General features: G+C 41.7%; 2 protein-coding genes across 6 annotated transcripts in view; both read right to left on the bottom strand.

Moving 5' to 3' along the window:
- Positions 1–19,072, bottom strand: part of tead3a (TEA domain family member 3 a) — a 67,818-nt gene extending 48,746 nt beyond the window's left edge. For 3 of the 5 annotated variants that reach the window (XM_067446879.1, XM_067446880.1, XM_067446883.1), the window contains exon 1: positions 18,861–19,071. The gene's annotated coding sequence lies outside the window, so the exon portion shown is untranslated. Of the gene's footprint in view, positions 1–18,860 lie in introns of all 5 variants that reach the window. The other 2 variants (XM_067446878.1, XM_067446881.1) reach the window with 2 other exon arrangements.
- Positions 19,073–29,890: 10,818 nt separating this feature from the next.
- tulp1a (TUB like protein 1a) lies at positions 29,891–57,530 on the bottom strand. Its single transcript, XM_067447364.1, has 13 exons — positions 57,277–57,530; positions 56,475–56,601; positions 52,694–52,795; positions 50,717–50,833; positions 49,512–49,622; positions 41,476–41,637; positions 41,091–41,173; positions 40,850–41,017; positions 39,762–39,874; positions 39,565–39,673; positions 39,376–39,474; positions 31,297–31,468; positions 29,891–31,115 (listed from the first exon to the last, which is right to left on the bottom strand). Exons 1-13 carry the CDS (start codon positions 57,331–57,333, stop codon positions 30,982–30,984), a joined length of 1,554 nt encoding a protein of 517 aa, XP_067303465.1. The 5' UTR covers positions 57,334–57,530; the 3' UTR covers positions 29,891–30,981.
- Between the last annotated feature and the right edge of the window lie 14,559 nt (positions 57,531–72,089).

Below are 72,089 nucleotides of genomic sequence, written 5' to 3'. Positions count from 1 at the left end.
CAAACATGAAGCATTCATCAACATTGATAATAATTTGAAATGAACTATACACTATAAAAAATAAATAAAAAAAAGTTGAGAAAACTTAAAAGTTCAAGGCAGCCAGCTGCAGAACATTTTTGAGTTCTCTCAACTTAGGGTCAATAGTTGTACAAACTATTGTTTGTGTTATCTCAACTTTTTTCATGTTAAATAGTTGAATAAACTTTAAAAGCTGAATTTGTTATACAAAACAACAAGTTGGATTTTTACAGTGTAATATATATTACATATAATTGACCTATTGATTGATTGATTGATTGATACTTTAAGTGGAATTGACCCAGAAATGTCTTTATGAGAGAAATTAGACTAAGATTTAACAAGTCAAGTCCAGTCACTTTTATTTATAGCGCTTTTACAATGCAGATTGTTTTAAAGCAGCTTCACAATGGTAACAGGAAATATTACTAAAGACTTTAATAGAAAGTAATCTAGTTAAATTCAACAAGATATTCTGTAGAGATGCACCGATTGATCGGCCAGGGATCGGAACTGGCCGATTTTCTGCATGATCGGCCGATCAGTCACGTGTCGCCGATTTTGAGCCGATCCCTACGTTGACGTCACAGCTGCATGTCCTTGGCATGGAAGTTTTTTACTGTGAGCGAAGAAGAAACTAATTATGCAATTTGTGAAACTTGACAAACCTACAAACCTAATTAGACACTTAACTCCATCACCACGTGGAACATGCCCAGTTTGAAGAAGGGAAGTTAGTAAAGGTAAAACTGCTAAAGCTAGTCAGAGCTCAGAGCCAGCCACAGGTCAGCAGCCTCTCCTATCTTTCCTTGGTATCAGCAGCGAAAAGACCAAAGCATAAATGCATTTACGAAGAAAATTATGGAATTCATGGCGCTGGATGACCAGCCGAACGAAGTTCTTCACGGCAACCTGTCAAAATAAAAGTTTGCTTTAAAAAATTGTTTTTAATTAACAGAATATATTAGGATAGGTTACCTTAGTTACATCTCTATGTAATAATAATATGTCACTAGCCTACTAATAACAATAATAATGCCTAGATGGTTGATTATTTTTCTTTTTTTTAATAAACAATGTTTAAATGCCTTTAAATGTTTATGTATTTTTTACTTATAACGATTATCATCAAAATGTTTTTAAATGGTTAAATAAAAAATATATAAAAAAACATGTAGCTGTGGTCCTGAAATTGGTACAGAGTACCAAAAATGTTATTGAATTGCATATTGTATGTACTGGTACAGAATCCTGGAATTTTAGTATCATGACATCCCTAGCTGGCAACATTTATTACCCAATTACTGAGTACTGTACACTTCAGTTTTATTCATTCATAGGATCTTTTGACTTTTGTAAGACAAGTAAAAAAGAGAAAAAAGGTCCATTAATAATGTTTTGTTTCATAAAACAACGGATTTTCACTGATTATCCTGGCACAGAACACGTATTTTTTGAGAGTTGTTTAAGTGAGAGAAGATCCTATTGTAATGTTTACAAATTTATTTTATAATAAAAATAAAAATGTAGCTTTGAAGAAAAGGTGGCTTTTTGTTTGTATATGCTATCATTTATAGTTCTTAGAAAGAAAATCGGAATCGGCAAAAATCAGTATCGGCCGATCTCACTAACAAAAAAAAAAAAAAAAAAAAAAACGGAATCGGCCAAGAAAATTGCTATCGGTGCATCTCTATTCTGAACCAGCACTGCATCACATGGTGCTAGATAGATAAATAACAATTAATTTAGGGGCCGTTTGCACAGCACAGATTTGAACTAAAAACATAAAACTTTTTGTACCTTTTAGCCGTTCATTTTTACGGCAATTATTTTGTATGGGCCTGAAAATGTAAACTCTTGCTTATAAAACGAGTTTAAAGTGCAATTTTTTGAAAACTATTCCGTTATCGACTCCATGTAAACTACAGAAACACCCATTTGTGAAAACGCCATGCGAATACATATTACTTAGTCTTTAGGCTCGAAGTGTTTCTTTACAAATTGACATCGCCATCTACTGGCCTGGCATGAGTAATACAGCATTTTAGTGGTTTCGCGAAATTTTTGTGAACGGGGATTGTTTTGACTCCCATTGTTGTCTGTATGCGAAAAATGGAAAACGCGTTTGGTACTTTGTTGTAATACCCTAAGTGCAATTCATAAATTCAGTCTAAGTTTCTCTGGCAGGGGGTTAAGCAGCACAGACAGGAGACTGTTCTCTTCGGAGACTTGGAAAAACAGCTGCAATGCTTGTCAACAGGGTAAAAGGCCTTTGCTCATCAACAACTCTCCTCTTGCACACTCCTCACCAACACACACACACACCCTTTCAGAAAGAACAACAGGGCAACAAGTAGAGGAGCAGCTGCTGCCCTAGATCAGATTACAGATAAGGACGGCATTTTAAGGCATGGCCAAGTAATGCTTAACTCTCTGATGGTTTAAGAGAATATATTAATCTAAATGCTGTTTCAACATTGGTCTAAGTGTTTAATTTCACCAGGCAACTTAACAAGATCCTGCCTACAAGGAGGAGTGATTAGCCGATTTTAGAGTATGATCTTAAAAAGTGTCTAAGCCAAAAGGCTTTGAGAAATACCGTACAAAACATCTGTCTTTCAGGAATACATTTGTATTTAATCTGCACAACAGTCAAATATATTCATCAAATCTTCAGAGATGAGAAGGACAGCTACTACACTGACATGCCCAGACACGCTTCAGTGTTTGAACTCTATACAGCACTTTACATACGCTAGGTCAAAGACTCTACATTGGACGCACACAAAAAAAAAGAGATAAAGACATGTTAAAAAGACGAAAGACTTGACGTGCCTCTCTTTTTCTTCTGTGGACCCAACCCATGTCAAACCTGCACAACCTGCTACTGCAGTTTTCTCAGAGCTTAAGGCACCCCCCTCCCCTCCTTCAATGAGAATCATTTAAATTTACTGCATTTTCCATCTTATTTACAGAAGCCTTAAAGGGTTAGTTCACCCAAAAATGAAAATTCAGTCATTAATTATTTATCCTCATGTCCTTCGACACCCTTAAGACCTCCGTTCATCTTCAGACACAGATGAAGATATTAGTGTTGAAATCCGACGGCTCAGAAAGGCCTTCATTGACACCAATGTCATTTCCTCTCTCAAGACCCATAAAGGCACTAAAGACGTCGATACAAAGCCCATCTCACTACAGCGGCTCTACAATCATTTAATGAAACAACGAGAATCATTTTTGTGCCCCAAAAAAGCTAAATAACGACTTGTATAGTGATGGCCGATTTCAAAACAAAAATTTTAACGGTAATGAATCAGTGAATCAATTCATGATTCGGATCGCCAATGTCACGTGATTTCAGCAGTTTGGGCGGTTTGACACGCAATCCGAATCATGAATCAATACGCAGATTCATAACGGTTTAAAGCTTTGTTTTGAAATCGACCCATCACTATACAAGTCATTATTTAGATTTTTTGCGCACAAAAACTCGCCACTTCATAAAATGATTGTAGAGCCGCTGTAGTGAGATGGGCTTTGTGTCGACGTCTTTAGTGCCTTTATGGGTCTTGAGAGAGGAAATGACATTGGTGTCAATGAAGGCCTTTCTGAGCTGTCGGATTTCAACACTAATATCTTCATTTGTGTCTGAAGATGAACGGAGGTCTGACGGGTGTCCAACGACATGAGGGTGAGTAATTTAAAAATTAGCATATATAATAAAAGTTCATTATTTTCCATAATGTACTGATAAAAAAATATACTTTCATATATTTTAGATTCATTGCACACCAACTGAAATATTTCAGGTCTTTTATTGTTTTAATTCTGATGATTTTGGCATACATCTAAAAAAAATAGCATATAATGAAAAGGTTCTCTAAACGAGCTATTAACCAAATCATCTGAATCAACTAATTAACTCTAAACACCTGCAAAAGATTCCTGAGGCTTTTAAAAACTCCCAGCCTGGTTCATTACTCAAAACCGCAATCATGGGTAAGACTGCCGACCTGACTGCTGTCCAGAAGGCCATCATTGACACCCTCAAGCGAGAGGGTAAGACACAGAAAGACATTTCTGAACAAATAGGCTGTTCCCAGAGTGCTGTATCAAGGCACCTCAGTGGGAAGTCTGTGGGAAGGAAAAAGTGTGGCAAAAAACGCTGCACAACGAGAAGAGGTGACCGGACCCAGAGGAAGATTGAGAAGAAGGACCGATTCCAGACCTTGGGGGACCTGTGGAAGCAGTGGACTGAGTCTGGAGTAGAAACATCCAGAGCCGCCGTGCACAGGCGTGTGCAGGAAATGGGCTACAGGTGCCGCATTGCCCAGGTCAAGCCACGTTTGGGCTACAGAGAAGCAGCACTGGACTGTTGCTCACTGGTCCAAAGTACTTTTCTTCGGATGAAAGCAAATTTTGCATGTCATTCGGAAATCAAGGTGCCAGAGTCTGGAGGAAGACTGGGGAGAAGGAAATGCCAAAATGCCTGAAGTCCAGTGTCAAGTACCCACAGTCAGTGATGGTCTGGGGTGCCATGTCAGCTGCTGGTGTTGGTCCACTGTGTTTTATCAAGGGCAGGGTCAATGCAGCTCGCTATCAGGAGATTTTGGAGCACTTCATGCTTCCATCTGCTGAAAAGCTTTATGGAGATGAAGATTTGGTTTTTCAGCATGACCTGGCACCTGCTCACAGTGCCAAAACCACTGGTAAATGGTTTACTGACCATGGTATTACTGTGCTCAATTGGCCTGCCAACTCTCCTGACCTGAACCCCATAGAGAATCTGTGGGATATTGTGAAGAGAAAGTTGAGAGACGCAAGACCCAACACTCTGGATGAGCTTAAGGCCGCTATCGAAGCATCCTGGGCCTCCATAACACCTCAGCAGTGCCACAGGCTGATCGCCTCCATGCCACGCCGCATTGAAGCAGTCATTTCTGCAAAAGGATTCCCCACCAAGTATTGAGTGCATAACTGAACATAATTATTTGAAGGTTGACTTTTTTTGTATTAAAAACACTTTTCTTTTATAGGTCGGATTAAATATGCTAATTTTTTTAGATTTTTCATGAGCTGTATGCCAAAATCATCAGTATGCTTTCATCCGAAAAAAGTACCTGAGCAACAGTCCAGTGCTGCTTCTCTGTAGCCCAAAGTGGCTTGATCTGGGCAATGCGGCACCTGTAGCCCATTTCCTGCACATGCCTGTGCACGGCGGCTCTGGATGTTTCTACTCCAGACTCAGTCCTCTGCTTCCGCAGGTCCCCCAAGGTCTGGAATCGGTCCTTCTCCTCAATCTTCCTCAGGGTCCGGTCACCTCTTCTCATTGTGCAGCGTTTTTTGCCACACTTTTTCCTTCCCACAGACTTCCCACTGAGGTGCCTTGATACAGCACTCTGGGAACAGCCTATTCGTTCAGAAATTTCTTTCTGTGTCTTACCCTCTCGCTTGAGGGTGTCAATGATGGCCTTCTGGACAGCAGTCAGGTCTGCAGTCTTACCCATGATTGCGGTTTTGAGTAATGAACCAGGCTGGGAGTTTTTAAAAGCCTCAGGAATCTTTTGCAGGTGTTTAGAGTTAATTAGTTGATTCAGATGATTAGGTTAATAGCTCGTTTAGAGAACCTTTTCATGATATGCTAATTTTTTGAGACAGGAATTTGGGGTTTTCATGAGCTGTATGCCAAAATCATCAGTATTAAAACAATAAAAGACCTGAAATATTTCAGTTGGTGTGCAATGAATCTAAAATATATGAAAGTTTAATTTTTATCATTATATTATGGAAAATAATGAACTTTTATCACATATGCTCATTTTTTGAGAAGGACCTGTATATATGTTTATATAGTTATGCTGTGATCACAAAAAAAGCAAGTTGTAATCTGGATTTAAAGAAAACAAGAAATACTATTCTTAATTTACTTGATATAGCAAACAAATTATAGGACATAACACAATTCGTGCAATTCGTAGCTTTTATGTTTTAGCATATTTGGAACTAATGCAAATGAATTTGTACAAGCTGCCTTCGCCCCACTGACAGTAAGACAGTTTTTTTATTTTTTTTACTTAAATTTCTGTACAAATATCATCGAAATTCCAAACAAATCATTATCTTGGTTCTATCTGACATTTTTGTCAAAATTTTGTTATGCACATATTCCCATTCTGTGACTTATTTACATTGTGTGATTTATTTTTTATTTTATTTTTTTAATTGGTGTACATTATGAAACTTTTTATTTAGGAAACAAAAGGTTCTATATGTCAAATGGGATGCAAAAAATATGAAGCTCAATATCTCAAAACTACATGCTCAGAATGCAGATAGAAGCCTATAGTTGGAGAAATAAGGTGGAGAAATTCAAACACTTTTGTAAGAATTCATACGATTTTATATAAATTTGCCACCTTCTATGAATTCATTCAAAATCACCACCTCGTATTTTCTCATAAGATTGAGTTGGATCAAGTATATATTTTCGCTCTGCCGAGCAAAGAAAAGGGAATAAACTGAGGTCTTATTATTATTTTTTTTTACTTATATGGATAGCAGAGAGGACAAAACATTATATGGCAAAGAAGTGAATAGGAATGTTGCAAGCTGAATTTGAACTCCTTTGAACTTAAGCACCAAGGGTCAATATGTCAGGGAGCTCACCACCAGGTGTGTTTTTAAATAAAGGTGCAAACAAACTAAAGGAAGCTATGAGAGTAGAAAGAGCGAAAAGGCACTAAAGAATAGGACATCGAAAATTACAATTTAGTCAGCTTTTGGATTAAAGAAAGAACATCACTTTCACAAATCCTTGTTTTCAGTAGTGTTCTCTGCTGTAACCCTAACGTGCAGCCGCCCTTAACCTTCAGATATATTGTATGTTTATATATGAATTATAATGATCTCCAACGGGGGTTTCTCTCAGAGTCCCAGATGCTCTCTGTCCGTCACCCAATTTCCTCTCCAGACATTCATACAACCTAGATCCTGACCAACATGTTTGTGGTCACCAACATGTGGCCCATAACATATGTAGCCACTCCATAGCATTTCAACTTATGTGACAACAGATGTCGAATGCTAACGAAACCAGACTTAATGGGGTCATGAACTAAGAAATCAAATTTTGACATATAAGAGGTCATCATACTATAAGAATATCCTCTAAGTTTCAGAACTGAAAATGTCCTTGTTAGTCCAAAAAGTAGCTTTTAATGTAACCGAGATAAGAGAGAGAATGACTCGTTGTGGAATGTTCCTATTTATGATAGGTGAAATAAACGCCTACTTGATCAACACAACTTTGGCCCCGCCCACTGGCGTGTTAGTGAGATGATGAGGAGAGAACAGCAATACAGAATCACTTGACTACAAATAACCTTACCTTCCAAAGGATCCTAATGCTATCAATGTGGTTATTTAGGTTATTTATTTTCAACAATGTGAATGTCTCAGTCAGGGGTGTAACGATACAATTGTGTGACGATTCGATATATCGCGCATTCCAGCGGTATGTTATTTCCAGATAACACCCGTTCATCCGGGTACTACGAGTTATCTTGACCGGCACTACTTCTATGCTTAACGCTTGCGCCATCTTGTGGCTTAAACAGCCGTGGGTTACAATGGAAGACTTCAAGGCAGGTTTTCTTTATAACGTTTTAAACAGTGTTGCCACAGTTACTTTGAAAAAGTAATCTGATTACTGATTACTGATTACTCCTTTAAAAAGTAACTTAGTTACTTTACAGATTACTTGATTTTAAAAGTAACTAAGTTAGATTACAAGTTACTTTATTAGTTACATTCAGCAGTTGCCGACAACACCGCTGCCGCCTCAAAATAGAAATGACAACCGTTTTTGGCAACACACTTTATTGTATTTATGCCCGAGACTGACGGTCCCGACTTTTTTACGCCCCCTTTTTTAGGCGTCTCCTTCGTTTTATATTTATTTTAATAATTAAAATGAACAATGAGATGTGCTGGTGGAAACAACATGAGACCATGATAGCTTGCGCCACTGTCAAGATATGGCTCGCGCAGGGTTAAAGAGTCCGTTTCTTCAGAGCAGCTGCTAGAGTTATGGCCTTTTTACAACTGGTTCCTTCATTCGTTTTCTCTGACCAGGTATCTATCTGATTGCGAAATGACCAGGAGTAGGCCTAAATGCCTTCCGAGAGTCTTTCCAGACGTATTTAATTCCGATCACTCAAACAAACCAATTCAGAAGGTGCATGAAAGCATTTCAAACTAAACCGGACAAATGTAAATATCTGGTTGTTTAAACCACATGTGTAAATTTTACTCCTGGCAAATAATTAAAAAATAAATGTGTGAGAGCGTGTTATGTTGTAGTCAGATAGATATGACGGTGCTACTGCAACATCGCTGCAGATGAGTAAAGCAAGCCAACGCATATGGCCGTAAATGAAACTTTAAAATAAGTCACACAAAACACAATCATCTTCAATATAAAATAATGAGACTAATGATCTTACCAGTGCTTAGGTCGCTCTCTCTCTCATATTGCGATCATTGAATTTAAAATGAGCTACTGAATAAAATGCTAGAATCTTTTGCTTTGATGTGAACTCCGTTAAATGAGCATATACCGTGGGAATTGAAGATCGGATTTATATTAATTTTGCTGAAGTGTAAGGTAGGCTATAAGACAACCTGTCTGTACTTTTTTTTTTTGTTTGTTTAGATTGTGTAGCCCGTTTCGGGTTTTTTGAGCACCGTTGCGAGCATGTTGTGAGCAGTAGGCTAATCTATCAGCTGCCTCAGCTCGTCAGAAATGCCTTTGTGGTGGTATAATAACTAGCCTACTTTGTTTTTAATGTCAAAGTAGTTATATTTCGTTTCGATTATTTTTTAAGTTCATTTAGAAAAATGTTTGGAGCAATTTTTGTTTGTTAAATTAAAGTTTACATTTTTTTATGTGACGACCCAGTGAGTTAACCGCATGTTTAATAGCCTAGTCTCTCAAACCAACTCTTGAATTGTCTTGCCTATATAAACTTTAATTTAACAAACAAAATTAGGATAATAAAAAACGAAACGAAAAATAACTACTTTGACATTAAAAACAAAACTGAACTATTTTAATGGCTGCAACAATGTAAAAAATAAAATAAATAAATAAAAAACACGGCTCCAGCCCTCGGGCTGAGAACTTTGATAAGCTGTCGGTTTTTACAAAGGAAAATGACTAAAATAGTAACTCACAGTGACTTGGATAAGTAACTTTAATCTGATTACTGGTTTGGAAATAGTAACGCGTTAGATTACTCGTTACTGGAAAAAAGTAGTCAGATTAGAGTAACGCGTTACTATGTAACGCGTTACTGGCATCACTGGTTTTAAATATGGATATTTTTCTTACACGAACGCATCGATTCGAATCAGAAGGCTCTATTAACCCATCGGAGCCGTGTGGAGCACGTTATTTGACGGACAGCTGCATTTTTTATGGACTTCAAACACAACTACAACTACTGCTGGGATTAACGTTAGCCTGGACTTTTTAAATATAACTCCGATTGTATTTGTCTGAAGGAAGAATGTCATATACATCTATAATGACTTGAGGGTGAGTAAATCATAGGCTTGGTTTCATTTTTGGGTGAACTAACCCTTTCAGCATTCATTCTCAACATTTAGCAGCAATAGATAAAGGCTTAAAGCAGGTTGGAACTGTTTTTCTTCGCGGAAGCTTTGCGTAAGAGCTAATCAAATATTTAATCTCAAGACAATATTTTGTGTCTAATAATTATTTATTTGAGACTGTAGCCATGTAATAAGCGGGATAATGTACACCCAGCCGGTTTTTATCACAGAATAAACCCCTTCAGAGTGATGCTCCGCTTCGCGTCGGGGTCCTGATCACTCTGTCGGGGTTTATTCTGCGATAACAAACGGCTGGGTGGACATTATCCCTTACATATATTATACACGACTAAATATACAGTTGGTCCGTCGTTGTACATTTGCTCATCATAAACCATCACTCGTGTCTCACCAGAAGACTTGGATTAGGATTAGACACTCGATTAGTTATTTTTACGATACCTTTAGGACAATTTTGGGATCTTTTAAGCTTGAGAGGAATAGTGGACTTTTAATAGAGGGACACAAATCCCTTTTTCATAAAGGTTTCATAAAGAATATCTTCATTTGTGTTTGGAAATTAAACGAAAGACCTGATGCCGAGTTAATGATGACAGTTTACATTTGTGGTGCATTTGTAAATTTGTGTTTGGCTGAGTTATACCATACAGGAAGTTGAGCCTTGGACAAACAACTCTATATCGCGAATCATGTAGTTTCCATCATCATCTGCAAAGAGCAGCGATGAAATCGCGTGGTCCCCAAACCGGACACTCTCCGGCCCTTGGCTGCGTCTAGAAATTCTGTCCATAAAAATTATGAACAGAACCGGTGACAAAGGGCAGCCCTGCCGGAGACCAACATGCACCGGGAACAAATTTGACCTACTGCCGGCAATGCGAACCAAGCTCCTGCTCTGGTTGTAAAGGGACCGTACTGCCCTAAGCAAGGGGCCCCGGAACCCATACTCCCAGAGCACCCCCCACAGGGTGCCACGGGGAACACAGTCGAATGCCTTCTCCAAATCCACAAAGCACATGTGGACCGGTTGGGCAAACTCCCATGAACCCTCCAGCACCCTGTGAAGGATATAGAGCTGGTCCAGCGTTCCACGCCCGGGACGAAAACCACACTGCTCCTCCTGAATCCGAGGTTCCACTATCGGCCAAATTCTCCTCTCCAGTACCCTGGCATAGACTTTCCCAGGGAGGCTGAGGAGTGTGATCCCCCTGTAGTTGGAACACACTCTCCGGTCCCCCTTCTTGAAAAGAGGGACCACCACCCCGGTCTGCCAGTCCATAGGCACTGTCCCCAACCGCCACGCGATGCTGCAGAGGCGCGTCAGCCAAGACAGCCCCACAACATCCAGAGACAGAATTTCTAGACGCAGCCAAGGGCCGGAGAGTGTCCGGTTTGGGGACCACGCGATTTCATCGCTGCTCTTTGCAGATGATGTTGTCGTGTTGGCAACCTCAGACCGGGACCTTCAACATGCACTGGGACGGTTTGCAGCCGAGTGTGAAGCGGCTGGGATGAGAATCAGCACCTCCAAGTCCGAGGCCATGGTTCTCAGTCGGAAAAGGGTAGCTTGCTCACTTCAGGTTGGTGGAGAGTTCTTGCCTCAAGTGGAGGAGCTTAAGTATCTTGGGGTCTTGTTCACGAGTGAGGGAAGGATGGAACGGGAGATTGACAGACGGATCGGTGCATCATCTGCAGTAATGCGGGCAATGTACCGGTCTGTTGTGGTGAAGAAGGAGCTGAGCCGTAAGGCAAAGCTCTCGATTTACCGGTCAATCTACGTTCCTACTCTCACCTATGGTCATGAGCTGTGGGTCATGACCGAAAGGACAAGATCCCGGATACAGGCGGCTGAAATGAGCTTTCTCCGCAGGGTGGCTGGGCGCTCCCTTAGAGATAGGGTGAGAAGCTCGGTCACTCGGGAGGAGCTTAGAGTAGAGCTGTTGCTCCTTCACATCGAGAGGAGCCAGCTGAGGTGGCTCGGGCATCTATTTCGGATGCCTCTTGGACGCCTTCCCAGGGAGGTGTTCCGGGCACATCCCACCGGGAGGAGGCCCCGGGGAAGACCCAGGACACGCTGGAGGGATTATGTCTCCCGGCTGGCCTGGGAACGCCTCGGGGTACCCCCGGAGGAGCTGGAGGAAGTGGCCAGAGAGAAGGAAGTCTGGGCGTCTCTGCTTAGACTGTTGCCCCCGCGACCCGGCCCCGGATAAGCGGAAGATGATGGATGGATGGATGGATGGATGGATGGATGGATGGATGGATGGATGTAGTTTCCATCAACGATACATATTGTCACATTTTTATATCGTGAATCGCGATACATCGTTTAACGATATATCATTACACCCCTAGTCTCAGTTGAGCATTATTTATTCGTATGCGGTACATTTCACTATCTTTGGTATGTCAGTCACAATTTTGACGCAGGCTTTGCAAACAGACTCGACAGTAATGCCACAGCATGAAAGTAACCGTGTTAATTCTAAAGCCTGATCTGAGACCAGTGATTTCTGATATGTAATGATTCATGTACAGTCCGATGATCTTTGTCTGTGTGTCAGTAAATCTAATCAGTTACTCACTGGTTTGATTTACTGACACATAGATGAAGAACATCACATTGTTTCTCTTAGTAGGATAAAAATAATCTGTTATTTAAACTGATAAATTATATATAGTTAGAAAGTAATCAAAGTTCAATCAAGCAACGGCAAAACCATATTTAACAAATCTCGTTTACATTGTTTGTGTACTGTTAGTCACGATTAAAGCATTCGTTAGCATACGGCAATCAATTTGTAATGATGAGATCGCTGCTTTCATGCGCTCGACATGTCTGTGATCGGCTACAATGCTCATCACTTCAACCTCTTATGCCACAATCTAAATATAATGCCATAGAGCTAAGTATGTATGAAAAGTAAATAGCAATACTTTTCATGATTAGTTAACCTTGAAGGCTTTAATAGTAAAAGCAAGCTAACAGTTTTAGAGAGAGAGTTACGCATGTAATACTTAGCTATTTCATATGCAAAGATGTTAGTCAATCACAGCAGTGGGCGTTTACACTGAAGTCTCACAGCAGCCAATCACAGCAGTGGGTGTTTACACTGAAGTCTCACAGCAGCCAATCACAGCAGTGGGCATTTACACTTAAGTCTCACAGCAGCCAATCACAGCAGTGGGCATTTACACTGCAGTCTCACAGCAGCCAATCAGAGCAGTGGGCGTTTACTCTGAAGTCTCACAGCAGCCAATCACAGCAGTGGCGTTTACACTGAAGTCTCACAGCAGCCAATCACAGCAGTGGGCGTTTACACTGAAGTCTCACAGCAGCCAATCACAGCAGTGGGCGTTTACACTGAAGTCTCACAGCAGCCAATCACAGCAGTGGCGTTTACACTGAAGTCTAATAGCAGCCAATCACAGCAGTGGTGTTTACACTGAAGTCTCACAGCAGCCAATCACAGCAGTGGCGTTTACACTGAAGTCTCACAGCAGCCAATCACAGCAATGGGCATTTACACTGAAGTCTCACAGCAGCCAATCACAGCAATGGCGTTTACACTGAAGTCTAACAGCAGCCAATCACAGCAGTGGGCGTTTACACTGAAGTCTAACAGCAGCCAATCACAGCAGTGGGCGTTTACACTGAAGTCTAACAGCAGCCAATCACAGCAGTGGGCGTTTACACTGAAGTCTAACAGCAGCCAATCACAGCAGTGGGCGTTTACACTGAAGTCTAACAGCAGCCAATCACAGCAGTGGGCGTTTACACTGAAGTCTCACAGCAGCCAATCACAGCAGTGGGCGTTTACACTGAAGTCTCACAGCAGCCAATCACAGCAGTGGGCGTTTACACTGAAGTCTCACAGCAGCCAATCACAGCAGTGGGCGTTTACTCTGAAGTCTAACAGCAGCCAATCACAGCAGTGGGCGTTTACACTGAAGTCTAACAGCAGCCAATCACAGCAGTGGGCGTTTACACTGAAGTCTAACAGCAGCCACAGCAGTGGGCGTTTACACTGAAGTCTCACAGCAGCCAATCACAGCAGTGGGCGTTTACTCTGAAGTCTCACAGCAGCCAATCACAGCAGTGGGCGTTTACTCTGAAGTCTAACAGCAGCCAATCACAGCAGTGGGCGTTTACACTGAAGTCTAACAGCAGCCAATCACAGCAGTGGGCGTTTACAGTGAAGTCTAACAGCAGCCACACCCCTTCAAACAGAGTGTTCAAATCAGGAAAATGCCTTTTATTTCTAAATTATAACCATTTGTTATGCATTTTTTTACTTTTATCACTGACATTATTAGCGCACCCCAGGAAAATTATAAAACAATTCAGTTCATGACCCCTTTATGTGCAATCACCAAACCATCACATCTCATAAATGACTTGTTTGGAACATCATAAACACAAACTCCACAAGACACACATGTTCACCTATAGTTCGCCAAAAAGAGTAAGTTAAGCCTTCATTTACTTATGTCATTCCAAACCCACAAGAATTCATCTGGGGAACACAAATTAAAATAGTTTGAATATTTTCAAGGCAGAATAATAGCTCATAAAAAAAATAAAAAAAAATCTTAATTTTAAGAATGCAAAGAACAGACATCCGTGTGAAGACCGGTTTAGCCAGGCTATCTGGAAGAACAACCTATACGTCATCCGCCTGTGATGATGACTCCCGCCAGGACTGTGGTCAAAGATGATTATATATGCATGCTGTCATAGACGTCGTATTCCTATTGGTAGACGTGATCAGCTGATGTGAGCTCGACCCATGTGACCTGCCAGAACTGACGCTACACTTTATTTCTGGGATTTCGGTTGCTTTGATTCTCTCGAGTCTGCACTCGATATATCTTCAATATCAAGAACACACCCGGGTACTTTCATGCGTCCTCTGTTCTAGCAGTTTTGAGTATTGGAATTAAACTTCAGCAGGTGACGATGACATAAGAACAAGATCGCATAAGAACGCATCATGGGAAAAAAGCAGGGCCCTATCATACGCAATGCAAAAAAAAAAGTGTGTTTTGCTAGGTTCAGCCCGACACATTTATAATTTTCGCAACCAGCGCCACATCCATGTTGCTTAAATAGCAAATGCCCTCGCACCTATTTGTACACCAATGCTGGTCTAAAAAACAAGGTGTGTTCAGGCGCATTGCCAGTTTGAGGAACTGAAATCGACTGCGCCATTGATTAACAAAAACCTGGTCTAAAGTCAATAGCGCAGTATTTTTGTGTTATTTAAAGGGTGCGTTAATAACATGCGCTTAAAGGTACACACATGGATGTGCAGCAGCACACACAATCTCTTTAAATATTAAAAAATAAAAGGATTCCTCTCGGGAGAAGCATTCGGTCTTGCAAATTCCGCCATGTAAATAGTATACCAAATCCGCCATGGTGCAAGCACAACTGGCTTTTAAAGGGAATGGGAGATGAGACTCTGATTGGTTTATTGCACATTACGCCCCAAAACACACCCATGACTCTTTAAGAGATTAGCGACAACCATTATGGACCATGCTCCTGGCTCGATGGCCGGTTTTTCTGTCGTTAAACTAGCAAAAGTGGATTCTAAGTAGGGATGTGCGATATATCGTCTGCGATAATATCGTAATTGTTGTTTTAACAATGTGCGATCTGACATTACCGAGGATATCCCTCTCACACACCCAGTGTGTGTGCGCATACACTATGTGATGTAGTCTTGAAGATTAGACAAGTGCAGGCGCACGCTTTCACTGTTTGAGTCTATATTTATATCATAAATGTGATATTTATTTTATACACGTTTACCAAACAAGAATTTAATATTAAGTGACTTACATTTTAGACACCATATTGCCCATGTTTACTTTATTTCACCAACGAGAATAGGTTAAAACAAAGTCACAGCACTGTAATCCTGGCATGCGATCCGAATTATTGATCGATTCACTGATTCATGACGGTGGAACGCGGAACAGAAGACAATGTTGAATAAAGTCGTAGTTTTTGTTATTTTTGGACCAAAAAGTATTTTCGATGCTTCAAGAGATTCTGATTAACCTACTGATGTCTCATATGGACTACTGTGATGATGTTTTTATTCCCTTTCTGGACATGGACAGTATAGTGTGCATACACTTAGATACGCTCTCGGACTAAATCTAAAATATCTTAAACTGTGTGTGAAGATGAACGGAGGTCTTACGGGTGTGGAACGACATTAGGGTGAGTCATTAAGGACATACATTTCATCGGTTGAATCTCAATGACTCACTCATTAACAGTGACTTTAAGTATTTTAAATTATCTTTTCATGTTTTAAATAATTTCAAATATTAGTATTCAACATTGTATTTAAAACATCAAAACATTATTTATGAATAACTGCAGGCTATATGTCACCTCTAAGCTCAGTAAATAGTCTGTGTAAATGCCACTTCTGTATTAGAAAATGCTCATAAAAGAAGAAAATACATTCAATGTTTTGGAAAAGATAATTTCTGTTACTGCTGTGAACTGATCACCAAACAGAATATGAAGAATTGTGCTGGTGGATACCAGCACAATAACACGGTCAGCAAAATATCGTCTAATTATCGTTATTGAGAAAATCCCAGAAAATATTGAGAAATAATTTTGTCAATATCGCACACCCCTAATTCTAAGTGCACATCCACCACTTTAGACCAATTGTTATATATGATTAAACGCCTAAATCTGTTCATCATATAAGATTGTGTCCCTACAGAAGACGGCCTTTAAAGGTGGCCTAGAACTAATTTTAAATTGTTCTCTGATATCTACATAGACGGTATGTGGCTTATTTAATGTCAAAAAATGTCCAGATACGGTTTTACAGGTCCATTTAAAACCCTGGGATTTGTCCCTAGAATGAAATGTCCTGTTTTCGCTTTATTTGGAAGGGTCATGAATAATAATGTTGAGCTCTGTGCTGTTTGGCTCATTTCAGTAGCTCACACAAGTGCAGTTATTGAGCGAACACAATCGCAAACAGCACAAGCGGCTCGTGAGTCCTGACAGAACACAGACCGACTGAATGACACTAAGCAGAACATCTCAAATGGAGATCGCTGAAATGCAGCTTACTTGTTTATTGGTGTTAAATATTAATACGTAAATATTAATGTTCCCGACTATTACATCACCGTTGGTGTTATGTTGGGATTCGCCCGTTTTTTTTCAGTGGTCTTTCTCAAGCACAAAGCTCATGGTAAGTTAGTTCCATGTACATAACTCCTATTATTCAACTATCCCAAGGTAAACACAGTTTCCATTCCATTCAAAAAACTTCATTTGATGAGGTTTATGTAACGCTGATGATGGTGAGTAAATGATGACAGATTTATATCCCTTTAAAAAATGCTGTCTAACAAGACAGCTCACCAACTTTTAGAAAGTATCAGTCTTCATATACGCCTGTGGAGTGCGGGCACCTCTAAAAATGCCGTCCTAATAAACCTCCAGCCAGAAAACTGTACTTGAATTCTTCCATATGGCTAAGAAAACAATGCAGTTGTCCACCGCATGAAGAAAGAATCCGTCACACATGTCTAAGTTCAGACTATATCGACCAACACCAGATGATCAACAGGAAATTGTAGAAAGAGTGACAATTTTGAAGTCTGGATTTACAGACCATACCTGACCTCCACGCCCCAGGTGCCAAGAGACACAAAAGAGGGTCAACCCTAAAATCTATAGCCCTAAAGGATGACCGAGCGACTTGTGAAGACCAGTAAGGGTAGCGGCCCGAAGCACGAAGAACACACTGCAGCGCTATTTAAAGCAGTGAGCTCACTGAACACACTTGTCATGTTTTGCAGGCCCTCTTGAAGCTTCACAGCCAGCGTTAAGAAAATTCCCTCTCTCACGTACATCAGAAAGCGTTCTATAATAGTATTACCCATATGAATGAATATAATAGTGGAAAAATCATGCAGTACTCCAGTGTTTTGGCTAAAACAAATGGCATTTTTAAGGAATTTTGGAGGCCAATCTTTGAATCTTCTATTGGGATAGAGTCCATTTATACGAGTAAAGATTTCAGACTTCAACAAGTGCTCTGAAGGAAACTTCTGGATGTGTTTTTCTTGGCACCACTGTAAAAGTCACATTTGTTAAGAAATTCTCCTCTGATTGCTCACTGTCACCTTCCTCGGCCTGAAAAACCTGTTGAATCTCTGCACGGCGAAACTGAGGGGGCGCGTAGAACTGATGCGCCTGATGACCGAACCAAGATGGGACTTAAAATGACTTAAAAAAAAAGACAATTTCTGACGTATGAGATGTATTACACCCTCTTACAACTGTAAATGATTCATCCTAGAGACCATTTAGAGATCATTTAATACCCACAATGCAGAGCATTAGAATTCAAGAGAGAGGTTTTCATTTAGTCATGAATAGGCTGGGCTTTATGAGTAATTCTTATGGTCTTAAATGAAACACAAAGACGCTGCCATAGGCCTATTACATGAATTCTTTACAACTGTTTTTCTTGACACCTTTACACACGGTCACCTACAAAACAATGATTAGACTTCTAGCAGTTTATTCTTGTTTATTACTTTTTTTTCTGATTGCATGATGTACAGTTGTTTTAATAATTAAAATAAATTATGCATTTAAAGACAAAATGCTGGCCAAATTAAAAAATCAGGTCATGGTAACAATTACTAGAAACACAATGATTGACGTTTATTTACAAATACATTTTAACATTTGATAATTCTATTATGCATAAAAACATAACTTAATGCATTCAAACGAATGCCTTGAATAGAAAGTGATTGGCACCGTGAATAAAGTCAGTTTCGTTTAAAAAAAAAAAAAACGAAACAAAAGCTGCTTGTCCATTAGTTAGGCTAATATTTATGGATACAAACCATGAAACCATAATTAAATGTGATTACAGTCCTTCGCTCCACTGAATCAGTAATAGGCAGCAAACTTTCTCATACTCGTAGGCTACAGTGCTCGCATTCTACTGATACACGCGTGTATTGAAATATCAGTAATAAGTTTACATCTGTAACCCACGTGTGCGAGTGTGCAATGCAACATCGCTGAAGCAGCTCCGAAAAAATGCCAAAAATGAGAATGATGTAAAAGCTGCAGCGCGAGCGCAATGACGGCATGAAACAAAGGAGCGCAATAGGAGTTTTGCACTTACCTTAAACGCAAACCTCTGCTCTACTGTCCGCAAAAAGGGGGCTTTCAAGCTCTATCTCATGAGCTCGTGTACAAATGCAAACCACGCTGATGTTTTTGAAGAAATATTTCTCCTGATTTGACAGTAAAGCTGGAATGTGAAGTATGACTTCGGTATGAAATCACGGCGAATCCGAGCGGAGCGCTGGAGGAGGAGCCATGAAGAGGGAGAGAGGCAGCTCTCCACCCCACTCAAACTTCACGAGCAAATCTCAGGCCTGGGCATCACTGGAGATGCGCTCATTGGCTCTCTCTCTCGTGTGTGTGTGTGTGTGTGTGTGTGTGTGTGTGTGTGTGTGTGTGTGTGTGTGTGTGTGTGTGTGTGTGTGTGTGTGTGTGTCTCAAAACCTAGGCTGAGTCCAAAATCGCCCCCTGAACCCTCATTCACTATACCCTACGTTAGTACTCTAATACAGTTCACTTGTAGGAGTGAATGAAAACGAGTGAGTGAATTCGGACAGCCGTCGTTATTGCGGTGCATTGTGGGATTGAATTCGTGCTCTCACTAACGTCCTCTATAGTTTCGGACACCACTACAAATGGCCCCCTCAAATAATACCCCATTTTTAGGTTATAGATTGATTCAGCCCTAGAATGATACTTTTCTAGACTGCATTTTTGGGCATGACAGGTAATTCCCTATACTGACTTAGTATAGAAAAAGAAAATAGAATATGCACTTTTTGTTTTAATTTAGTCTATTTTATTCTTGTTTACCACTTATTTGGGACATTTTAGGGCAAATAAATAGCACATTTTATTTGGTTTTATTTATTTTGGGCTTAGTTACTTATTAAAGTTATATTAAAACTAATATTTTGACCATTACGACTTTTGTCAAAGGAATAATTCACACAAAAATTAAAAATATGTCTTCATTTACTCACCCTTAAGATTTTGCATACATGTATGTGTTTCTTTCTTCTGTTGAACACAAAATAATATATTTTGAAGAATGCTGGTTAGCAGACAGTTGGCACTGTAAAAGATGAACAGTTGGATCAACTTAAAAAATACAATTCTAAAAAATAAAAATAAAAGTTTTCTCAACTTATTTTATTAAAGCAATAAGCCTCAAGAAGCCATGGTTTACAGTGAATTTATAACAGCTTTGTTAGGCACGAGCTGAGTAAAATTCACTGTAAACCATGGCTTCTTGGAGCTTAGGGGTTGAGCAGGGTTAGTTGTAACACACATGGCTTAAAACTTTCCACACATAACAGCATGACAAATCTTTGTGTATTTTGCCAATAATAATTAAAAAAAAAAACGTTTTACTCGTAACCCCAAGTGGTTTTAAACAAACTGAGAAAGTCAAAAAGCATTAGTTATCCCCCTATCACACAATACAACAATTAAAGCCAAAATATATGTATCAATGCAACTTTCATGAAGTAAAATCCCTAAAAGTTCCTGACTGTGAAAAGCAACCACTGATTTAGGCCTAGTCCACACGTACACGGGTATTTTTATTACCAGAGTTTTTCCTCCGTTTTAAAAAACAATCGCGTCCACACAAGCACGGTTTAAAAAAAAAAATCTGTCCACATGAGAACGCAAAACTACACTATGATTGGCTGCCTGATTTCCACATGGGTCCCATTCACTGCACCGATGCACATTGCACTGACTGAGGGATGCCATGGGCTCAAGTGAAACACTTCCTACAAGTTCCTTTACTTTGGACTCAGTGACAGGTAACTGTATACAGGTGCAGGGCCGAAGTGGACTGTAATAGCTTCACACACTTGCTTTACTATTTTGTATTATTGCATTCTGACGCCTTTGTTCTGCAATACAATGAAATAACTGAACATGTATCTGTAGGATATACGTGTGATAAGCGCTGTTAGTGGAGTACCGCATAAAATCGACTCACGTAAATCAAAAGGAGATGTGGAAAATCTGACGTCAAACAAAGGAGAGAACGGCGCGCACTTCAATTTAAAAAGCCGAAATCTCCGGTTTCACCATCTACACGACAACGCTGTAACCGGAGTTTCTAAAAATCTTCACCCTGGCCGGAGTTTTCAAAAAAGTCCGGTTTTAGTAACCGGATACAGCGTTTGCGTGTGGACAAACAGCCAAACCGCGTAGAAAAAGCTGCGGTTTTGAAAATACCCGTGTTCGTGTGGACAGGGCCTTAAATAACAGCAATATATAAATTACATTATTATGTCATTAGATGGCGGCAAATACTGTCTTAATGAGTGAGTCAGTCAGTAGTAAAGGTTTTTATATTGAAAGGAATGAAACTTGCTGTGAACACGGGAACAAGACGCAACAGAAAAATGAGCGCTGTCAGTGTCAGGACACGAGAAAAACCCTTGACAGTTAAAAGGACAAGATATCACAGCAGACATTTAACAGATTTTTTATTATGAATATACGACTGACCTGAAGAAAAATGCTGTATCTGAATGCACAATTCAGAAGACACTCGCTCACTCAGTCTCTCTCTCACAATAATTCAAGCTTTAAAGAACAATATCAATGAGAATAAACAAATGTTTACGTTTCTAAAGGCCTGTTCACATGTTCACACCGGGATGATTATCACGAGCGTTTTTTAACGTGTCGTGACTAAACAAAGGGCGCCAATGTGAGTGTGTACCGGCTCGCAACATGGCAGGCATTAAAGTACCAGTTAAAAATAAAAAAAAAACTCCCTGGGTTTCTTACAATATCCCAAATGTTTCCAACTATTTGTAAATTGTGAGAAAATTGCTATTTTAACCAATGAGCTGGGACGTCTGAGGGAGTCGCCTGTCAATTGCGTCATATCTGCGTTACTCTCGGTTTCCGGTTTTATTTAAAATGCTTTACTCTTAGCAGTGTGAACAAGTGTCACAGCAGCCGCTGAGCAAATGTACAGAGTAACGTCATAACATCATTTTAAACACACTCAGTATTTGATATGATAAACAGAGCTGCGTTACCTCATACTCATGACCGGAAAAGGCGGCAATGGCGTCGGCGACTGTGTCCCAACATAATAAAAGTCCCGCTGCTCGCGAGGAGTGTGTTTGCGTAACAATCGCTCCAGCGGCCTTGCTCAGCTCCTCAACACTCGGTCCTGCACTACAGTAACGTTAATAATCACATTAATGATCATGATTTCTGCCCGAGTCCTATCCTGATTCTTTTCCGCCGTCTGTGAGGTGAAGACCACATGTCCCAAGATTCTGCGCTTAAACTTGGCATCATCAAACTACTTCTTTGTTTTGAATAGGCGCCCTCTAGCGGACAGAAAAGTTGCACAGTGCACCTTTAAGAGAGTTTACTAAGGGTGTTGTGTAGCGATACACATAATTGGTGGGTGAAGCAGTCATAGCTGTGTTTTATTGTGAATAAAACACAGCTATTGACCAATCACAATCTAGGACTGGAACTAACTATTTTATAATACAGTACTTTTCATCAACTTAATTTCACTAGGTCAATCACACTTATATTATTTGAGTTCGTTAAATCCTATTATTTACATAAGTCCAACTTAATTTTACTGTATTCCAACTTAAATGTATTTATTCTTCCCTTTTTTTAAATTCCCTCCAAGTAAAAGCATACATTTCAAACATAATATTGCTTAAAAGCAATTTATACACTGACAGTTTCCTCATTCCAAAAATATATCTTTGAAAAAATCCATTGCATGAACATACAAACTGCCTTCTTGCAAAGTACTTTATACTGAACTGAAAACTTTGGCCTGGTTTCACAGACAGGGCTTAGATTAAGCCAGGATTACGCCTTGGTTCAATTATAGGACATTTAAGTAGCTTTTATAAATGTGCCTTAAAAAACTGGTGTGAATCTTGAGACAAAACAATGGCACAGACATATTTTATAGTAATTGACTTACATAGTAAAAAACATTAAAGTCACTTGCCAACTGTCATGTTTAAATTCTTCAAAATATCATATTTTGTGTTTAGCAGAAGAAAGAAACTCATACAGGTTTGGAACAACATGAGGGTGAGTAAATATATATTTTTAGGGGAACCATCCCTTTAAGGAATGTTACATGTTGCTATGAATTTCTTATTTTAATAGATTTTAGGTACTTTATGATAAAGTCCCATCAGTTTATAAACAATGAGCAAGATATTTGTTACAGTATATATTTGTTAATATTAGTTAATAAAAATGCAACTGTTCATTTAGCTTAGTACAAAATAATGCTAACAGCATTTTACAGTATAGTAAAGTGTGGCCGATTTTTATTTACCACCACTTTCATGATAAACTTAATCCTGTATCAAGCCAAGAATAAATGATATCCAAATCAAATTAAACCACACTTAATTCAGGCTACTTTAAGCAACTTATATGGCCTCTAAAGGAAATGCAACAATAGCTGTTTCCAAACAGGCTTTCCAGACACTCCCCCATCTGCTATTGGTCGTTTAAACAGGTAATCCCACAGCCGAATCAAGTCATTGGTTAATGTCGACACACACCGGCCACATGGTACATTTTTCTTGGTTGCTGTGTTTACAGACCCATGCAATGAATGCCACATAGACAAGTATCATATCTCAGCACATGTATTTCAGTAATATCTGGCAGGTCGTATGAGCATTTTTCTATTTTATATATAGCTACTGTAAAGTGCACATTACTCAAAGGAGGATTTGGGTGGAACATTTACATTTTCCTTTCATTTTCACGTGTTGAGGACTGAACATTTTTAAACAGGTGAGAAAACATTGAAAGCTTGTGAATCCACACAGCTGTCTGGTGTATTGAGACCGTGAAGTCTTGTTGAAACAGCACCACCCTAAGGACGACTTCTCCAGTTCATCATAGTCATAGTGAAAACTCAAAAGTCATGTTTGTGTGGACAATTTTGTTCTAGTTTGCAGCTGTCCATTTCCCCTGTTTCAAACAAACAAACAATTAAACTATGTAGTTTTTATTTTATAATCAATTGGAGATCTCTGAAAAGAGTCATTTCTCTTTGTGTCATTTGGTAAATTTGAGCAAAGGCAGCTGTGATAATACATCTGCATTGTTTATCCTTTAGATCTTTCATTCAAAAAATCCCAACCTTTCACCGAAGTAAAACAATTGAAAGTGGGGGAAATATCTCATTATGATATACAGTTAAATGTGTTTCGCTAGTTCACAATTATTGAGTCTAGAGCCCCTTTCACACTGCGATTCCGGCAAATACATGGATAATGCGACCCGGCATTTGTTCCCGGGCCGCTAGATTTGGTCCATTCACACTGCCAGCGAAATACCGTAATATGTGCGCTTTCATACACAACCTGTAACGGTCCCGGAACGAGTTGACACGTGACATCCTGATGTGACGTATAACGGCGAGCGATCTCAGCTTCAGTGCGGATAGTAAGGAGCTCCGTGGTCTCGACTTGTGTCCAGTTTGCGCACATTTCTGCTTGTTTAATTTTAGTTTCTTTTGTATACGAAAACTCTGCGTTTAAAACACCGACTAGCTCTTCTGGCACTGCAGGGTTGTATTATTGAAAAAACAAGCTCTAGGAGTCGCACGATAACGACGTACACGTTGCGGCATTAGTTTTGGCTTTTGTTCACACAGCGCTCGTCCCGGATCGAACCCTGCAATGCTACTAGGTCCCCGACCCGGGTTCAATTCAGTAATCAATTCCGGGACGTGGTTGCTTTCACACAGAAGGCGACCCGGCAATGTTCTGGGAATATTGCGGGTCCGATGTGCAGTGTGAAAGGGGCTTAAGAGTCCTCTCCTATAATGCCTGATGAGTTTGGAGAACACCTGACAAGAGTTCAGAGACCATTCCTCCACACAGAATCTCTCCAGATCCTTCAGATTCCCAGATCCATGTTGGCGCTTCTTCTCTTCCCACTCATGTTCTTTAGGGTTCAGGTCAGGGGACTGGGACGGCCATGGCAGAAGCTTCATTTTGTGCTCAGTGACACATTTGTGTGTTGATTTTGATGTTTGTTTTGGATCGCTGTCCTGATGGAAGATCCAACCACGGTCATGTTAGCATGTCTCTGAACAAGATGTCCAGGACCTCCAGCAAAAAAATAGTCCCACAACATTAAAGATCTATCATTTTATCCATTTTTAAACCCATCTGGAGTGCTTGCTGCCAAAAAGGTTTTTTTACAGTTTCATCTGACCACATAACCAGTCCTTTTTGAATTTCCGACCGTGTCTGACCACTGAATTTGCTTGAGTTTGTTTCTGGATGCGAGGAGGATTTTTCTTGAATCCCTCCCAAACAACATGTGGTGATGTAGGGGTTGTTTGATTATTATTATTTGGCTTTGTGACACCAGAACTCAACTAATCTCCACGATTCTCAATCTTTAGTCCTTGGAGATTCTTTGTCCACTCAAACATTCCTCTTTGCCATGCATTAGGACGATATAGACACACGTCCTCCTGGCAGATTCGGAACATCTTGAATGGAACTTCTTAATTATTGCCCTGATGGCAGAAATGCTTTAGCTATTTTTCTATAGCCACTTTCTTTTTTGTGGAGCTCAACAATCTTTTGTTGCACATCAGATTATATGGTTTTACTCATTGTGATGAATGGTTAAGGGAATTTGGCCTTTGTGTTTCCTCATATTTGTACTCCTGTGTAACAGGAAGTCATAACTGGATAATTTTAATGCTCCTAGTCACCCTGGTGTAAAAAATATTCACAGTCATAAAAAAACATATGACCCGGAAAATACTTCATTACTCATAAGATTTTCTAGTGCCAATAATTGTGACCAACATGCACTGGAGAAAAAACATGCCAGGTTAGATTTTTGTAAATGTTTTAAATAAAAGATTTAAAAAAGAAACAATGCAAATTTATTTCACAGGGAATTTTCATTGGGGCAATATATATATATATATATATATATATATATATATATATATATATATATATATATATATATATATATATATATACATATATATATACATACATATATACATACATACATACATACATACATATATATATATATATATATACACACATACATACATATATATTGTGGCAGGGTGAAGGATCACGCAACAATGAAATTGGTGCAAAGCCCCCAGAGGGTGGATTTATTTGGATGAACAGTGACAAACGTGGTGATTTAGGTGCAGGTGCGCTGTATGTTACCCCTTTTCCACCAAGGCAGTGCTGGTGCTAAATCGGAGCCAGAGCCTAGTTTCAAATCGGTTCTTTGTGTTTCCACAGCCAAAGCACCAGCTCCGAGCCAGGAAAAGTGGTTCTTAAGTAACACCAAAACATTGCTGGGCTAGAAGTAAGAACCGCTTGCGTCACCGGCTGGGGGCGGCGTTACCGTGATCAACAAGATGAACACAAACCTGTGACCGCCATTTTTTCAATAGCAGCTAATCAAGCTAACAGCTGCTGGATTGTAATCTCCGTCTATACAAATCATGGAGAGCTGCACAAATGCGTTGGATTTGCGGCGTTTTAATGCTGATGTAGGATCATAAAGCCATGAGGGAAGGCTTGTTCGAGATGCATCGGCGCGCGCTGTGCAGACTGATTGCGTATGACATCAAAGAGCGAGCGCCAACGACCCCTTATGCTTTTGAATCGCTCGCGCAGTATTTGGATATCATATGTGGGTTGGTCTGCGCAGCGTCAATGCATTAGATAGAACACGCCTGGAAATTGTGTGTGTGTGTGTTTCCCGCTGCCTCGCTAGCAGTAGAGTCCTGCAACGGGTCGGGTACCCGCGGGCATAAAAGTGGCTAAAACAGGTGGATTGTGACATAAATTATAAAATACACGGGCGGGGTGTGGGCGGATAATTAACTCCGTGCGAGCGGGTAGAAGCGCGGATGAAAAATATGTGCAATATTTTTCTGTGCTGTGGCAAGGCGGAGGAGCGAGTGAGACCGGGGCGTGATGGCGAATGAGTGTCACCTGTGAGCCACACCGGTCTCAAATCCTCTCACGAGGGAGCTCGGTGGCATATAAGGACGAGAGATCACCAGACCTGGATTTTACGTTGAGTTGTGTTTGTTTTATTATGTGTGTGCGTGGCAGATGTCCGTGAGGGGCCGCGTTACTTTTGCTTTGTTTGGTTAAGTCTTTTAAATGTTCGCCGGTTCTCGAAAAACGATCAAAACGATCCGGTCGTCCTTCTTCCCCCCCAAACATACTGTATTACAATTTCTATGTCCAATTTACCATTACACATAAAATTGTTGACAACAAGTCTATAAAGGCACTTTAGCCTGTTTCTTTAACCCATTCATGATACTGTTGATGTTGAGAGAAGTGCAATATTAAAAAAAATAAAGCATTTTAATTGAAATGATTTTAGCGTGTGTGATTTATTGCGGGCAGGGATCGGGTAACGGGCAAATATTAACGGGTCTGGGATGGACCCGTGCAGGACTCTGGTATGACGTAAGACCTGGCTCTGTTGTGGCTCTTAGCATGTGGAAAAGAAAACGGTTCTTAGAAGGCTCTCAAGTCGAACCAACTTAGAACTGACACTATCACTGGCTCCGAACTAGCACCCGGTTCATTCTGGTGGAAAAGGGGTATGTGTCCTTCTTCCTGGTGCCCTGGTGCTAGCGGTGACGTAGGTGTGGCGGGGTGGCCGGAGCGTCACAGGCTGCAGTCTGGGTGAGAGAGAGAGACAGGTTAGCGTGGTGCTGCATGGAGATCGTGCTCAAACTGGTGTCCCAGAGTGAAGGCTTTTAAGCCCGGGCCTGATGGCCTGCAGCTGTGACGATCCGGCCCGTGCTGATCGTGTGCAGGTGTTTTCCATCAATTGCCAGGGCGACGCTGATGAGAGCTTGGGAGACTTGTCACAATATATATATATATATATATATATATATATATATATATATATATATATATATATATATATATATATATATATATATATATATATAATTGCAGGTACATTGTGTCCAAGTCAAATGGCTATATTTTTTATTATTTTAATACTTTGTTACTTAGTATAATGAATCATAATCAGGATTTCTTGTTAATTAGTCAGTATATTTTTCCATCATGTATCATTGTGTAATCAAAATATTTTATTTTATAAAAACCCTAAACGTTTCCTAATTCTACAAGAAAAAAAGAAAAAAAAAACTTATATTATAACGTATCTTATAAAAATGTGTGTCAGTAAATCTTGTGTCCATTTTGTTACCGTACCATCTTTTGCCTTTAAACTGGTGGATTTACCTCCCACAACCATGTACACTAAGATACAGGAAATGGTGTCACTTTCCCTCACCGCAAGGTATTTGTGCTCTCTCTGCGAAAATAATATAGATAAGAGTTATCTTGTAAAATGTATAAATTGTTACCACATTATCAAAAGGAAAACAGAATTGATCACTAATCACACAGTGGGTTGTTTAAAAGTCTTTTAATCATGATTTCAGTGTCATGTGCTCTTATCATTTATGCTACTTTTTGGCTAAAAAGTGTAAATCGTCAATCCCAGTTACCGTCAAACTCTGTTACCGCCACCAAACTCTGCTTCCCTCAAAATGTTACCGTCGCCAAACTCTGTTACCATCCGTCAAACTCTGTTACCATCGCCAAACTCTGCTATCGTCAAACTCTGTTACCGTTGCCAAACTCTGCTATCGTCAAACTCTGTTACCGTCGCCAAACTCTGCTATCGTCAAACTCTGTTACCATCGCCAAACTCTGCTATCGTCAAACTCTTTTACCGTTGCCAAACTCTGCTACCGTCAAACTCTACTATCGTCAAACTCTTTTAACCCTCAAACTCTGTTACCGTCGCAAAACTATGCTACCGTCAAACTCTGCTATGGCCAAACTCTGTTACCGTCAAACACTGTTACTGTCGCCAAACTCTGCTACCGTCAAACTCTGTTACTGTCGCAAAACTCAGGTACCGTCGCCAAACTCTTTAACCGTCAAACTCTGTTACTGTCGCCAAACTCAGGTACCGTCAAACTCTGTTACCATCAAACTCTGTTACTGTCCAACTCTGTTGCCGTCAAACTCTGTTGCTGTCAAACTCTGTTACTGTCCAACTCTGTTACCGTCAATCTCTGTTACCATCAAACTCTGTTACTGTCAAACTCTGCTACCGTCAAACTCTGTTACATTCGCCAAACTCAGGTACCGTCGTCAAACTCTTTTACCGTCAAACTCTGCTACCGTCGCCAAACTCTTTTACCGTCAAACTCTGCTACCGTCAAACTTTGTTACCATCAAACTCTGTTACTGTCCAACTCTGTTACCGTCAAACTGTTACCGTCAAACTCTTTTACATTCGCCAAACTCTGCTACCATCAAACTCTGTTACCAATGCCAAACTCTGTTTCTGTCATACTCTGCTACCGCCAAACTCCGTTACCGTCGCCAAACTCTGCTACCGTTAAACTCTGCTATAGTCAAACTCTTTTAACCTCAAACTGTTACTGTCGCCAAACTCTGCTACCGTCAAACTCTGTTACCGTCAAACTCTGTTACCGCCAAACTCTGTTACTGTCACCAAACTCAGTTACCGTCAAACTCTGCTACCGTCAAACTCTGTTACTGTCAAACTCTGTTACCGTCAAACTCTGCTACAGTCGCCAAACTCTGCTACCGTCAAACTCTGCTATCGACAAACTCTGTAACCGTCAAACTCTGTAACCAATGCCAAACTCTGTTACCGTCAAACTCTGTTACTGTCAAACTCTGTTACCAATGCCAAACTCTGTTACCATCATACTCTGCTACCGCCAAACTCTGTTACCGTCGCCAAACTTGTTACCGTCCAAACTCTGTTACTGTCAAACTCTGTTACTGTCAAACTCTGTTACCTTCAAACTCTGTTACTGTCACCAAACTCTGCTACCGTCTCAAACTCTTTTACCATTGCCAAACTCTTTTACCGTCAAACTATGTTACCGTCAAACTCTGTTACCGTTGCCAAACCCTGTTACCGTCGCTAAACTCTTTTACCGTCTAACTCTGTTACCGTTGCCAAACCCTGTTACCGTCGCTAAACTCTGTTACCGTCAAACTCTGTTACCGTTGCCAAACCCTGTTACCGTCGGCAAACTGTTACCGTTAAACTATGTTACCGTCGCCAAACTCTGTTACCGTCTCAAACTGTTACCGTCACCAAACTCTGTTACCGTCACCAAACTCTGTTACTGTCTCAAACTCTGTTACCGTTGCCAAAGTCTGTTACCGTTGCCAAACTCTGTTAGCGTCACCAAACTCTGTTACTGTCTCAAACTCTGTTACCGTTGCCAAAGTCTGTTACCGTTGCCAAACTCTGTTACCGTCGCAAACTCTGTTACCATCTCAAACTCTGTTACCGTTGCCAAACTCTATTACCGGTGCCAAACTCTGTTACCGTCAAACTCTGTTACCATATCAAACTCTGTTACCGTCGCCAAACTCTGTTACCGTCGCCAAACTCTGTTACCGTCACCAAACTTTGTTACCGTCTCAAATTCTGTTACCGTCGCCAAACTCTGTTACCGTCTCAAACTCTGTTACCGTTGCCAACATTTTGTTACCGTCAAACTGTTACCGTCTCTAACTCTGTTACCATTGTCAAACTCTGTAACTGTCAAACTCTGTTACCATCAAACATTGAAAATGCCAAATGTATCTCCAAATATAAATCACAAAGGCATGAACATTTTTACATAATTATTATAACCAAAACAAAAAAACAATATGATACTGTAATTCAGTAAACATTTCCGAATACATTTTGAAACAACAATGTGCGTTAAAAATGACATATGTTTTCACATGCTTTGCACCTCAGGTGTTTGAGATAAAAACATACATTCATCATTTGCTTCTGATATCTAGATTTATATAAAAATCCACACATTCATAAATCTTGTTTTAAGTAGCCTGCATTCATCCCATGCATCTCTGCAGCACAGGCAATGCCTATGTGCAATGCCTAGTTCCTGTTCTGCATCTAAGCTAAATGTATCCCAATCACATTCAGGCACAGTGAAAATCATAAAAATGTTCCACGTCATCAGATAGCACATCTTTCTTCATCTTCCTCACTGATGATGAAGTTACCATGTGCTAATTGCAAAATTGTGACTCTTGGTTTGTGCCTTGCATTCATTCACAGGCCAATTTGCCATCAAAGCTAGACAAAGCGATAGCAAAGGCTTGCACTGCACACATAGGGTAATTATAGTCCAGAGTGAACATATCATCTGCCACCCTTCCAAACTGCATCACAATGTAGCTATCTGAAAAAGAGAGCATTTACAGTGAGGCTATAGTTTTTGCATTCAGGCTATAGTAACAATTCCAATACAAACACAATTCCAGCATAATTTGTCCTATTGAAATGTTGTAACCTTTGTGTAAGCACCGTTGAAGAGGTAACAGGACATTGACAGAATATCACCAGTCACAAGTCTCACTCACTGTCTTTGCTGTGAACGATCTGGAAGTTCTTGACAGAGGCCTGTGTGACCCGTCCAGAGAAGTTGAGGACATAGGAAGCAGTGTCATCATTCCAAACTGGAGTTTTGTTGTGGAGTTCAATCAGGTTGTCCATCTGTCTGTTCTGGTAGCGCATAAGTATGCTGTCATTGTCCTTTAGGTGAAATAAGAGAATGCATTTTTAAATCGGTCTGATTGAAAATCATGGTTTCTTTTATTCAGTTTGACTAAAAGCAAACACAGCCCAGAGGGAAAAAAGAGAGTAGCATTTACACTTGTCACCAGTGTTGATGTGCAGACACATAGTGGCTAGCTTCAAATTATTGGGCATTTGTTTGTGCATAACAGAAAGTATGATGTATATGCATTTGAAGTTGTCTTTATTTATGCTAAGTAACCTCATTTAAACATTGACTGACACAATTTTTCAAAAGTGAAAATTATACTTTCATATTAAAGCTAATTTAGCTTTTGTTTATGGTGAAAATAAGTTAAGCCAAATAATTATATTGACCTACATTAAAGGTGCAGTGTGTAATATTTATGAGGATCAGACATTTGACAGATATGTAACATAATATACATTATGTTTTCAGTGTTGTATAAAGATAAGGATAATTTACCCTTATGTTTTTATTTCATTTCTCTCTACATACACATCAAATCCCCTTACAGCGAAGTCACATTTTGCACCGACATGTTTCTACAGTAGACATAAACGGAAAAACTGCTATACAGAGCGCTAGCTACACTCTGCTGTCTCAGATGATATCTTTGTCCTGTGTCAGCCAACATAGCTTCTCTTTGTGCTTTGAAAGGGAGGGAGTGGTGGGGGATTGCAATTCACAACCTCACCGCTAGATACAATTCCAACTTTACACTCACCTAAAGGATTATTATGAACACCATACTAATACTGTGTTTGACCCCCTTTCGCCTTCAGAACTGCCATAATTCTACGTGGCATTGATTCAACAAGGTGCTGATAGCATTCTTTAGAAATGTTGGCCCATATTGATAGGATAGCATCTTGCAGTTGATTGAGATTTGTGGGATGCACGTCCAGGGCACAAAGCTCCCGTTCCACCACATCCCAAAAATGCTCTATTGGGTTGAGATCTGGTGACTGTGAGGGCCATTTTAGTACAGTCAACTCATTGTCATGTTCAAGAAACCAATTTGAAATGATTCGGGCTTTGTGACATGGTGCATTATTCTGCTGGAAGAAGCCATCAGTGGATGGGTACATGGTGGTCATAAAGGGATGGTCATGGTCAGAAACAATGCTCAGGTAGGCCATGGCAATTAAACAATTGTCCAATCAACCAATTGGCGCTAAGGGGCCTAAAGTGTGCCAAGAAAACATCCCCCACACCATTACACCACCACCACCAGCCTGCACAGTGGTAACAAGGCATGATGGATCCATGTTCTCATTCTGTTTACGCCAAATTCTGACTCTACCATCTGAATGTCTCAACAGAAATCAAAACTCATCAGACCAGGCAACATTTTTCTTCAACTGTCCAATTATGGTGCAAATTGTAGCCTCTTTTTCCTATTTGTAGTGGAGATGAGTGGTACCCAGTGGGGTCTTCTGCTGTTGTACCCCATCTGCCTCAAGGTTGTGTGTGTTGTGGCGTCACAAATGCTTTGCTGCATACCTCGGTTGTATCGAGCGGTTATTTCAGTCAAAGTTGCTCTTCTATCAGCTTGAATCAGTCGGCCCATTCTCCTCTGACCTCTGGCATCAACAAGGCATTTTCGCCCACAGGACTGCTGTATACTGGATGTTTTTCCCGTTTCACACCATTCTATGTAAACCCTAGAAATGGTTGTGTGTGAAAATCCTGAGCAGATTGTGAAATACTCAGACCGGCCCATCTGGCACCAACGACCTTGCCGCGCTCAAAATTGCTGAAATCACCTTTCTTTCCCATTCTGATATTCAGTTTGGAGTTCAGTAGATTGTCTTGACCAGGACCACACCCCTAAATGCATTGAAGCAACTGCAATGTGGTTGGTTGATTAGATAATTGCATTAATGAGAAATTGAACAGGTGTTCCTAATAATCATTTAGGTGAGTGTAAGTAACATGGTAACACTTGACAATGAGGTCTCATTTGTTAACATTAGTAAATGTACTAAAATCATGAACTAACAATGAGCTTTTTTACAGTATTTATTAATCTCTGTCAATATTATCCTTATTATAATTCAGCTGTTCATTGTTTGTTCATGTTAGTTCACAATGCATTAACTAATGATAACAAACACAACAATTAATTTTATTAATGTTGAAATTAACATTAACTAAAGAAAATATATATTGGGATATTTGATAGTAAAAATCGTTTCACGTTGTAGGAATATTTTTATCTGTGTAAAGTATTTTTGATTAATATTAAATCAAAATGTAATGTTTGAACTAAGCCATAAATATAATTTGAGGAAAACTCACATTCATTCTGCTGTAACAAATTACCGTTTTTTTTTTAATTTTTTAATTAATCCAAAGTATATTTTCTTCTCCGTGTAGTGAGTATTGTAATTTAGCTCATAAATTAGATAATTGCTTAACTAGCTATCATTTTTGGGATATCATCTGTGATAATTTGTACAATTTTTATTTTTTATTTTTTGCGGTTGCTTTTTTATTTTTAACAATGCGGTTGTTGCAGCAAATAACCCTGGACTGTAGAACCCAGGGTTCTACAGTCCCTACTTTATTGTACCCAAGAAAGGGGGTGAGCTACAACCAATCTTGGACCTGCGCGTCCTGAATCGGGCCCGTGTTGAACTGCTTGAATTCATTCAAAGGCAGGACAGCGGTCCCACTGAAATTCTTTCAGAGGCTCCTGGGGCATATGGCATCTGCAGCCGCGGTAACGCCGCTCGGATTGCTTCATATGAAACCGCTTCAACACTGGCTCGAGTCCCAAGGTGGGCGTGGCAGAGCGGTCAGTACTGGGTCCCAGTGACTACTTACTGCCGCCAAACTTTCAGCACTTGGTCCGACGCTACGTTTCTGCGGGCTGGGGTGCCCTTAGAACAAGTGTACAGGCATGCTGTGCTGTTCACGGATGCCTCTGTCACAGGCTGGGGGGCCACGTACAACAGGCATGCAGTTGCGGGTCTGTGGACGGGACCCCAATTGCATTGGCATATCAATTGTAATTTCAAAATTGAAATTGACATTTCAACAGTATATTTGGCACTGCGCCGCCTCAAGGGGCCGCTACATGGCAGACATGTACTGGTCCATACGGAGAACATGGCGGCCGTTGCGTACATCAACCGTCAGGGTGGTCTACGCTCCCGTGGCATGTTCCAACTCGCCCGCCAACTGCTCCTGTGGAGTCAGAAGCAGCTGAGATTGCTTCGGGCCATTCATGTCCCAGGTGTGGTCAACCAGACAGCCGACGAGTTCTCTCGGCAGTCAGCACCTCCGGGAGAGTGGCGACTCCACCCCTAGGCGGTCCAGCTGATATGGGACTTCTTCGGAGCCGCACTGGTAGACCAGTTTGCCTCTCCAGAAACGACCCATTGCCAGTGGTACTATTCCCTGACCGGAGGTACCCTAGGCACAGATGCACTGGCGCACAGCTGGCCCCGGGACCTATGCAAATATGCGTTTCCCCCAGTGAGCCTTCTTGCACAGACTTTGTGCAAAGTCAGGGAGGACGAGGAGCAGGTCTTGTTAGTTGCGCCCTATTGGCCCAACCGGACCTGGTTCCCAGAATTAACTCTCCTCGAGACAGCTCCTCCTTGGCCCATTCCCCTGAAGAAGGACCTTCTTTCTCAGTGACGGGTCACTTTATGGCACCCGCGTCCAGACCTCTAGAATTTTCATGTCTGGTCCCTGGACGGGACGCAGAGGTTCTAGATGGACTACCACAAGCAGTCGTAGATACCATCTCTTCAGCTAGAGACACCTCTATGCGCTGAAATGGAACCTGTTCGTTGAGTGGTGCTCTTCCCGCCGGGAAGACCCCGAAGACCCTTCCTGCAAGATGAGTTGGAGCAAAGGCTGTCTCCCTCCACCCTCAAAGTGAACGTTGCCGCAATAGCGGCGTACCATGACGCAACGCAATTGAAGGTAAGTCCGTAGGAAAACACGACCTAGTCTTCAGAATCCTCAGAGGTGCGAGGAGACTAAATCCTCCTCGCCCAAACTTGATACCCTCTTGGGACTTAGCTCTAGTGCTCAGGATACTTCAGAGCCCTCCCTTTGAGCCTTTGGAGTAAACTGAGCTTTACATTTTGTCAAAGAAGACAGTGCACCTGACCGCATTGGCTACCATTAAGAGGGTAGGGGACCTGCATGCACTTTCGGTCAACGAATCGTGCCTAGAATTCGGGCCTGGTAACTCTCACGTTGTCATGAGACCCCAGCCTGGATACGTGCCCGAGGTTCCTACCACTCCCTTCCGGGATCAGGTAGTGAACCTGCAACCCTGGCTTTGTTGTGTCCGGTCCGCGCTCTTCGCGCTTACATTGACCGGACTCAAAGTTTTCAGACCTCAGAGCAACTCTTCATCTGTTACAGAGGCCAGCAGAAGGGAAAGGCTGTCTCCAAGCAGAGGTTAGCCGACTGGATAGTGGATGCTATTGTCTTGGCTTACCAGTCCCAAGACATGCCTTTCCCGTTCAGGTTGTGAGCACACTCTACAAGGAGTGTAGCTTCCTCCTGGGCGCTGGCTCAAGGCGCCTCGCTGACAGACATTTGTTGAGCTGCGGGCTGGGGACACCTAACACGTTCGCTAGATTTTATAGCCTCCGTGTAGAGCCAGTGTCTTCCCGCATTCTCGCCCCTAGTGGCCAGTAGCGCTAAGTGCCCGTTCTAAGTGTTGGTTTGCAACACCACTCCCGCCTCTGGGCCGGATACGTGCGTCTATTGTCTCCAGTTGTGTTCCCTGGAAACGGCTAACCCTGTCGAGCTCCTCCTTCACCCCTGCAGTGTCAGACGTTGTGGACCGTCTGACGCTAGGCCCACACCCGTATGCTTGTGGAACGTGGCTGTAGGCTGGGTTCCATATGTAGCGGTTCCCACACGGCAACCCCATATGTGTATTCTTCCACGGTATTCGCTACCCTACTCGGCTAGCCCCGTGTCTTTCCCTTGACAGAGCCCGTTCTGTCATCTCTGGGCGTGTTCTTTCCCCCCTACAATTAGGTTGGAACCACCCCAGAGACTGCCATATGTTGCACTACCCTGCCAGGTTAGTCCTTATGTGTATTCCGCCACCAGCCCTTCTCTGAAGGATGTGGCTCTGCAGCGTACCTTCTCCCGAGACGGGCATGCTTTCCCAGCGTTCAGTAGTCACACTGAGTGGGTCTCGCAGAAACAGCAGTGACTGACCTCCCGGCTTGGAGCCCTGACTTCTGTACCATACTAGACGGAACAGTGCGCTCAAGCAGGACGCTGGAAGGGCCAGCCTCATGGTGTTTTGGTAGGGATCCCAATTCGTCGGTCAGTTCTGACCTACGTCGAACTGGTTATGTATGTAACCCTCGTTCCCTGAAGGTGGGAACGGAGATGTACGTCTCGTCACCAGTTGTGTGCTTCCGCTAGGAGCCCAGTCACTAGTCGGCTCCTCAGCAGAAAAAAGTATTGATCTGCCATTCCACTTCCTATTTATACCCGCGCTGCGGGGCGGAGAGTGGAATGCGCGGGTCACATGCCAATCTCCGATTGGCTCGTTTTTACATACTCAAAGTAAATAGGTCTCTGAGATCAGATCCCAATCCATCGGTCAGTTCCGACATGCGTCTCCGTTCCCTCCTTCAGGGAACGAGGGTTATATACATAACCGAGACGATTTTCTCAGCTTTGTGTGTTGTGTTTTTGTGTTTTTTTGTTTGTTTTTTATGAAACTTACCCATATTAAGTGTTGATAAAAAGGAATAAAATGTATGTTTTAAGTAAATGTAAAATACCAAAATAATATATAAATACTAAACTATAAGTAATATGTTATGTTCATTTTTTTAAAGTACTTGGAATATAAAACTATTAAACTAGTTTTTTATTTTATTTATTTAGTTAGTTTTTTAAGTATTTAACTAGTAAACTATACATTCACTTGTAGGATAGTTGCAGTACAAATGAAAAACTTTTTACTTTTTAAGCTTATTGCTGTTACAGTTTAAGTATACTTAAGTGTATACTTTTATACACTAAAAAGTAGTCCAATTTTGTCCCATGTAGTATAAACAGTTCACTTACAAGAATACTTCTAGAAAGTAGTTATCATAGTAATTATATGAGTATAATTACTATTTCAATTCTACTTGAACTTTACTTAAGCATACTAAATAAAATGAACTTGAAGTATAATTATTTTTTATAACCAAGGTATAGTTTTACTTTCCCAAATATAATCTACAATTGTATGTAGCTGACTTCAAAAAGTTAGCAGCAGTCTTGATGAAAAACATGAGATGACTAACTTTTAAGACTAGCCCCCAGCCAACATTTGTATGTATAGCCCATTTAGGTAAGAAAAGAGCTGAGAAAAAGCCTCAATATGGAATTGTCTGCAGGTTCCATATTGGCCATGTTAACTGCCCCAATTTATTTCATATAGGATGGTACTTGCAACTAGGTGGGACCCAACTAGGTAGTCAAAACCCATCTTAGTGTTAAAACACATCTTTGCCCTAGCTTGGACCCAACTCGGTAATCAAAACCCATCCCATAGTAAAAACCCATCTTGGTCCAATCTTTAATATGCTGTTTATCCAACCAGCCACAGGAGTTAGTGTTAGTCGGATCTTTGGTTTATGCTTCTTTAAACAAGTCTCAAATCTGTTACTTATGAAATTTAATTTCAGTTAGAAATGACCACGTAAATAACATCGATTTTGAGACATAGCTAAATCCCTGTTCAAAATGTTTCAAATATCAAAAAATAAAATCAACCAGGCCATTTTAACTTGCTTCTACCAGTCCTTTGAGCTCTTTTATTGTGACTTGTGTTTCATGGGACTCATGGGAAGCACACCACATTGCAAGTGCAGTGCTGTATCAGCTGAGCTTCTGTGTAAGTTTACTACATCAGAAAAGCCACACATATTTATGTGCTGATCATGTGCGGCAAACATCAAAATTAGTTCACAAACCATGCCCTATGAAGGTTGGACTGAGGTCATAATATAGTAATGTGCAAGGAACAACACAAAAATAAGTCTTTATTAACTCTTTCCCCTCCATTGCCAGAATTTTCCAGCGCTCTGTGTTTTCACTGTTATATCGTAGGGGGCTCTATTATGAAACTTCTGAAAGAGTACAGAAACTCCTGATCAAAACACATGAGAAGAAGAATCAGAAACAAGCGATAGCATACATAATCATATGCATGCGTAAAATAACGCAATCATCAACATTAAACCGCATATAAATAAAAACTGCCTAATGTTACTGAATGAAATGTCAGTAACAGAGCTGTGAAGTTTTGGGTGTTTTAATGAACTCCATCTACTCCATCTGTGTTTTGATCATCGTTCTGAATCCGATCCAGATATAATCTTTGACAAAAACATGATTTTTTTTTGCTCAAAATGTTGCTTTTTATGAAGCTCACCCAAATTCAAATGTTGATTATAAAATGTGTTTCTTGGGGCCATGAAACCTTGGATCAAAAAATTATCAATAATGCAGGTGCTGGATGGCAACATTTTCAAATAAAATCAAACTATATTTTATTCATATAGCATGTTTAAAAAAACAAAACAAAAAACATAAGTTTTCCAAAGTGCTTTACACTCCCAGATTTATTGCTGAAACGCTGGCGGGGCGAAAGAGTTAAAGGTATTAAAGAGTCAATAATCTGCACCTGTTATCATAATTTGTGTGAAAAGGAATACAAGTTGCTGTTGTTTTACCGCAACAAGTGTTAACTTCAACTGGAAACTTCAGTAAATTGAATGTATAGGCAAGTTTTTGGAATTTGTTTTTGTTTAAAACACATTTTCCCAATGAGCCTTTATTGGGAATTTTCTTGCTTGCATTTGTTGTTACATGTCAGAGTCAGATATAAAGCAGTAACTGAACTTACTGTTCGTGGGCGTATCGGCACTCGCTCATTGTCGTCATCCATGCCTGGGATGATCACAGCCATTTTTCTGGGCCCTTTAAACCCCAAAACATTTGTCTCCTGGACAGAAACAGCAGTATCTACTTTGAAACTTCTAAACAATTTTCCAACCTCCAGGTCAACTTTTGAGGAACTGAAGTGAGCACTCACATAAATTATAGCCGCTAGCTCTTGCCGGGCATTAGACATGTCCCTAAGGGCACGGTCAGGGTTGAGACCATTGTCAAACACTGTGAACTTGGTACCCATGAGATTGGACCTAAAAGAAGAGAAACCAAAAACCTTAAAAAGTGCAGTAGCTCAGCAAGCATACTTATTTTGCATACATTTTACATCAAACAAGTTACCTCAGCTTTCCGATAAAATTATTCCCTCCCCGTGACAGGTCAGTGGCATCTATGGATATCAAATAATTTGATGTTGCACTCTTTTTTCTTTTTCGACCAGCCAATAGGAAGACCTGCAGGATGGTGTGAAATGGCAAAGAGGGTCCCTAGTTAGTCATCAATAGAGCTTTACACACTGAGCTTAACACCGGTTATTGTCGTTCTCAACCCCAGGTAAAGGAAAGTTTTACACTTGTAATTTTTTCTGGGAGCGGGTTAAGTAGGACTGCTTACATGTGGTGCCGTGACCCAGATGGGAGTGAGGTTTAGGGGGGTGAGTGTAACCATAGACTGTAAAAAAATATGGACAAAGTGTCCGTTATGTCACCCATAGGAGCAGTTCTGAAGCATAAAGAAGAGACGAGCTGGCCGTTGCCATCTTGGCAGTGCGCGGCACACCCAGATAACAGAAAATGGGTAAAGAGGCAGGACGTGGGCAAAGCTTAGGTGACGCAATGACTAACAGACGGGGAATAAATGGCTATCCACCTGTCACTCAAAGTGGCCATGCCCTTAATTATGCAGAACTTTAAGGCTTTATATAATGTAAATGAATGAGTTTTAAAAAAATTCACCCCCCTCATAGTTTAAAGAGCAAAATGAACTGTATAGAACAAAACCACAATTTGTAACAGGCTCTTAACCTGTTTTTTTCTGCTGTAAAGTTGGGCATTTTAACATGGAGCTCAATGAGATTCTGCTCCTTCTGGAGCCTGTCCCTAGTGGCCAGTCAATGATTTTCAGTTTAAGTCACTTCCGTATTGGCTTCAACAGAAACTGGGGGAGGATGCCGCTTGAGTGTAACATACACCAGTAAGAGTTGTGTGTGTAAACCTCACTCCCCTGATCTCGAGAGGAGACGCCGATTTATATCCCGCTCGGAGAGGGTTGAGTAAGACCTGTTTCACAGGGTTAACTATTTCAAGTGTGAAAAGCCCTAATTTGTAATTGCATGCCCTTAGTAGAGCTATGCATTTCAAAATATTGGTACAAAACATTGTAGAACTGTCAGTAGTTCTGCATGAATTTGAGCCAAAAATGCAAGTTACCTTCTTCTCATTGTCTAAATGGAGGTAATAGGTGGGGTAGAAGCCTCTGTCCATGCCGCGCTTATCTCGCGTCACTTTACACTTGATGGTGGTTCCCTGAGGCGCAGACTGAAGAACAAACTCCTCAAGGTCATCAAACTCAATCTCCGGTGATGGAGGCCTCTCCTCCTGTCACAAAATAGATATTACTATTCAGATTTTTCCCTCAGGCTGACATTGCCTCAATTCACAGGAGTCTTACCTTTTTACTTTTCTTTCCTTTGCCTTTCTTCTTTTTGGGCACTTCTGTATCCTCATCATCACTTTCATCAGATTTAGCAGTCTCTAAAATGAGAAGCATATGGATTTATTACACGGCTCTGTGGAATGCTTGATTCTGATCCAGCGGTGTGTTATTCTCTGATAACAACCGGTAAAAACTGATAACACAGACTCACCCGGGTAACTGTCTCTGAAATTAGTAGCCTGCTAGGAACACTTTTTTCTCTTGGAAGTTATGCATTTTTAAAAATATTTTTTCGAGTATAATAAAAAGTTGTGGGTAAGCACATGTGGTTACAGTAGTCGATCTTTTGTCTATTTTTTTCTCTCCAAACTAACAGTTTAGATAGAAGTCTTCCACTTACTCTTTTTCTTGTTATTCTTGTCTTTGTCCTTATTACTCTTGTCTTTTTTCTTGTCTTTGTCTCCTCCAGCTTGAAACATGGAGGTGGAGTTGGCAGTGGATTTCTTTTTGCTCTTGCTGGGTTTAGTCTCTGGCTCACTCTCATCGCTGTCAGACTTAGTGGCTGGTGATGAATTTGACAATTACAATGTTTATTCATTATATAATAAAATTGTATTATTGATTATTTAATTATATACTCCAAGCAATGTCCAAGTCATATTTGACCCCAACATAAAATGTATATTTAAATTATATATTGCAAAAAGAAAAGTCAATTTTTAGATACACTATATTGCCAAAAGTGTTGGGACGTCTGCCTTAACATACACCTGAATTTTAATGACATTCCATTCTTATTCCGTAGGGCTTAATTGAGCTTTCCCAGCGTTGAGTTGGTCCATCCTTTGTAGCTCTAACAGCTTCAGCTGTTCAGTCTTTTCAGGCTTTTTTGACCAATCTTCTAGAAGGTATCAGTGCCTGACCTTTTGTGAGGTCAGCCACTGGTGTTGGATGAGAAGGCCTGGCTCTCAGTCTCCGCTCTAATTCATCCCAAAGGTGATCTATCTGGTTGAAGTCAGGACTCTGTGCAGGTCAGTCAAGTTCCTCCACACCCTTAATGTCGTTTATCGATGTTTTTATGTACATTGCATAAGGAACAGGAAGGGGCAATCCCCAAACTGTTCCCACAACATTAGGAGCATAAAATTGTCCAAAATATATTGGTATGCTGAAGCATTAAGAGTTCATTTTACTGGAACTAAGGGGCCAAGCCCAGCCCCTGAAAACGTCTCGGTTACATATGTAACCCTCGTTCCCTGAGGAGGGAACGGAGACGTAACGTCAGTGACTGACGAATGGGGGTTTCGCCTAGAAGCCAATCATCTTCGAGATCTTAGAAAGCGCCCAATGGCAGTGCCAATGCCATGGGCATGCGAAATTTGCATGCGTAACTCCGCCTACCCACCTGGGTATATAAGGAAGTAGCTGGCATGAATCGCATTATGTTACCTGCTGAGGAGCCAAGACTGAACTCTCGGCCGTTCCAGCGGTACAGCGGAAGTGGCAGCGGGACGTTACGTCTCCGTTCCCTCCTCAGGGAACGAGGGTTACATACGTAACCGAGACGTTCCCTTTCGTTCAGTCACTCCGACGTAACGTCAGTGACTGACGAATGGGGGTCCCAATGCAATAACGCCACTCGGCTGTCTTCCAGTGCCCTGCGCAAGCGTGAGAACCCTGATGCCAGTTAGGACGGTCAAAGGCCTCTACTTAACGCAGGAATACCAAGGTACACTGGGAGGCATATTCCAGGAGGAGATATGCGCCAAGATGCCTGCCCGTAGGGAGGACTTAGGAATACACGTATGACCCCGGGGGGCTGCATACGGAAGATCACTGGGGTACCAGCCGCAGGTGGATTTTTAACCCCAGGGGGTGGCAAGGTTGCCAAGGGAATACACCAGCTCAGGGAGGCTTACGGTGGAAATACACATGTGGGGGTCGCCGGAGGGGAACCATGCACATGGGGCACCTGGCCGGACACGAGTGTCTGGGCTAAGGGCAGACTTACTGGCGTCGGCGTCGTCAGTGCTGGAGGAGCTCAGGGCTCTCGGGGAACTCACCTGAGAAGAATATCGCACGTATACAGTCCGTGGAGTGGAATGGCGAGCAAGCGAAGACACCTGAGCCAATCCATTACCGGCCACTTGTAGAGGCGAGTACATAGTCGGATACAGGCTCCACTCGGAGTTTATAAAACCTGGCGAATGTGTTTGGTGTCGCCCAGCCTGCAGCTCTGCAGATGTCTGTCAGCGGAGCGCCATGTGCTAAAGCCCAAGAGGAGGCCACACTCTGGGTGGAATGGGCCCTGACCCCAAGGGGACATGGGCGTCCCTGCTGCTGGTAAGCCAAAACAATGGTGTCCACTATCCAGTGAGACAGCCTTTGCTTTGAGAGAGCCTTCCCTTTCAGCTTCCCACCATCACAGACAAAGAGCTGGTCTGAGGTCCTGAAACACTGCGTCCTGTCTACGTAAGCGCGAAGGGCGCGTACTGGACAGAGCAATGCCAAGGCTGGGTCTGCCTCCTCCAAAGGCAGCGCTTGCAGGTTCACCACCTGGTCTCTAAACGGAGTGGTGGGAACCTTGAGCACATATCCAGGCCGGGGTCTCAGGATCACGTGAGAGTCAGCCGGCCCGAATTCCAGGCACGCTTCATCAACCGAAAATGCCTGCAGGTCCCCTACCCTCTTGATGGAGGCCAATGCGGTCAGGAGCGCTGTCTTCATAGACAAGAACTTAACATCTACTGACCGCAAGGCTCAAATGGGGCCCTCTGCAGAGCACTTAGAACTACTGAGAGGTCCCAAGAGGGTACGAGAGGAGCACGAGGAGGATGTAGTCTCCTCGCACCACTCAGGAACCTGATGACCAGGTCGTGCTTACTTACCGTTTTCCCGTCCAAGAGGTCATGGTAGGCGGCAATAGCGGCCACATAAACCTTCAGGGTGGATGGAGACAGCCTTCGGTCCAACCCTTCCTGGAGGAAAGAGAGCACAGACCCGATCGGGCACTTCCAGGGGTCTTCTTGGCGAGAAGAGCACCAATTGACGAAGAGGTTCCACTTCAACGCATAGGCCCGTCTCGTGGACTCGGCCCGAGCGGAAGTGATGGTAGCCACCACCGGAGGTGGTAGGGTACTCAAACCTGCCGCGTCCCGTCCAGGAGCCACACGTGGAGGTTCCAAGATCGGGACGCGGGTGCCACAGGGTGCCCCGTCTCTGAGAGAGTAGATCCTGTCTCAGAGGAATCGGCCAGGGAGGGGCTGTCGCAAGGAGAACTAGTTCTGGGAACCAGGTCCGGCCGTGCCAGTACGGGGCGACCAAGATGACCTGCTCCTTGTCCTCCCTGACCTTGCACAGAACACGTGCAAGAAGGCTCACTGGGGGAACGCATACTTGCGTAGGCCCTGCGGCCAGCTGTGCGCCAGTGCGTCTGTGCCGAGCGTGCCCTCGGTCAGGTAAAAGTACAGGCTGCAATGGGACGAGTCGTGGGAGGCAAACAGATCTACCTGTGCATCCCCGAACTGATCCCGGATCAGCTGGACCGACTGGGGATGGAGTCTCCACTCCCGAAGGGATAGGCTGAACCCGTGAGAGCTCGTCGGCTGCACGGTTCAGGATCCCCGGGATATGGACAGCACGAAGGGACCTCAGGCGCTTCTGACTCCATAAGATGAGATGGCGGGCGAGTTGAGACATGCGGCGGGAGCGTAGACCGCCCTGGTGGTTGATGTCCGCTACTACGGCCGTGTTCTCTGATCTGACCAGAACGTGTTGGCCCTTCAACAACGCTAGGAAGCGGTGCAAGGCGAACCGAACTGCCAGCAACTCGAGGCAATTGATATGCAGGCGGCTCTGGCTCTCTGACCAAGAGCCGGCGGCTGCATGTCCATTGCACATGGCACCCCAACCCGTGGTGGACGCATCTGTTGACACAACAACATGCCGGGAAACTCGTTCTAAGGGCACACCTGCCCGTAGAAAGCTGAGGTTCGACCACTGGGTGAGTGTCTGTCTGCAGGCCTGAGTCACTGGGACCCGGAGCGTGCCAGACTGCCATGCCCATCTCAGGACTCGATCGCGAAGCCAGTGCTGAAGCGGTCTCATATGAAGCAATCCGAGCGGCGTCACCACGGCTGCAGATGCCATATGCCCCAGGAGCCTCTGAAATAGTTTCAGTGGAACCGCACTCTTGCTCTCTATCTGCCTGAGGCAAGTCAGCAGTGACTGCGCGCGCAAGCCGGTAAGCTGCGCGCACATGGCGACCGAGTCGATCTCCATACCGAGAAAAGAGATCCTCTGCACTGGGCAGAGTTTGCTCTTCTCCCAGTTGACCCGAAGGCCCAAACGAGCTAAGTGGTGGAGAACCAGGTCTCTGTGTTCGCACACCCGGTCCCAAGAGTGGCCCAGTATGAGCCAGTCATCGAGATAGTTCAGGATGCGAACCCCTTGTTGCCTGAGTGGCGCAAGGGCTGCCTCGACAATCTTTGTGAAGACGCGAGGGGACAGAGCTAGCCCGAATGGTAGTACGGCATACTGATATGCCCGCCCCTCGAACGCAAACAGTAGGGACGGTCTGTGTCGCGGAAGGACGGACACATGGAAGTACGCGTCCTTCAGGTCGATCGCTGCAAACCAATCGCATGGACGAACGCATTCGACAAGGTGTTTCGCAGTCAACATCCTGAACGGAAGCCTGTACAGGGATCGGTTCAGGACGCGAAGGTCCAGGATCGGTCGTAACCCACCGGATTTCTTCGGTACAATGAAGTAAGGGCTGTAGAAGCCGGACTTCATCTCGGCTGGAGGGACGAGCTCGACCGCACCCTTCGCCAGTAGGGTCGCGATCTCCGCACGCATGACTGGGGCATTGGACCCCACCATGGTGTACCGGACACCCCGGAAGCGGGGAGGAGCTCGCGCGAACTGAATCGCGTAGCCGAGCCGGATGGTCCGTGCGACCCAGCGGGACAGTCCCGGCAGCTGTAGCCACGCTCCCAGGGAGTGTACCAACGGGGTCATGCGGAGCACCGGCGTACCCTCGGTGGGGCAGCGAGGCAGCGTTACCGGCCCGGACTCGGGTGGCGTAGCGGCCCGGTGTCGGGGCGACGGTAACAGCTGCGCCCTGACAGAGGAGACCAGGGAAGGACTCGCGTTCCACTGGGGTCTGCTCTGAGAGGGGGCTGGCGACAGAGAGGGACGAGAGCGGCGTGGCCCGGGGGCGGCGCACACTGCCGTCACCAGTCTCTGGGTGCTCAGGGATGGGTTAATCAGTTCTTTCTTGCAAAGGTTGCTGCTGACCCGTGGGCCAGCAGCTGGACAAAGGATTCTCCCCCGGCCCTCCACCGGGGGAAGGGGCGGACCTGCCACCGTCCCATGAAAGAACTGCCCATCCCAGAGCTGTCCGCGTCCGGAGCGCCGCTGGCCTTATTTTCAGCAGGCTGCGGGGCTGGCGCGGACTGGGACGGCTTCCTGCAGCGGGCCCTGTGGCATGGCCAGGGTGAAGGCTGCTGCTGTGGCCACGAGGGAGGGGGTCGCAGGAAGTCGCCCTGGTGGCGAGGAGGCTGAGGCAACTGTGCCGGCGGCGCTTAGGTGCAGCAGCGGGCCGCCGGGGCAGATAGCCCCAGTCTGCCTCTGGGGACAGCCAAGAACTGTTGGGCGCAGTCCCTGACCGTGCCGCCGATAAGGCCGGCCTGGGATATGGGCGAGCCGAGGAGGCGGGCTCACTCAGCCGTCCCACATCGACCAAGTAAGGCCAGTTGTCTTTCCCGGACCACAGCTGTGGACATCTCCTGACCCAGGGGGCGTGTGGTCACCGATGCCGCGCTGGGCGGGATCGGTGGCGGCACGCCTTTCTCGAGGCAGTGTTACCGGCCCGGACTCGGGTGGCATAGCGGCCCGGTGTCGAGGCACTGGTAACGACTGCGCCCTGACAGAGGAGACCAGGGAAGGACTCGCGTTTCACTGGGGTCTGCTCTGCGAGGGGGCTCATACGCCCTGGATCAGCTCTGTCCTCGTGCATACGCATCGGGGCGGCAGCTTACCCCATAGCACTGCTGGACTACGCCACCGAAGTAGACGAGCCAGCAGGCTTGGGAGGGCGCTTAGGATAGCCTCACCGCGTCAAGTCAAAGCACTCAGTGGACACCGTAGTGCGCAACAGAGCACCTGACTGAGGGGGAGGGACCCCAGTGTACCCTTAGGCCGCGACCCCTCGAGGGCAGAGAAGGCGGAGGAGGCCACCAAACGGTCGCGGGAAGACCCGGAGATCTCCCGGACCGCGTGCACTCCTCATGCATCTCGGGAGCGAAATGGCATTGGGGGCGGGGCCCGCAGCTGTCGGGTGCCACCCCCAAAAACCAATCGCCCAACCGCGAGCACTCGTGACAGGGTGGAGATTCACACCAGCCCGAGGCTCGCGGCTGCCCGAGATAACATGGCTGTCAACTCTAGGTCAGATTCTACAGTGCTACCACACCCGGAGGCGGAGCATAGCCGAATCGTCATCCCCAAAGGACTCTAGCCCACCTTGAGATGCGGCAATCGACCTCTCGCCGCTATCTGGAGTATGAACGAAACGAACGGGGCGTCAGCAGACGGTCCCGCTGCTTCAGTCCAACACTCACTGGAAGCGATGTGCAAGAGGGCGGGAGTGGCCCGAGGAATGATCGTCGGGGTTCTTAATACCACAGCACCGCCCTCAGGTCACCCTGGCCACCAGCCAAAGTACCACCTCTCTCGGAAATGGTAGATCGGGGTGTGGCAGAGGGGACTCTCTCTCTTTACAGAGATCATTGAGTCTCGACCACAACATCGCGATGGTCATGTTCCCACAGAGGGAACAGAGCACATCCACAAACACTGTCCGAACGTGCTGGGCCCAAACACGTCGAGCAGTGAATGCGTCCCAAAGACAGCAACAGATATCGACCGCACCCGGAAGTGCGCGGGCAACCCGTCTCGAAAAAGACGTGCCACACGCAAGCTCTTTTTGTGAGAGGAAGCTCTGCAGAGTGCCGAAGCGCCCAGGGAAAACACACACAGCTGTTGCAGATCACTGCACAGATCAGCAGGCAGGCAATGTGAGATCGCTGGAACGCGCCGTTACACCAACACCCTGGAGAACCGCTCGTCTCGAAGACTGAAGAGAGGACTTCAGAATTCAGGCTTGCCGGAGTGAAGAGATGCTCTTGGCTCCGAAGCAGAAACATAATGCGATTCATGCCAGCTACTTCCTTATATACCCAGGTGGGTAGGCGGAGTTACGCATGCAAATTTCGCATGCCCATGGCATTGGCACTGCCATTGGGCGCTTTCTAAGATCTCGAAGATGATTGGCTTCTAGGCGAAACCCCCATTCGTCAGTCACTGACGTTACGTCGGAGTGACTGAACGAAAGGGAACAAACCCATATCATAATCCCCCCTCCCCCAAACTTTACACTTGGCACAATGCAGTCAGGCAAGTACCGTTCTCCTGGCAACCGTCAAACCCAGACTCATCCATCGGATTGCCAGACAGAGAAGTGTGATTGGTTACTCCAGAGAACACGTCTCTCTGCTCTAGAGTCCAGTGGCGGCTGCTTTGCACCACTGCATCTGACGCTTTGCATTGCACTTGGTGATGTAAGGCTTGGATGAGCTGCTCGGCTATGGAAACCCATTTCATGAAGCTCTCTACACACTGTTCTTAAGCTAATCTGAAGGGCACATGAAGTTTGGAGGTCTGTAACTATTGGTTCTGCAGAAAGTTGGCGACTTCTGCGCACTGTGCACCTCAGCATGCGCTGACCCCGCTTTCTGATTTTACGTGGCCTACTACTTAATGGCTGAGTTGCTGTTTTTCCCAATTGCTTCCACTTTGTTATAATACCACTAACATAAACTGTGGAATATTTAGTAGTAATGGAATTTCAAATGGACGTATTCCACAGGTGGCAACCAATCACAGCATCACGCTTGAATTCAATGAGCTCCTGAGAGCGACGCATACTTTCGCAGATGTTTGTAGAAGCGTCTGCATGCCTAGTGCTTCATTTATACATCTGTGGCCATGGAAGTGATTGGAACACCTGAATTCAATGATTTTGGAGGGGTGTCCCAATAGTTTTGGCAATATAGTGTATATATTTGCATTTTAACGTGATTTTGGGTACTATTACACACACTATCACTGTGTGTAAATCAAAATAACAGAAATATGTATAAATACTTTACGATTTAAATAATATATCTTTGTATGAAAAATATTTAGCATACAAAATATTTTGAAAATATTGTAGCATACAAACAAATGCAATAGTTTGCTTCATATTTTTTGCAAAACGGTGAAATATGACCCAGACATATTCTTGAAAGGCTTTGTAAGATTCACAAGCTATAGTTGCTTTAACAACACAATGATCAATGTACAGTGTTTTAAGAAAAGTGAAATTACCTTTCTTTTTTGCAATAAAATCTGGTTTGTTTCCATTTATCTGAAACATAGAAGCTGGCTCCTTTTTTGATTTAGATGTCTTTCCTTTGCTTTCTGATTCACCTTTATTCTCTGCAGAGATAATATATTGGGGGAAAAAAAAATTAGATAACTCAGTATTTCTACATGGCTCGCCTACAACAAAACCTACAAGTTAGTGTGCGAGTCATTGAAGCCAATGTAGAGTTTGTTCACAGGCTGTGAGTCCGTATTTAGCTGAGAGTCCTTAAGTGACAGGTAAGGACCAGTTCCCAGAATTCTCCTTGGGTTATTAAGGTGTGCCAGCTTTCAGATAACCAGCACAGTTTCTAGTTGAAGATCAGTTACTTTCAATATGGAAATGATGTGGTTCATGGCTCAATAGTTAGCACTAGAGATCCAGCAAACAAAAATATTCTCGAAGAACTTTTAGCTATCAGTCCCATTACGTTATGAATTTCTGCATGTTCTCTGAAGCAGTATAAATAAATGTACAGGTTTCCAGACTGAGTTGGAGGGCAAAATCAAATCGCCATCAGATCAGGCTCGGTTTACCCAGTCTACAAACATGGTTGAACTTTTGAAAAATGCTCCAGGTTTTCTGCATCACCCTATATTAAACTATTTGTTGATGTCGTTTCTCCACTTATCCGAGTGGCTTGATCAGCCGCCCCCCTGGGGAGCTCACCATCTGTCTTTTAACAGCAGGAAAAATGAGGCCAAGCCTTTAAGATGAGCAAACAAATCCCTACAACCATAACTAAAACCAAGAGTTAAATTCACTTGAAAGTCCCCCACTTTTGCTCATAGACAAACCGGAGTGGTGATCTTTAAGACAGCTCTGCCGTATTGTTCTGGCTAATCTTCTTAGCTCACGAGATCTAGCGCTAATCCTCTTCCTGAGACGCAAACCCCCCATGCATGTGTACATAACGACATTAAGAGTTACACACACTGAAGCCATTGTCTAAGTTTCGATACCTAAAGGGTTTTGTTTTGAGGGGGGAATAAACCTAAAAAGCTCAAACTGTTTTAAGGGACCAAGAACCCCCAACAAAGTGCAGTTAAAAAAGACTCTTATAATAACATAAATGCTACTTGACTGTTGAAACTAATTGAACAAAGCTCAAAATGAACCTTGGCCTGGCTCATTAGCATGCATTCAAGCGTGAATACGCTCAGCTGACCTTTAGCCTTTGATTTTTTTTCTTTGGTGCCAGCAGGGGAGCTTTCTTTAATGGATTTCTTCTTTGTCTTCTTCTGTGAGGTCTCCTCTTCATCACTGTCCTCATCTTCATCAGAATCTGATCAAAATTTCAGTTAGAAATGTCAGTTTTGAAGGACAAATCATACAAATGATTACATACAATCTTTTTTCCCTTATGTTGGCCATGTTGACTTTCTTGGTCTGTGCATGTTATTCCAATAGGTAATATTTAAGTTGGCAACTTTTGCGCACTGTGTGCTTCTACGTGGTCTAATACTTCGTGGCTGAGTTGCTTTTGTTCTCAATTGCTTCCACTTTGTTATAATACCACTAACAGTCGAGCATGGAATATGTAGTAGTGAGGAAATTTCACGAATGGACTAATTGCACAGGTGGCAAACTATCACAGTACCACGCTTAAATTCACTGAGCTCCTCAGAGTGACCCATTCTGGGAAGTGATTGGAATACCTTAATTCAATTCAATTCATTTGGCAATACAGTGTACACTCAACTAAATGATTATTAGGAACACCTGTTCAATTTCCTATTAATGCAATTATCTAATCAACCAATCACATGGCAGTTGCTTCAATGCATTTAGGGGTGTGGTCCTGGTCAAGACAATCTCCTGAACTCCAAACTGAATGTCAGAATGGGAAAGAAAGGTGATTTAAGCAATTTTGAGCGTGGCATGGTTGTTGGTGCCAGACGGGCCGGTCTGAGTATTTCAGAATCTGCTCAGTTACTGGGATTTTCACACACAACCATTTCTAGGGTTTACAAAGAATGGTGTGAAAAGGGAAAAACATCCAGTATGCAGCAGTCCTGTGGGCGAAAATGCCTTGTTGATGCGAGAGGTCAGAGGAGAATGGGCCGACTGATTCAAGCTGATAGAAGAGCAACTTTGACTGAAATAACCACTCGTTACAACCGAGGTATGCAGCAAAGCATTTGTGAAGCCACAACACACACAAACTGGAGGCGGATGGGCTACAAAAGCAGAAGACCCCACCGGGCAACACTCATCTCCACTACAAATAGGAAAAAGAGGCTACAATTTGCACAAGCTCGGCAAAATTGGACAGTTGAAGACTGGAAAAATGTTGCCTGGTCTGATGAGTTTTGATTTCTGTTGAGACGTTCAGATGGTAGAGTCAGAATTTGGCGTAAACAGAATGAGAACATGGATCCATCTTGCCTTGTTAACATTGTGCAGGCTGGTGGTGGTGGTGTAATGGTGTGGGGGATGTTTTCTTGGCACACTTTAGGCCCCTTAGTGCCAATTGGGCATTGTTTAAATGCCACAGCCTACCTGAGCATTGTTTCTGACCATGTCCATCCCTTTATGACCACCATGTACCCATCCTCTGATGGCTTCTTCCAGCAGGATAATGCACCATGTCACAAAGCTGGAATCATTTCAAATTGTTTTCTTGAGCATGACAATGAGTTCACTGTACTAAAATGGCCGCCACAGTCACCAGATCTCAACCCACCTTCGGGATGTGATGGAACGGGAGCTTCGTGCCCTGGATGTGCATCCCACAAATCTCCATCAACTGCAAGATGCTATCCTATCAATATGGGCCAACATTTCTAAAGAATGCTTTCAGCACCTTGTTGAATAAATGCCACGTAGAATTAAGGCAGTTCTGAAGGCGAAAGGGGGTCAAACACAGTATTAGTGTGGTGTTCCTAATAATCCTTTAGGTGAGTGTATATATTTGCATTTTTACATTATTTTTGGTACTATTAAAAAAAAAAAAAAATTTTCAGTTCTGTTTTACTGAAGTCATCAAGGGTCATGGTTTGGCTAGTTATCATATCAACATACACAGAGGTAGAATGAGGAGCAAGATCAAATGCAAAAAAAGTAAAGACATTTGGAGACAATTTTAAGTAAAATCTGTCCCAAAACTATTTGTTCTAATTGATGGATTAAAAATCACTTATACCTTTCTTTTTCTTAGGAGTACTCTTGGTCTTCTTTTTTGTGTTCTTCTCTGTTATGTCTTCTTTGTCCTTCTCGGTTTTCTTTTTCTTTACTGTTTTGCTCTCTGTTGAGAAATAAAAAGTTATTTTATCAACCATGGATCATTCTGCTAGTACAAAATGATAGTGCTCCCTAAAAAGTGTTCTAAAACCAAGCACTTAAAATACCTGATTCCCATTTAATAATCAACTGGCCCCTGTAACAATCATTTCCTGCTTAGATTTGTTGTTCCCTGGCACTAGCTGTGTCTCATTTCAGAAGGCCGCGTCCTCCGGAGGTCGCATTCGAAGGCTGCATACGTCATAAGGCCGTCTCATTTCAAAAAACTGAGTAGGACTCTCCAAACGCGACCTTCGAATGCGTCCTTCTTTCACAGGAATTCAGAGTGTGCATGAGGTGTATCCTTCACGGCTGGAGATAACCCACAATTCTTTGTGTCTCCGTTAACAACCGTCATTTTTTTTTATATTATATGAAAAAACGGCACCACTGCCAGATATACAAGCGAGCGTAGGTGTGGTGTTTAAAATAAGTTATTTATTGTTGTTTTTTAAGCTCTATTACCTCAAACAAGATCGTTGTGGTAAACAGGATTACAACGGTTTAGTGCATTTTAAACGTTTAGAACAGTACATTTCTGTCAAGACAAGAAACATTTCATAGTCATTTTCAAGTTATAAATAGTTTTCATTCATATAACTGGCGTGAGAGCGCAACGAGGCTGAACTTGTTGGCATAGGAACGAGAGACTTCCTGCCTGTGTGTCCTACGAAGGACGTCTCGTTTAATTCTGATTGAGGACACTCCGTATACTGCATCTTACACAGGACGTGTCCTCCGGAGGACACAGCCTTCGAAATTTAACGAAATGAAACACAGCTACTGTTACCCAAGTTCTCGTTGTTGCCATGGTTTCTGATTGATTTTCGCACCTGTTTCTTGCTCTGTTGATTATCATTCCTTCATATACAGAAACTTTTAAAGACACCCTATAGTGAAAATCAAGTTTTTATTGTTGTTTATATAGTGTGTTTATATAGCCTGACGTGGTCATACTCAATTCTAGTCAGAATATGAGTCTGATGCTCCATTGGGCTGTGATTATGAGGCGTGTTTCAACTGAACTAGGAAAGACATCAATTGGATAGAGCTACAACCAATCAGAGCAACGAAGGGACGCATAACGTTACTTGTCAAATGTCAACAGAGCTCAACTGCACTGTGATGCCAAGTCCGCGTTTTTTCCGCGGGTTCTTTTCTATGTCTGCGGGTTAAAGTGACTATTATGTGATATATAGACCCTGGAGTGCGAATTTTAGCAGGCAACCTTGCCACAATAACACACATTTTACCCCCCAAACGCCATTCTTTCACCGGAGAACCCCCCTAGTAGTTGCCGCATTTTGTTGTAAAAACTTGGCAACCCTGTCTGCACGCGCGCTGAAATCAGGCTGGAATACACGATCTTTGCCAGAGTTGTAAAATAATTTAATGATACACAGAGTACTTACCCAACATGATCAACATTTCTGAGAGAAATTGAGATGGTGAATGCATACAAACAAGCTCTCCGTTTAGGATTCAAACAAATACAACCCAAGACCCTTTGATGACGTGCATGATTACGTTACTGTTGATCATCTGTCCGTCATCGTCTAAAGCCCGCCCTGATGATTTCATTGGTCCAAACAGTTTCTGTTCGGGGATAATCACTCCTCTGTGGAGCAAGGCCAGACCGAATTGCCCGACCTAAAAAATGTGTGGGCGGGGCTAAGTTCGGCTGGCATCCAGGCTAGTGTTCATATGCTTTAAAACAAACCATGCGAAAATTCAGAAGTCAACACCTATTTTATTATTTAAACTGCTGTGAACCAAAGACAAAAACACTGTTTAAAATCAACAGTGATTCTGACGTCACAAACTACTTTGTATCTAACCACATCAACATGTGGGTGGGCTTTGGCATTTCATTAACTATGACCGCTCTGAAGCAGGGGAGTCTCAAAAGAAGCCAGTTTATCCCAGTTTAAAGAGTTGTGAGAAAAAGAGATGTGCGTGACAGGGCGTCAGATCCGCTTCATGTTCAGTGGCGGCAGATCTTAAGCAGCCTAATAATCCAGTTACTGCGATCTTATATGTCAGTGTAACAGAGAAAATTGTAGCTTTAATAAGGATGAATCTATATTTAATTTATAGTTTATGCAGTTAAGACTGTAAAGTGTTTGATAACTTTCAGTTATTATTAAATTTCTCTATATTGAAATTAAGGCCATGGGTAAATATGCCATTTATTATAATGGTGTCACAGTTCACCAGTGTGAGTGCCCTGATCACCACCAGTGGGCATTTCAAGCCAGACTGTCATTCCATCATAGACTACATTACCCATAATCCTTTGCCCGGACTAATTCGCACTCCCTAGCACTTCACCTGTGTCTCATCACCTCATTACATCTGCCTATTCTGTGTCTCATTTCGTTAAATTTCGAAGGCTGCGTCCTCCGGAGGATGCAGTATATGGAGTGTCCTCAATCAGAATTAAACGAGACGTCCTTCGTAGGACACACAGGCAGGAAGTCTCTCGTTCCTATGCCAACAAGTTCAGCCTCTTTGCGCTCTCACGCCAGCTATATGAATGAAAATGATTTATAACTTGAAAGTGACTATGAAATGTTTTTTGTCTTGACAGCAATGTACTGTTCTAAACGTTTAAAATGCACTAAACCATTGTAATCCTGTTTACCACAACTATCTGTTTGAGGTAATAGAGCTTAAAAAAAACAACAATAAATAACTTATTTTAAACACCACACCTACGCTCGCTTGTATATCTGGCAGTGGTGCCGTTTTTTCATATAATATAAAAAAAATATGACGGTTGTTAACGGAGACGCAAAGAATTGTGGGTTATCTCCAGCCGTGAAGGATACACCTCATGCACACTCTGAATTCCTGTGAAAGAAGGACGCATTCGAAGGTCGCGTTTGGAGAGTCCTACTCAGTTTTTTGAAATGAGACGGCCTTATGACGTATGCAGCCTTCGAATGCGACCTCCGGAGGACGCAGCCTTCTGAAATGAGACACAGCTTATATATACCTTGTACACTTGAAGTCTTGTATGTGTAACAACTGCATTTCCATGGTTTCATGTATCTTGGTCTTGGATTTCTTGCCCTCTCCATGGATTACCCTTTTGCCAGTATCCTCTGTTTTGTTTGCTTGATTTTTCCTGTTATGACCTCTTGCCTGTTTGTGGATTACCCATTCATTAAAAGCTGTGTTTGGATCTCCAACCTTCTGTCTGAGCGGTTTATGTGAGGATTGTTCTAAGTTCACTTCAATTAAAAGTTATGTTTTAATGTCTAATAAATGTTGAAATTGATGTAGCTTTCAATTTTACTGTGTGTTATAAAATTATTAACTTCATAGAAATATCAGTAGCGGTATTAGTATCAGTGATGCTGGCCTTCATTAATAAAAAGATGCAATTACAATAAATATTTAGAATATACTGTCTTTGTTTCTGCATTCATTTAGAGAGTAACTGTGAAATCATTACAATATAAAAATATTGCTTGATAAATATAAGCTTGAACATGTGCCAATCCAATGTCCTTGTACGTTTGGTGATGATTTAATTTCCGAGGGGTCTCCAAATAATGAAAAAATCCAGTAAAAATGAAGTCACAACAGTCGCTAAGTATAGGTTTGTCTGTGCGAGGTGTGTAATGTATCAGACTGACTCTCTGAAGGCGTATTCTCCTCCTCGTCTGAAAACTCTTCAGTCTTTTTAGCTTTGCTCTTCTTCGGTTTGTCTTCGGCTCTGTTGGCCTTTCCGGAATCTGCCTCAGGCTTCTTCTTTTTCGTCTTCTATACATGGGCTGTTAATAAGGACAATGAATCACCTTTACAGTTTTTCTTGTTCATGCTTGTACGCTTCTGTGCTATGTAAATTTAAGCAATAGTTTTTGAACTTACCCATTGCCAAACATCAATGAAAGCAAGCAAAAGGATGCACACAATACTTTAGACATTGATTGTGACCATGAAGACAAAATTGACAGTTCTTACTTTTCTGGAATATAGTGGACATTTAAAAAATAAAATAAAACCTTTTTCCCTCACAAACTTTAATCAAAATGACTTCCTTTTGCAGGGTCATTCTCTTCTTTGATGATGTGTTTACCAACCGGTCACATCCAATCAAATCAATTCCCCAGGGACAAAATCAAGTCCCACCCTACATTTTTCTCTGAGAAGCCCTTTCACTCAGATTATGTCATAATACAGAAGAAAAACTGTAGCAACTATAATGTCCCGGGTCATTAAAGACCCGGGGTGTGCGTTTAAGGGTTAAATTATGCATATCGCAATGCATCTTTGTAATCATGTCTACGCCTTTCTAAAGGACAAACAATCAATCAGCATTGTCTGTACATTCAAACACTGCCAAACAAAGGAGATTAAATTTGTTGGTGGCACATTGGTTTAAGACGTGACCTCTTATGTTCAGAACGCTGCAGGAGGAGAAAGTCTAATGCTTACACAATGTAGGCCGGACGTCACAGGCTGCTTCCGTACTGCACGGAGTGGGGAGCACATAATCTGATTAGTTCCAATCTTATACGAGTATTTATAGACAAAGAGCAAAGACAGTGGGATCCTTGATTTCTGCCGGTTTGGGAATTTTACTCATACATTATGGAAAACCCCTCCGTGGATCGTTAGCCACAGTAGTTTTGTTCATCCAAAAGCATCTTGTTTGGCTGTGAAATATTGATTGGATCATTTTTAAATCAAAGTTAATGTTTAAGGACATGTCATAATTTCAACCATGACTCTCATAACTCGGGTCAGCGCGTTTCAGTGGCATCAGCGGCCTGGATCAACCCCTCTCTGACATATTCTCCCTCCTTTTCTCCTCCCTTTATGGTTAAAAATGTAACAGGATACTCAGGAAAAGGAAACACATGTATACAATATTTCCTGTTTTTGAAAAACAAACATTTAGAAATATTAAACAAGGAAAACCTGTTCTAAAGCCTGTTCTGTGTTATTTCCAAATGCCAAAAAAAAAATCAGAGAAAGGGTCACACTTTATATAAGGTGCTTTGGTAACACTTTATTTTACAGTGTCCTTACATTACTGTAGTAATAACAGGAAAACCCTCAACCAAACCTTAATCCTGCCATAACTCTATAGTAATTAAGTGCATGTAATAATTAATATTATTCAGTACTTAAGTATATAATTATACTGTAACCATGACTCCTTAAAATAAAGTTATAAATAATTACAATGTACTATTGTGTTGTCAACATTTGTTCTGTAAAAATGATTGTGTGGTGAAGTAAATACTACAGATAATAACAAATGTAATTTCTACATAAAAAAGTTCAGGAAAGAAGAAAAAAAAGTATATTCTACACTGATACAACTGATTAATTTAGGTTGTAAGTGTAACATAACAAATATGTTTGTTTGTTACTTTACTTAAAATTTGAGTAGCTCACTTAATTTGAATTTGTAGCAAAAACATATTTTGTATAATTATATATCAGTATCCTGAGTAATCTAGACAAGGCTTTGTAGACAGCATGCAGTTATAACTTTTGACTTTAATGTGCCATTTCAATTTTATTTAAACCTTGATGTTACTTTATTAAATAACTATATTAAATATATTGTCAAAAAAGCAGTTAATTCAGAAGTCAAATTAAGCACATTTTTTATTTTTTTATTTTTTACAATGCTGTTAACTGTACAAATCATCGTTACCAAGAAAAACGATTAAAAAATCTCCCACAAAAGAGTTAAATTCTTCATAACAATATCATATCTGAAAAATATTAAGCCGTTACACTGGGTTTTTTATTGGCGACAGGCAGCATTAAAGGTGCACTATGCAACTTTCCGTCCACTAGAGGGCGCCTATTCTAAACAAAGGTGTAGTTTGATGACGGCAAGTGTGACACAGAATCATGGGACATGTGGTCTTCACCTCACAGGCGGTGGAAAATAGGACACGGGCAGAAATCATGTTCATGGATGCGGTTATTAACGTTACTGTAGTGAAGCAGACCAGGACCGAGTGTTGAGGAGCTGAGCAAGGCCGCTGGAGCGATTGATACGCAAACACACGGCTCGCGAATACCGGGACTTTTATTATGACGGGACGGGACATGCACTTCCGCTTTTTCCAGTCATGATTATAAGGTAAAGCAGCTTCGTTTATCATAGTAGATACATTTAAGTGTGTTTAAAATGATGTTATGACGTTACTCTGTGCGTTTGCTCGGTGCTACTGTGACACTTGTTCACACTGCTAAGAGAAAAGTGCTTCCTGCAAATAAAACCGGAGACCGAGGGAACCGCAGATATGACCCAATCGACAGGTGACTCCCTCAAACGCTATGCTGACACGTCCCTGTCCTTAGTTAAAATAGCAATTTTCTCACAATTTACAAATAGTTGGAAACATTTGGCATATTGTAAGTACTCAACTGAACAAAATATATAACACCGGCCTAGTGGATTTTGGATATTTTACTGCAAAAATACTACATAGTGCATAGTGCATAGTGTCTTAAGTCACCAAACTTAAATGTTTCTTTATTCCTTATGATCAAAATAATTAATTAATTAATTTATTTTTTACTTTTTAATGGCAAGGATCCCTAAGCAATCCCCTTGTGAGATCAATTCTTTATTAGGCTTTCAATATAGTATAATTATAACAGCCTATAATATAATATAAAAACAAATTCAAGTATTTAAACTGATATTGGCTATTGTTTCAGTTTAAATGCTTCAAAAACACTAACGTAATTAAATAGATTGAATAGCTACGTATGTATGTTCAGGGGAACATGTGAACTCTTTTATAATTATCTAAACATCTCTGAAACCCAAACCACACACACATCTATTTAAACTGACGTGTTATTGAGGTGTTTTGACTTTGCACGCTACACTTATGGTGTGTGTAACTGTAAATGTCTGGGTTTTTTTTACCGTGTTGTGCCCATCATTTTTTTCCACCAATTAATCAAACCACTCTTCTTTGAAATTATGACGTTTTATTTCACGTTGCCTCTCATATTGAGCTTTTTTCAAACATGACTCACAATCGACATTTCCTCTCTCTATGAAACCTGTAAGCAGCATTCACGGGTTCTGACACTATAGCGAAACAAACTCTATAGCGGTTAAAGAGAGCACTGCAGTTATTTCTCATTTAAAGTACAATCAAATGGATCTCTCCCCTTATTTCACGTCTGCGCTGCATTTTATTTTTTCTGCGCGAAAATGACATCAAAAGTGCAGCTTAGAGGAAACATTGGCTGTGAGGATGTTGGAGGTGGAGGATTAAAGCCTTTTCTCACAGCACGCACTCTAAAAAAACAACACGATCTCATGGTCATGCGTATAAATAGTACGAGTTTGCAATCTCGTGGAATGTATACGCCAAAATGAGTTTTGGCGTGCGTATGGTACACGGTTTTTCGCGTGCATATGAGACGCACTTTATGGCGTGCATATGACACGCTCTTGGGTAGGTTTAGGGTGGTGGGGTGGGGGGTTCGTATGTATAATACGCCATAAAGTGCGTCTCATATGCACGCAAAAAACCGCGTACCATACGCACGCCAAAACTCATTTTGGCGTAAACATTCCACGAGATTGCAAACTCATACTATTTATACGCATTTTCGTGAGATCCGGCTCCTAAAAAATGCTGGGTTAAAAACAACCCAAATTGGGTTCAAAATTGACAAACCCAGAAATTGGGTTGTTTGAACCCAGTGAATGGACCCGTTCAAACAACCCAATTTCTAACCCATCATTTTTTAGAGTGCTTGATATAATTAATCATCAATTTGATGGTGGATACAGAAACTTGCTGCAGCTGTGTTTTTTATCACACCTTTGATTTGAAAAGGCTGTCAAAAAGGGGTGTGGTCGACTACGAAATGGAGGGATGGGTATTGTGTGGAAAGAGGAAATGGTTTGCATAAATAGCACATTAAAATTAGCGATACAGCAGCAGCTAAAGCGGTTCTGAGACATGTTCTTGGTTCACGAGTTGGCATTGTTTACAACAGTGAGATGAAATGAGGGATGAGTACAGCGAATGAGAGAGCTCTGAGATCATAAGACGTGCAGCAGGAAGAACAGAGATCGCTCTGAATGTCATTCAGCTCTTCAAATCAGCATAATTCAGTGAGAAATGAACAGAAATGTTATTCTGTATGACGAAATATTTTGCAAACCTGTAATAATAAATCTATATTTGTCCGAATATGCACACTGTTTGGCAAGATGAACAACGCGCAGACGTGGTTATGCTCTCATGAGAGAAGATGATCCAGCCACGAACACATGCCTGATGCGATAGAGGAGTGGGGGACACAAGGAGATGTACTCGGCGGGGAAGCCTCACTGTAATCCTAGATCGGGTTAAAAGCGATGGGCCCTATAAGCGAAGGGGTTTGAGGTTTCGTAGTCTCAACCGCTCATCTGAAGCGCAGAGCGACGCGCGCTGGGTTGCCGTGACAATCTGCGCTGTCACTCGGCAGCCAGAATAAACCTATATTTGACTAAATATGCAAACTGTTTCACTAAGAGCCAGAACACATGCGGTTTAGTGCATGTCTGTGACCACAAACAAAACGGAGAAGACGTGGCTTTTGGTTCTTGTTGATATTTCATTAAAAATATTGTTCATTTGCCTACAGATCGGTTATTTTGTACCCTAGAAATCTAGACGCACCCTAGCAGCAGCAAATCTAATCTGCCCGCGAGTGTCGTCTAGCAACTCTCAGTACACTTCTGAGCTGTAAAAGCCAAACTCTGGTCAGGCCAATCACATCGTGTGTAGAGTCGGTGGGCGGGGCTTAACATAATGACGGCCGAGTTGCGTTTGCGTGCTTCTTGTAAACACAGAAACTGGAGAACGGCGGTCTTTCGAATCAGCTTTGACTGCGACTCTGAGAGACTTGGAGTTTAGCTTTTCTCTGAGAAAAGAACAAAGAACGGCACTGAAGTCATTCTTAAGAAGGGAAGATGTGTTCGGAGTTTAGCCGACCGGATACAACGAAAGTTTAATCTGTCAACTAGCTCCGCTTCCCGTTGCTCTGGTTGGTTGTATCCTATCGCGTGCAGAGGGAGTTTGAAAGACAACCGTTTATCTGCCCGGATTGAGCTGTCAATGGTGAATTTCCAGACCAAAAATCTTGATGTGGGTCTGGCTTGTCAGGCTAGTTATTTTGCACTCCTGAAATGAGTGAAATAAATGTCAACGCTTGCAGGTTCGCCGTGCGATTCCTCAAGGTCATTTTACTTTACCGAGCCTTTGTAGTAAAGGCTTCCACAGACGGCGTCCCAGTTACAGCTCGCTCAGCGCCCTTACTTCCTATCAGCACAACGCCTCACTTTCCTCCTTGACTTTTCAGCACGCTGCTTCCAAAACTTCCCCGCCACGACTCTACAATAATGATGGAAGACGAACCTGACAGAAGAGACTGTCTCATGCATAATAACTAAATTATCTTGTATGCATACTACAGCGCAGGGATTGGACTGAACGAGCTTTATGTAATGAATATATATCGAGAATCACTCGAAACGGTCAACGTCAGCATGTTCGTACCAGCTCATGCATGGTTCGAGAAAACACGCTGACGTCAGATTTTGTGACGTTGCTCCGACTCAGCTTTTCAAACCGGAAGACAGAAATCGCTCTGAAAAATGCAAAAATAACTATTTTTCCACACATGAATAACATTCATGAGTAGTCTCAGTGTTTTCAATGATGTGCAGCCTATACATATCTGTTTACATCTCAAAAAAAGTGTTTTGGGGTTTCATGACCCTTTAAACAACAATCACCAGTGACAACTAGATCACTTATCTGTCGTACAATACAAAAGACTTCAGGCATGAACTCCATGTTTTGAAGGGGTAAAAACGGATGCAGAGACGGCTTATTTTTCTGCTGGACAGGCAGGCCTAAGACATTTCAATGGTTAAATTATGTAACAGTAGCACACTTATTCACTATTGTTCACTTATTTTGTACTATGAGCAATTCATCTCTAATCCACATTCATTTGTTGGTATAAGACAATAAGAAATTGGACTGCACAGAAATGGACACTGAACTACAGGTCGCCGTAATACATATTAAATGTAGTCATGCAAGGCTGATGTTAACATTAATAATTTGAAATTCAAAATAATTTGCACGGTTTGATGTGATATGATAAGCGATCATTAGATTTAATCATCGCGGTTTATTGCAATGCTTTTTTCTCTTTAGTTGGTCAGAACAAAAGTGGATTTTAGCTACTTTCTTCAGATGCCATTCTTATGTCGGTCATACTTAGCCTGACAAGCCAGACCCACATCAAGATGTTTGGTCTGGAAACTCACCATTGACCGCTCAATCCAAGGGGCGGATAAACGGTTGCCTTTCAAACTCCCTCTGCACGCGATAGGATAGCGCTACAACCAACCAGAGCAACATTCTTTGTTCTTTTCTCAGAGAAAAGCTGAACTCCAAGTCTTCCAGAGTCGCGGTCAAAGCTAATTCAAAAGACCGCCGTTCGCCAGTTTCTGTGTTTACTAGAAGCACGCAAACGCAACTCGGCCGTCGTCATTATGGCCCCGCCCGCCGACTCTATACACGACGTGATTGGCCCGTCCAGATTGTGAGGAATACAGCTCAGAAGGGTATTGAGAGTTCCTAGACGACACTTGCGGGCAAATTAAATTTGCTGCCGCTAGGGTGCGTCTAGATTTCTAGGCTAGGTCATACTGTCACGCAGAGGCACAACTCACGTAAAGTTTATCATTCTGTGAATAACTGCAATTGCAGATTTCAAAGAGGGAAAACTACAGACTGCAGCTTTAAGTGACATTTACTTGAAATATTTACTGCTGGATTTGTCTGATGGACTGTATTTATAATGGACAAATTATTTCTCCATACTGCAACATGAATCTAGCATTTTTTCCCCTATTTATTCAAATGAAAATTGTCACAACTTAAGGCTGGCAACACACTGCAAGCGCGCCGTGAGCATCTCGGCTGCGTGGCGTGTCTGTTTTTATTTGGGCTCCCATGTTAACCGGTTAGAGCTTGCACACTGCCTGCGTGACACGCGAGCCGTGCCGAAAACACATGCATGCTAGAAATAAAACCAACGCTTATTTTTCACGCGACACACAAGCGTGTTGGAAGCGTTTCCAGGCTAAATACAATAGGAAAAGATGTTTAGATGTCATTTTGACATGAATACATATTAATAAATATCATATTTTGATGTTTGAAAGTCTCTAGGCTAACATAAATGCTGATATAGGCCTAAAAACAAACAAAAGGATTTTGTTTTGTTTTGTATTTTTTAAATATTGCACCTGTTACAGAACAAAATATTCTGTAGCATAATTTGCCGTCAATGTCTTTACTGTATCATTAGGCTGTATATTTATGTTTAATATGAAGTATAGGCCTTCCAATCTGTCTCCGGCCTAATTTTATTGTGTACAATCTACTCACTGGTGTAAAGGAGATTTATAGTTCCCAGAATGCTTTGCGTGAGATTTAATTGGAAGACAAATTGTTGAATTTATTTATTTTAATGTATTTTCAAGCAAGATAAATAAAGTAGATGGCTTGTTATTATTGTTATATTAAAACTCAGTTAAAGCTTGTAGGAAATAAGGCGTAAATATCAACATTATAAAATAAAGTAAAGCTTACTCAACTTTTCTGATATTGATTTTTTGCTGTTTTCCAGCAGTACTTACACTGCTTTATCATTGCTTTTGTTGTTAGGTTTAGTGACTTGCCATTTTGTGACATTTGGAGGTCATTTTCCTCTCAAAATGACATCCATAACCAAAAACGATCCATTGAATGTTACTTTTATTGTGTATTGTGTACGGTGTATTGAGGTCTCTAGATGGATACTGAGTTTACTATCATGTAAATGGTATCAACAAAATATCTATTGTATAATTTACTTTAGTGTTTCTAAGTAAAGCATACACTTTAAAAGCGTGGTTTAATGCTGCGTTATATTGTTTAAAGGTGCCATGTGTAAAAATTGAGGTAAAAATATCCAAAAAATGACCTACACGCATCAAATGAATGAGAAGAAATAAGGGCGATGATGTCATTAAAAAAATGTCAAGTTATAGTGCTGCAGAGATATTAACCTTAATTAGCAGTAGCATTACTAGCCCCAGCCCGACAGGTATCGTAATACCAGTCTCGGCCATGGGAGGCGGTATGCGGGCAACATAACCAACAGCCAACCTGGCGTACTTGAACATGATGTCAATTGTGTGGAAAGTACAGCCCACTACTTCATTTCAGTTCAGGCAAGAGAGTAGCCTGACGTGGTCATACTCAATTCTAGTCAGAATATGAGTCTGATGCTCCATTGGGCTGTGATTATGAGGCGTGTTTCAACCGAACCAGGAAAGACATCAATTGGACAGACCTACAACCAATCAGAGCAACGAAGCGACGCGTTGTCAAATGTCAACAGAGCTCAACTGCACTGTGTTGCCAAGTCCGCGTTTTTTCCCCGGGTTGAAGCGACTATTATGTGATATATAGACCCATGAGTGCAAATTTTAGCAGGCAACCTTGCCAAAATAACACACATTTTACCCCCCAAACGCCATTTTTTCACCGGAGAAGCCCCGAGAAGCTATTAGTAGTTGGCGCGTTTTGTTGTAAAAACTTGGCAACCCTGTCTGCACGCGCGCTGAAATCCGGCTGGAATACACAATCTTTGCCAGTGTTGTAAAATAATTAAATGATACACAGAGTACTTACCCAACATGATCATAATTTCTGAGAGAAATTGAGATGGTGAATGCATATACAAACAAGCTCTCCGTTTAGGATTCAAACAAATATAACCCAAGCCCCTTTGATGACGTGCATGATTACGTTACTGTTGATCATCTGTCCGTCATCGTCTAAAGCCCGCCCTGATTATTTCATTGGTCCGAACAGTTTCTGTTCGGGGATAATCACTCCTCTATGGAGCAAGGCCAGACCGAATTGCCCGACCTAAATTTTTTGTGGGCGGGGCTAAGTTCGGCTGGCATCCAGGCTAGGAAGAGAGTGGACAGATGGCCGAATCCTTTGGCCCCTTAAATGTATCTGATATGATAAAAATAGCTGTTTTTACCTGACCGGAAAAAGCGGAAATGCGGGTGCCATCATAATAAATACTGTGTCCCATCCCGTCATAATAAAGTCCCGGTACTCGCGAGCCGTTTAGACTAGGCGCCCTCCAGTGGACAAAAAGTTGCATAGTGCACCTTTAAGTAAATAGTATGGCAAAGGAAACTTCAACTAAGTTATATTTAACTCAACCTTTTACTGGACAAATTAAAATGACTTATTTTCTCTCTTAATTTAACTACTTGGTTCAGTAGAGTTTACTTAATTCCATATATGAAATTTAGTTTACAAATATGCAAGCAAAAGCTTCCAAAATATATAAAAAAAAAAAAAAAAAATCCAGTGTACTGAGGTGGGACACAGTTACGTTTAGGGGGGCCGGTTTAAGGGGTCAACAATGATTTATATTAGTAAAAACATGTATGTACACAATAAATTAAATGTATCAAAAAATGGGTTTAGTTACTAAAGACCAAATATAAATCGGGACAAAAAAAAATCTTGAAAAATCAATCCATTTCTTTTATTTTAATCTGACATTTTACCCAATATACAGATACCAGGAGCCCTCTAGAACAAAGACAAGAGCACACTGACTTCATTTGCTGCTGATATAATGAAAGGTAACCTGGTTAGCAATGCTTTCCTCTTCTAAAGCCATTCTAACTCTCGCCAATACGAAAACACAATCAATACGCTGATCAAAGATTCACTGCGGTCAATCAATATATTACACAATTCCCAGACAAAACACTCTACCTAAACTAAAGGCAAAGGGCTCCCTTGGTTTACTTAATCAAGATCCCGAGTGCATATAACAACCTCTTTTTACATTTATTCAATACTTGTCACAAAACAGCAGAAAACCTTTAATAGAACAAATAACAGATTCAGCACTTTCTGGTATAGGCTATTGACAAATTAAGATTCAAAATGCCTTTTACTGTAAGAAAAGATAACTGACAATCTTAGAGGATCAAGGCAGAATGAGTTTCTGAGGTGCCATCTTGAGATTACACATTTGAAAAGGCTCATGAAATGTATAAACATCACAACCTCCTGCATATTATGTCCTGAAAAAAGAACACTGACACACACATACTGACATAAAATACTAACGCATCAATCAAACACACTTTTGGTAACAACTTGTATGGTACCTCTAGTTTATAGAGCTACATTGACATCAAGACTCTTAATACATTGCAATTTAAGAAATATTTTACTGTATTTAGAAACTAGAAGCTCTTTTCGGCTATAACACGTCACAGGTGAGATGTACCTTCTCCGCAGACATGGTTATTGGGATGACATCGGTTCGTCAAAGAGTAAAAGTCCAGGCAAGAGAGCAGATGATGCCGTCATGTGTTTATGTGAGTGTGTGCTGAGGACATCAGTGCGGCTGATTATGAAAAGCTAGTTTAGTGCGGAGAAGTTGATAATAGGATTCAGTGCAAAGCCCATCTGCCTCAGGAACAACCAGCACAACACAACACAACACAACACAACACAACACAACACAACACAACACAACACAACACAACACAACACAACCATCTACTGAACACTACTGCAGAACGTTCTTCATTACACATTCAGTTATCAGGAGAACAATTTCAATGCTGTCGTATCATTGAGATGCTATTTTTTTAATATTTGGAATTAGTTTTCCTTTTATATTTTAGTTTAAGTGTCATTTTGTTGTTTTTTGTCATTTTCAAACATGTCAATTTAGTTTTTATTCATTTTTTTGTTTGTTTTAGTTATTTTATTACATCAAGTTAATATGAATCAAAATGAGAAATGCTCATGAAATACAATGTTTTATTTATGTTTTATTTTATTACAGTTAATATGTATTTTATTTCAAGCAACAGATCTTTTTATGGTTTTAGTTTTAAATTAAGTTAACTTTAATTTATGTCAAATTTCTGAATAGCATGTTAACCCTTAAATGCATACGGGACGTCATTCACTACCCCCTCCTCATTATTTTTTAGACATCAACCTTCTTCCCATTCCTCAATCAATTAACTATTAACAACATAAGAAAAAAATAACAAAAAATATGAAATAATGCCTGTTTTCTCATCATTTTGTTTGTGAACCAGGTGTGCCACATTGAACTGAAAACGCCACTGACCAACAAAAACCTGCTCTAAATTTAACAGCGCAGGATTTGTTGTGTTATTTAAAGGGCATGTTAGTAATATGGCCAAAAACACACCCAGGACTCATTTACCTCTTAAACTCTGCAGACCCTGTACAGGGTCCAGAATGAAATCGTCATGTATTTACTTTAATTTTTTAAAAGCCTGTGGAGGAGCTTTGATGTCATATGTGGTGCCATTTGAAAGCTTAGAGAGTAAGCATCACTTTGGCATTTGTTTAACACAAAGTTACTTATTTACACTAGATTATTCTGTGACCATTTCAACCTGGATTTAGCCTGCCCAAATTGAAAAGCTTCCCATACATACATACAGTGGTCTAAATACACAATGTTGGTGTCATTTAAAATAAATAAATAAATAAAAAAAAACCTTTGCAGTTACATAAATCACTGCTGAAAGTGATAAACATACTGTACACTCACCTCAATTATTATTAGGAACACCATACTAACAGAAGCTCTATTGGGTTGAGATCTGGTGACTGTGGGGGCCATTTTAGTGCAGTGAACTCATCGTCATGATCAAGAAACCAATTTGAAATGATTCGAGCTTTGTGACATGGTGCATTATCCTGCTGGAAGTAGCCATCAGAGGATGGGTACATGGTGGTCATAAAGGGATGGACATGGTCAGATACAATGCTCAGGTAGGCTGTGGCATTTAAACGATGCCCAATTGGCACTAAGGGGCCTAAAGTGTGCCAAGAAAACATCCCCACACCATTACACCACCACCACCAGCCTGCACAGTGGGGTAACAAGGCATGATGGATGCTTGTGCAAATTGTAGCCTCTTTTTCCTATTTGTAGTGGAGATGAGCAGTGGCGTAGCACCAAATTTTGGGCCCTGGGTACAAACCATCTTGCTGGGCCCCCGTACCATGTATGTGTATGTATAGAAAACGGACTTCCCTGCCTCGGGCCCTGGTTACTCAGTACCCTTTATCCCCCCAGTCCCACGCCCCTGGAGATGAGTGGTACCCGGTGGGGTCTTCTGCTGTTGTAGCCCATCCACCTCAAGGTTGTGCGTGTTGTGGCTTCACAAATGCTTTGCTGCATACCTCGGTTGTAACGAGTGTTTATTTCAGTCAAAGTTGCTCTTCTATCAGCTTGAATCAGTCGGCCCATTCTCCTCTGACCTCTCGCATCAACAAGGCATTTTCGCCCACAGGACTGCCTCATACTGGATGTTTTTCCCTTTTCACACCATTCTTTGTAAACCCTAGATATGGTTGTGTGTGAAAATCCCAGTAACTGAGCAGATTGTGAAATACTCAGACCGGCCCGTCTGGCACCAACAACCATGCCACGCTCAAAATTGCTTAAATCGCCTTTCTTTCCCATTCTGACATTCAGTTTGGGGTTCAGGAGATTGTCTTGAGCAGGACCACACCCCTAAATGCATTGAAGCAACTGCCATGTGATTGGTTGATTAGATAATTGCATTAATGAGAAATTGAACAGGTGTTCCTAATAATCCTTTAGGTGAGTATATATGGGTGTGGGTGTGTGTATGTTGGGAGGTGGGGTTGGTAGGCAAAAATTAAATAAAAATGCAATATTCCTTCCTTCAGATCTGCCTAGTGGAAACAGCCAAAACTGTCTGCAGGGTGCTACAGCACGCAGATCCTGAGTTACACACTTTCAGAACTGAATTTATAACCCAAATTTGAATGGAATGGGAAGCTTTTCAATTTAGGTATAGGCCAAATCCAGGCGGAAATCCCCACAAATGTTAGACCATGCGTCTAGTCCGCCGACCGTTTTTTCATTCATTAAACAACCAAAAGTGGTTTGTAAAAGTGTGAAAGTGGAAGTGTGACCGTAATGTAAACCAGGTCTATACGTTTGTGTAAAATATGATCATCATGTTCTCCAGCATGACTTGAGATGACGATCCAAAGTGCTCAACGGAAGAGCTAAAATATTTACATCCGAAACATTTATTTCTAACTACTTTTCTTTCTTTTACAATGGTTGTTACCCGAAAACTTTCGGTTTAAATAAAATAAATACGGTTTTCAATGTGTTCTCAGACTTTCAGACCCACATTAAATTATACTTGCAGTTGAATGTGATTGCGTACACACACAAGATTGAAACAAGATTAAGCCTACACATTGAGATATAACTCACCTGTACTGACCTTTCGGAGTTATCATTAGGGGAACTAAGAGATAAATCAACATTTTTAGCACTCAAAATGATGATTATTTATAATGAACCGGAAAGCATTACTTACCTGTCTTCCGTCCAAACCTCCTTCAGGATCTCTTTCTGTAGAGGCATCACTGAAGATCAGCAAAACCTCAGAGTTCTTCTCAAATAAAATATTTCCAAATGCTTTCTTTCAATTTCGCATCACAGAAACGTTGCCTTTGCCTATTGCTCTTGAAAAGTGGCTGGGTTTGGTTTGGTTTTACTGGTCTTCTTAAAATGCCAATAAGATGAGAGTGCTTTTTTCCCAGCATGCATTGAGCTTTAAATGAGTGCCATCTGTCATTCGTAGACAAACCACCAATCTACCCATTACAAAACCAGTCACTGGAGGTCTTACACATCCACCTGCAATGATTTAATAGGATTGCTATCAGAATTAGAAGGCTACCGCATGTCTCTGTGGGGGATTGAAGCTCACACATAGGTACTAATCATTAAAATAATGCTGTATTATTAAAAAATATGACTGTAGCAAAATCTGTTAGGCTTTGATCCATAAAAGTCCTTTATTTATGTCAAGTTATAGCATGACAGTGATGTATATTTATAATACAATAATGGTAACACTTTATAATAAGTTTAATATTAGTTAACTACAAAAGTTAACGTGAACTATCAATTATCAATTCTTCTACAATATCTATTAATATTTACTAATACTTTTTTATGATCAAAAGTTGTGTTAAAGTTAACGCACTGTGAACTAACATGAACAAACATGCTGTAAAAATACATTTCTTTCTGTTATTTCATGTCTTATAAGACCTTATCGTAAAGTGTAACGATAACAATTATATATTTTTTTATATATAATTGTAGCACTGTTGTAGTTTGTATGTTATTTTTATGAAATTAATACAACTTAAGGAATTGTACAACATTGTACAAAAATGTTTTTAAAAGTTATTATTAAATTCAGTTATATTATTAAAGTTCATTAAAGAATAATACATAGGCATGTCAAATCACAAACAAGTAACAGTCAACAACAAACAAACAAACAAACAAACCAACAAACAAACAAACAAACAAACAAACATATTTTTATTAATTCATGAGGAATTATTTGTGCTTTAGATTAAAGCATTAAACCATTGTGTTTGATCTCATATCATGTATTTAATATAATAATAATAATAATAATAATAATATATTTTAACATTATTTCTGCTATCATAATTCCTGCATAAATCACCCTGAGCAAATGGACCTTTGCATGGTGTACAGTATAAATTTTATAAACATTATTTGGGTATGATTTATTATCTTTAAATTAGCCAATTAACTGTGTGTAGTTACCAATATGTGCCACAAGAGGGAGAAGTATTGCAGCATATGTTGACCTGCTCGAACGGGAGCTAATTCAAGCAAGTTCTAATATATTTTAAATATGACAATATTGTAGCACAACCTGAAGCACTTCTAACATTGTACAGTGTAATGCACACATTATGAAGTGTATGTTATGCATGTTAATACATGCATTCCTCACTTTATATTGAAGACAGCTTTTAAATAAAATGTAATGTTTAAATGTATCTGCGCCCTTTAAAGCCCTTCCGTGCATCAACAGCTCCATCTAAAACCTGAACTAACTGAACCTCTTCATTTCCTGTCCCTATACTCACACATTATGTAGGCTGGCTGCCAAGTGTTGAAAACAGGCACTGCATCTCTAACCTGTAGCTTTAATTATGAGAGTTCAGTGGCCTGACACACATCTCCTCCTGACCCGAGGGGTCCAGCTCTGTCCT

This window comes from Pseudorasbora parva, chromosome 6 (genome assembly GCF_024679245.1).
Source record: "Pseudorasbora parva isolate DD20220531a chromosome 6, ASM2467924v1, whole genome shotgun sequence".
Classification (NCBI taxonomy): Eukaryota; Metazoa; Chordata; class Actinopteri; order Cypriniformes; family Gobionidae; genus Pseudorasbora; species Pseudorasbora parva.
This window is presented reverse-complemented; position numbering and strand designations above follow the sequence as displayed.

Coding starts and splice junctions, on each gene's coding strand:
- tulp1a (XM_067447364.1), bottom strand. CDS start 57,333: ATGTGCTCCCCACTCCGTGCAGTACGGAAGCAGCCTGTGACGTCCGGC. Junction 56,602..57,276: donor TGACGTCCGGCCTACATTGT/GTAAGCATTAGA, acceptor GCCCATGTATAG/AAGACGAAAAAGAAGAAGCC. Junction 31,116..31,296: donor GATCGTTCACAGCAAAGACA/GTGAGTGAGACT, acceptor TCTCTTTTTCAG/ATAGCTACATTGTGATGCAG.